This window comes from Passer domesticus, chromosome Z (genome assembly GCF_036417665.1).
Source record: "Passer domesticus isolate bPasDom1 chromosome Z, bPasDom1.hap1, whole genome shotgun sequence".
NCBI lineage: Eukaryota > Metazoa > Chordata > Aves > Passeriformes > Passeridae > Passer > Passer domesticus.
Window position 1 is genome coordinate 57,906,680 of NC_087512.1, and position 59,449 is coordinate 57,966,128.

The window sequence follows — 59,449 nt, forward strand, 5'->3', positions numbered from 1 at the left end:
AAGTGCTGAAGTATGCCTCCAGTCTCTTTTGAGGCACCTAAGACCTCTGGACCTAAGTCTGGATAAAGCTATCCCCCTGTAATACCACAAAATTATGTTTATTCAATAATAGCTCCCAGCTATTAATCACAAGATGTGAAAGACCAAGGCAGAAGAGGAATTTCAGCTTGCTTTCCCAAACTCCAGCAGAATGCTCATCACCACTACACTCTAAACAACTCCGCCATCACCTGCCAAACATGAGTGAGCAAGTCAAACCTGCCCAAAAAGTCCTGCAAAGTAAGCCAGGCAGATGACCAACATGTGACTCTGGCTGGGGTGCAGGTATAACTCTCAAGACTGCTTTCCGTTTCTCTGCTCAGCAGCAAAATACAGGTTGTTTAAGGGGGCTTACTGGACTACGGAAAGAATTAGAGATCCCAGAGAAACATCTGGGTTCAAGATGAAAAGGCTTTACTGTGTGTCTCAGCTTTAGATACCACTCCATAAAGACTGTAATCAATCTTACTGTTCACAGTTAATTTAGTAATAGCAGCTTTTAATGTCAACGAAGTTCAGTTACAAACATAAAGAATTCGGAATCAGATCAGATGCAATTTTTTTTTACATCAGCATCACAAATTTACCTGAATACTTGTACTCGATCTGTAGCTATGTTGCTCTCCATAACAAGGTGATTAATGAGAACTATAAAATCTAATGGACAACACTGATCCCCACAATCCCCGTTTGCTTTGAATACAGTTCAAGAGTACTAGCAGCACAATACAGAGAATGCTTACCTTGTAAAAAACACAGAATACTTGCTAAAAAAAGGGAATTGTTATCAGTTCTGTTTGGATATTGTATAGCTGGAACAAGGAAAGACAGGAAAGAATTTATACCAGTCAAGACAGAGATGGGCATTAAATAACCAAAGCATGAAAATTTCAGTGTAAAAGACAACCACTGTACCTACATGAAGAAAATGAATGCAAGACTTTATACTGTGCTGTCTCTTCTCAGAAGAGAAGAAAGCCATGACGCTCCTAGCCTTTTTTCCAAAACATGTCCACTAATGAAACTCTCAATAGGTAGTACAAAGCTTGCAGAATTGCTTGCTTTACTTTGGAATGTATATAAGTAAACAGATGCACAGCCTCAAAACTCACAAAACAAATGCATGGTAGTCATAATGCTAAAGTAGGAGAATGTAAATAATTGGTATTCTATTTTCTAACGGTACAACAGCAATCTGAAAGGAAACGCAATACTGACGGTCTGTAACTTGATCCACAAGAACAAAAGGTCATAGTCTCCAGTTGTATTCCACTAAACAGATTCTTTATGCACATTTTTCTTCCAGAAAGGTTTTCCAGCAAAAAACCCCGAATTTTTTGTTTAACAGGCAATTGACCCTACTATTTCTTTTCATAATACTCTTGTTTAGGAGCCTTTTTTACACACAAAATAAAGGATTAGGCATACAGTCTCTGCCACTCCTGCAACATGCTTACTAAGGAAGTTGTCAAGACTCCACAACTACAGAGAACTATCATTACCTGTTGTTAGAAGCTCTGTAAACATATGGTAAGGTGTGTTCTAGAAGATACTTAAAAAACCCTTTTGAGTAAGCCACTAATATCCAAGGGTAGCTTAAGACAAAGGCCAGCAAACAGATAGCATCAGTAATCACTGACTGGTTGTTGCATTAAAATACCAATGATCACATTACAGAGCCTTCTACAGAGCTTGTGGTGTTAAGATTAACACCTGTGAGTAAGTTCCTACAGGTATGACAGCTGCCTTCTGTGTACAGTAAACATATACATATTTAAAGCTCCTTTTGCCTTCTACAGCAATTTTCACAACTCATTTCACTGATACATGTTCCAGGTAAGATTATTTCTAACACACCTCAACTCCCAGCTGTAATACAAGCTTAGTGAACCAACACTGACAGTTGTGGTTAGGTTTATTAGGTCTGTATTTCTTCACACGTATCTGACATAACTTCTTGTAAGTTTTGGCACTTTCAATTTACCTTCACAGTGTCTGATTAGCCTTGCAGATGAAATACTCCATATATATTTAGCAGATCATCTTGTTACACTAAGTTCTGTAATCTTGTGGACTTTTCTGAATAATTTATTCAAATTTCCCCATCTCTTCTTTAGTTTTAAAGAAAATAATTTTTTGTTCCAGGGTTCTTCTGGTCTGAGAGTTCTGAGGTTACTTGAAAAGAGGATTTTTATAAAGTCTCTCAGGAGGGATGCAGCAGTAACACAGATCCCTGTGTTATAATTCTTGTAAATATCTCTGCAAACACTACAAAGGAATTGTTCAACTCGGGAGTTGTTGATCCTGAGGGAATGGTTCCTCATCTCTTTCAATAAACTTATCTTTTTCAATAAACTGGCCTGGTTTGCAGCTGCTGGTCATAAATTTACATATCTTCTATAGCAGAGAGAAACAAGCATCTGCAAGAAGTATAACAACTGTATTCAGCACACAGCTATGCAATATCCCCTCTATCCTATCTGGCTAGGAGACAAACTGAGAATTTATTTATAGATTACCTGCCTAGTTCATGGTCTATATCTCTAATTTCTGTGCACCCCACCAGGGGTCCCTTATACCACCTTACTGACATTCCTCATCAGGGGCAGGGATGGGACACGACAACTGTTCTTCTATTATAATAATTTAAAATACTTACACACTGAACAGCCATTCTATTACACACACACAAATTCTTACTGGCATAGTAATGAACCATACCTACAACGTTTTGCAAAGATTGATACATTGTGGGGTTTCCAAGCATGAAAAAACCATAAATCTAGCCTTCTAGAATACAGACAATTGGAGGGCCTGTCAAGGAAAAAAAAAAAAAAAAAAAGGTGTTCCCTCAAAGTTTTCTATGTTTAAGCTCTCTTTGGAGATCATTCACTACCTTCAAAATATATATGTTTGGCATTAGCTAATGGTCTCTTGGGAAAACCAACAAGTTAATTCTGTTTAAAAAAATGTGTTAAACCAAGTAGTACTTAGAGAAGAGATAGCATTGAGGATTTAATGTGTAACACATAGTTACTGAGATACACACATACATCTAAAGTGTAAAAAATAAAGTGCTTTTTATCAGGTCTCAATGCAGCAACACTATAAAAGTTTCCAACAACTGTAAAACAAATAGATACATAGAATACTGAATCAAACATACATGAAAACAGTTAACATTCTACCTGATTGATGCCCCAAGACAAAACATCCCTTCATATACATTGTATATACATATATATTCCTCTTTACTCAATATATTATGACAACATATATTTCAAAATTTTGTTGGGAGTCTAAAAAAAAAAATTGTACAAATATGCAACAAGGATCAAGTACAGAAGTCCAAGAATGACAAAGAATTTGCTATCCCTGCCCACACCATCATCTCCACTCCTGGGAAAGATATGCCAGTGCTCTTTGCTGGGGTGCAGTGCCTCCACATCCTGCAAGGCACTGTGAGCAGCAGCTGTGAAGTTGGCATCGCCAGTAGTGAGTAGGTCAAATACACACGAGTAAAAATAGATGTCCTTCACAAGCATCTTCTCATGGCATTTGGTGGTGGCTGTTTCCAGTGTGTACCCTGATTGGGGATGAAATGCAGCACCCCAAGGAAGCAGCTTTCCCATCACAGGCAATGGCAAGTGGCCACTCTGATCAATACGTTCACTGGAAGGGCAGCCATTCACACACAGCTGCAGATCCTGGCTCTCCTCAAAGGCCATGACCATCTCCTGGGGCATGCGAATGGCCAGGGTCAGGTAGTGCCCAAGCTGGCGGATATACACTGTGGTCCCGATGTACCTTGCATGCATCTCAACATATTTGCCACTGACTTTCTCCACAATGTGCAAGCTCCTGGTGTTCTCATCTCCTCCACTTGTTGTACCATCAACAAAAGCTGCAGGCAAATCATCAGTCATTGCTTGATATACTTTCTGATCTGTACAGTGTTGGTATGATTTGAAAATAATAGTTATCTGTGGGGGAGGGGAAAAAAAGGACAAAATTAGTGGAAAGAAATAAATAATCATCTCAAACCCTTTTCCATTTTGTAACTGAATATGTCTGGAACTGCCCACTACCTTAAAACCTGACAGTTGTCCACAACTCACGCCTAAGGAAAACAGCCTGTACACATGCTTAAAGCAGTATTTTACTGGATGGCAAATGTTAAATTTGGGGTTTTTTTGCTGGTCTGGAAGCAAGACTTTTAGCATGTGGTAACAGCCTTGAGGTCAGGAAAGGAAAACACTTTATATTTACTTAAGCATAACAACCACCTCCTGCCTCACAGTTTCCGAACACTTTGGAATGCATCCTGCAATGAGAGAAGCATAAGGACCAAGTAATTCCCACAACACTGGCAACTATGGCAAAACCAGTATGAGACCATGCAAAATCAGAGAAAGGTATAATCAAGACCAAGAAGAACAACTAGTCAAACAGCTTAGGGATCCTAGATGCATTAGTCCTAGGAACTGGGAGATTTGACACTTTGAGTCCACTGTGCTAGAAAATGTGCCCACAGAGAAAAAAAGCAAGACTGAAAGACACCCGAAGATGTGCTTTTGAAGACTGAGTGACTTTGAACATTACAATCATTAGCATAAAGCACTTTTTAAATTTTTTTTAAGATTAGAACTAGTCTTTTAAAATTTTCTACTTATTGGAGTAGGTCACAATAAAAGAAAAAGCAGGTCCTCCATTCTTACTTGAAGGGAATAACTAGGCTATATGGCAGACCAAGTCTGGAATGTTTAGCAGCTTTCCTAAAACAAAAATTAGAATGAGAATTCACATCCAAGTATTATAAAGAGATAAGCTACTTCCTTTAGAGGAAGAATGACTAGAGGGGAATGACTTCTTGAAAGGGTCAAAAGACATTTTGCACTAAGAAGAGATATTTTAATAATTATTTTCACCATTGATTGATTATCTCAAATTAGTTAGTCTATGATTTAAGTAGTCTGCTATGAGACTCAAATTACTTCAAAACATAGCAGAAGATATTGTTAAACTAAGGTTAAACCTAAAATCTGTTCCACAGCAACCTCACATTTTAGTTTCAGTTAACCATCGCACTTCTGCACAACTTTTATTTCTGCTTCTCTGCTTTAAACTAAGAGCAAGAGGTTAAATCAAGAGCTAGTTACAAACAATTTGAATAAAACCTCTGCCCTCCTTAGCCCCATCTCTCTACACCACTTGTATAAAACACAAGTTTTCCCACCTCTCTCCTCCCATTGCAACCATTTCTTCTTTGGAGTAAGCAGACATATCCTAAATAATATTACATTTATTTTCAATATTGGGTTAATGTCAGGTGGTTGATGCTTTGTCAGTGTTTGTCTCACAACACGGACACTCCTTATTTTGACTATGTTCTCACAAGTGCTGACTGGATTTTTCCAATGGTTCTTCCTTGCATTAATCAGTTATACAGCATGAGATGTATCAGCTATATACCTTGAGATCATCTGTAGTCAAATAATTTGGTAAAGTGATGTCTGTGAACCACAGCTGAGCTGAAACGCTTATGCCCAAAATCCAGAAAACACATAAGTGCCCCTGTTGCTGTAAAGACGACCTTACAGCTTTGCTCTTAGTAAAGCAAGCTCAGCAAACAACAGAAGAGAAACTTGAGGTCCCTCAAATTATTAGTATTTCTGCATATAATCCAGGCCATAATGCAGTAAAAGGCCTTTTATTTTGTGTAACACAGTTTGGATGAAACAGACTTCTATCTCAGCCTGCTCAGACAAAGAAGCATTGCTATTTCCTTGAGCACATTTGTGTTGTTCTGCAGGGAAAGAATAATTTACACACCAACAGAAGTGAAGTCTAAGTCTCCTTAGCACTCAAACAAGTCTGGAGCCAAAAAGAAGTCTCATTGTTTTAATGAGATAATGAGCTGGATGCTTGATAAAATATTTAAACAAGGCACCTGGCAAAATTTATCAGGAAGAAGCTACCAAACTGATCTCTCCAGCTCCCTCATTTGCAAGAATGAAATGCACACAATTTTAGAACACAGAGAAAGAACAAGAAGCCTTCACTCTATTTTAAGATTAGCAATAACAATGGATGCTGAATGAGAGCTGAAAGAGTATTAGATAAATAAAGGCATGTCCATGTTGCAAGGACACTCTAAACAGAGACTCAACAGAGACCATTAAGATCTTCCAAGGACATACTTGTATATGAACTCTGCAGCTCAAGACACTGATTTTGAATATTCTGTTGTCTGTTGGGTGACATCCATCTAATCTATTGGCCAGATCAGTAAAACCAGAGTGCTGCATGGGCTTTGCCTTATCACACACTCCTATCTCAGTATCATGCCCTGGTACTGATAGATACTTCAGAACCTGTTCAAAGGGAGATGAAGCAAAATGTCATTGCAGAGCTTTCTCTCTTTAAATTCTCAAGGTATCAGAGAGCATTAAAAAGTGAAAATGGTTATTTCTTACAGACTCAACATGTGTTATATATGTTTATGTACCTACAGTATTTCTCAGTACTCTGTCTGGTTCCCAAAAACACCTTCAAAAAGCAGCTTATACAGTACTGTTTACAGACTAGAGATTAGCTGCCCTTTCTAAACTTAGGACGGAAAAATCCAGATGCCATAATCTTCACATAAAGAAAGATCTTTGAAACTATCAGTGCATCAGCCTTACTCTTTGGCCATATATAGAGGTCTTCTGCAATGCGGCAACTGAAAGATGAAAATAAAGCTTTCCAGAGGGTTATCTGAGGATACAATAAACAAACATCAGCTATAGTAAGATTACTAAACCAAAGAAATCCCACACATAAAATTTACACATTTCATTTTGGACGTCATCTTCCCATTCCTACTGATGCCAGTACTGATGAGTACACTGATCCTGAAGTTTTCTTAAATTCCACTCCTCATACAAAACCTTTCAAAGATGGTGTTACTGAACTGTAGAACTACCATTTCTAGAGAAGACCCTAATGTGTTTGTAGAAGATTTAAAGCTTGTGTGCCTTAAACAAAAACAGCACTTTCAGCTCTTGAGTTCTTGTACTTCCTGTGGGAATCAGACATGGAAGGGTTTGATCTGTAGCCTTAGAAGAAGACAGACATAGAAGGGTTTGATCTGCAGCCTTAGAAGAAGCCTAGATTGATGTGAAAATACAATACAGAGATACTAAGCAGAAGAATCATGAACTTGTATTTCCATAGTTGTAAGTGACAATATGCCTTAAGTAAGTGAGAAAATGTACTGGTAAAATGGTGTGAAGTATTTACAATGTAGGGGTGTGGTTGTATGGAACAAACTTAAGAGTTTAGAAGTTATAACAAAAGCTTGTGTGTGTGCTTGTGAGATAAAAGTATCCACAGTGCAGTAGAAGTAAGTAAATGTGATAGGTTAGAAAAGCAAAATAAATCCTGTGGCAACTGTCTATTGGTTTAGAAAGTTATATACTGCCTTCTAATGAAGAAACTTATGACTACTTTGTACTATGGCCAACTGCCTGCTCCTCTAAAATCTCATGGCCTCTGACACTGATGTTTATCTCAGCAATAAATTGTTCTTAACCTGATGGTAGTCCCATCCCTTCATTTCTAGCAGCGACAATGAGGCTAGCTTCCCTAGTGCCACAATGCAATTACAATAAAGAAGGTACCACTATGTTGTTATTTTACATTGCATTTCATAGAATTCTAGAATTGTTTGGCTAGAAAAAGATCTCTAATATCATTAACTTCAACCTTTATTATAACACTGCCAAACTTGTGGAGGAGTGAGTGAAAAAGTGTCCAGTGGAAAAGGAAGCTGGCTGTTCAGCTGGATGAACATGAGCCAGAGTGGGCAAAGGGAGCCAAGAAGACCAAGGACATCCTGGCTTGGTTCAAACAAAGTGTAGCCATATGGACCAGGCAGGACTGTACTCTGTACACAGCACTGCTGAGGTGACACCTCAAATCCTGTGTTCAGTTTTGCACCTCGCATAACCGGAAAGACACTGAGGTGCTGGAGCAAGTCTAGAGGAGGGAAACAGAGCTGGGAAGGAACTGAAGCAAAGCCTGATGAAGTGAGGCTGAGAGAGCTTGGGGTGTTCAGCCTGGAGAAAAGGAAGCTCAAGGAAGACCTCACTGCTTTCTACAAGTCTCTGAAAGGATGTTGTAGTAGGTGGAAATCAGTCTCTCCTCTCAAACAGCAAGTGACAGGATGAGAAAAAATGACCTTAAGCTGTGCTGTGAAGATTTAGAATGAATATTAGGGAAAATTTATTCACTGGAAGAGTTGTTGAGTACTGCAGCAGGATTCCCAGCCTCTTCAGTCAGCATCCCCAAAAACGTTTTAAAGGCATGTGGACACGGCACTTATGGATCATGTTTAGTGGTGGAATTGACAGTTTGCGACTGGACTCAATGGTCTTAAAGGTCTTTTCCAACCTAAATTATTCTATTGCAGCCTCCAATGAAACTGTAGTATAAAGTTGATTCTATGTAATAAGACAAATCCATCTCTACCTTAAGCAAAATGTCCATAAAGATGAAAAGAATAATGACATGTGACAAGTTACCTGATCCTTCTATTTCTTAAAACATTTAGAACATTTATCTTCCAATTGCTTTTTAATTATTTTTCTATTATGCTGTGCTCACTCTGCAATAATTTCCTGCAAAAATGAAACCATGCTACAAAAGAGATATTTAAAGTGTTTTGACTCTGGGTAAAAGAACATTTATCCCTCAAATCCCTTTACCCTGCTGATAGCACCAATTCCCAGGTTCCAAGGTTTATACCCAATAAATCACTACAGTAAAAAGCTCTGTAGTGTTTTTTCCTTCTCTGTGTCCTTAAATTCACTCTTTCACCCTCAAGTTATCTATTACAGAACACCTGGACAGGAAAATCCTCATTTCCAATTAATGCAAACAAGAAGACACCTCCAAACAAGAAGGAAAGCTTTCCATTGGCAAGCCTAAGCATCTCTGCCTCATTTGCTATTCAGGGACAATTACTTTAGTGATATCCAGAACACCAGTCACAGGTGCAGTAGGCTATAAAGACTTTGTACTCCTCCAAATAAAGAACACAATAAATAAAAATTTTTAAACCCCAATGTTCTATTTAATGCACTAGACAATACCCTTCCTACCTGCTCCCTGAATAGACATTTAATCTCAGGGAATTGCAAAACTATCTCCAAGACAAGGAAGCTCTTTATCTAGAGCTGCAGAAATCAAACATTAATAATGCCAGTGACCTACTCAAAACACATGCAGGAAGTCTTTCAGAAAGAAAAAGAAAGAAGAGCTTAAACTTAAACCCAGTTTCCCAGTTAACTGCTGATGATCTCCCTGTTACATCTGAAAGGCCCTAGGATGCTATGCCAAGGGGCATAAGCACATCAGGCAAAAAATGGGAATTTTGAAGTTTCAGCTAGACCACAGAACACAAAATAGCTCTGCTCATGGTGAAATACATATGTTACTATGAGTAACACCAATGTGCAAAACACCTACAAACAAATTGTCAAGAGCATTTTTGTAAGTACACAACTCTCACAAGATGTGCTCTTTCAAATAAGGGATTCAAGGGAAATTTAGATTAGTATTTGCTTGGGCTTCTATACAATTTAAGTTCAGCATATACCTGTATTTCCCATTAAACATATACTTCAAATACGTGCAAGACTAACAAAAAGGAACAGTCTGAAAACTTTTTATATGATGAAGACAGAAGACCTATTGGCATGCTCTCAGCCAGGGATTACTCCATGTAGATAAATTGTCACCGAAGTATAGAAGTCCTTTAAGCTACCCTGTGGCCAAAATAATTTATATACATCAACTGTAGATAGTCAACCACAGTTAAAATGGAATACTTGCAGAGGAAAATGTTACTGGAGTGAATGAAGCAGTAGTAATATAGCTTAACAGGCCTTTTCTATTTCATTATAGTAGTCTGCTCCTATAGAAATAACAGAGTCAAGGGCATGGAAATATTAAAACTTATCTTCTAAGTCACTTGTACATTCAAACAACCTTCCTTGCCTACAATAGGTGTGATAAATTCTGTTATCTGCCAAAAAATAAAAGAAAAAAATTCAAGGACTGTGCAACTTGTGAGACATATCAGCATTAGAAATATTTCTAGTATCATAAACCATAGATCTTGTTTTATTTAATTGCTTCTGCACACTTAGCTGTGCTTGGGCAATGACAGGGATTACTAAGAGGAAAAAAAAACCATTTTATGAAAAACAAAAAAACCACCAAACCCCCAAACAAACAAACAAACAAAAAAAACCCAAAAACCCCAACTTTATTGAGAATAAATAAAGACAGAAGGCACAGTTTTAAAAATAATACTTTCCCTCGATATGTACATTTACTTCTGGTGCTCTCCTCTTTACCTCTTTGAAAAGACATATACCAGCATACTGTGCTACCACAGTCAATCATTCTCAGAATGTGGCTAAACTTAAGATCACCTATCTACTACAACCACACCCTAACCATCCACACAATTTGTACACAAGAATCTCAACTTTTTCCTCTACAACTACCAGGAACAAGGAAATAAAGAAAATTCAGCAAGAGTTTAGCAAAACTGAGGATGAAAGCTTACTGCAGATTATGAAATGCAGCTTTTTTTTTTTCTTCCACTTTAGATCGCAGGAGACCTAAGTCTCTTTTGCAAAGCTTACTCACATTAGTCTCATTCCCTTATTTTATACACCTTCAGAACTCATTCACAATGCAGACTGTTTTTGAAACTGGCCTAAGTTAGGAAAATGTAATTCTGAGCTTAAGTCCAAATTCTGTTCATTCATCCAAGCATTGCCATTAGCCAATACTTCAGAACCCAGCACAACCTTAATAGCAAAACTGATTTTCCTATATTAATACTACTGCCCAGCCAACTCCACAGAGGATGTGTAGGCTCTACCCTACTGTGACAGACAACTCGTGCTTCTGACTCCAGTAATTTAAAAAAAACCTACTTCCAGACTTAACAATACAGTCAAAATTCTCTGGTGTAAATGTCTTGAAGCTGTGTACATATAGCCTGATACAGCTTGACAATACAAGAGCTACACTACCACAGTTTTTAAAAAAGCCCTTTTACTCCTAAAGAGATATGTGACAATATGAGCTTCAAATGCATGGTTAAGTAATTGACGGACACACTTGCTACCTGCATCCAGCAGAAAGAGACAAGGACTTTTCTTAAGTTAAAGAAATGGCATCAGTTATTAAACACTAGTGGATGTATTCCTACTCTAGACTCCTCAAAGTATCTGAGAGGAGTGCAATCTTAAATCTTGTCTGTCTCAACAAGGGTTTAATATTCTTGGTACAATTTTAATGCCACTGCTTCTTTAGTAAAGCTAAGGTACTAAGTTCTTGTCACAAGCATTTAGCTTGCCACCTCCTCTCAGTTCTCTGCAGCTCGCCCTCTTGTTTTTGCTCTGAATCATCATTGTTTTGGTAACCAGTTTTTTGAGCCACTTTCTACTGTTCTAGCTGTGAAGTTTATAAAATTAATAAAAAGCAGACACATACATTCTTTCCATCTTTAAATTCCCTTCCAACCCACAGCATTGTATGATTTTTTAAATTTCTAATTAGTGCACAGGCAGTCACAGATGTACAATAATCAATAACTGTTTTAAAGTGTTACACCTGTATCATTACAGCCTTGTGTGGTGATTGGCACAAGTTTTCTTGTCTTAAGTAGGAGCAGAGAGAATAAAATAACCTGATTTTTTTGATGCTCATAAAAGAAGATGCTAAGAGTTTTACTTTTTTATACTACTGCATAGAAGATTCTCAAGCTAATACACTTCTTCACTGTTAAGGGCTAAATGACTGACTGAACCATCTTGGCCTTTTACTTCTCGGAGCATGCACAGTGCACAAAATAATCTGTACCTTGTTTGTAGCAGTAGCGCTGAATCCTGGGACCACAGGCACATTGGTCACTTGCACAGATAAGTATTTATTGTCTATGAGGGGCCAAGCGCCTTCCACTTTGCATGTCTGGAAGTGATCCTTAAAAGTCCTCAGATGAGGATCCCCAAACAAACCACAGAACAGGTAAGCAGGAGGAGGTGTCTTCTCTCCCCCATGATGTTCTCTCACTTCTGTGTGGCCACTGTAATTGCAAGGATCATGGGTCACTTCAGAGTTGGTGGAGGATGTGGGTCCATTTTTGGTACAGTTTCTCTGGGTCATGAGATCACTGATCCCAAGCACTGCAGAATGGTAGACTAAGTTTCCACGGCATGCTTTGGAATTGCGATAGGTACACACAGAGTATGCCCGCAGGGCCTTGCAGAACTCCAAATCAAAGTCCTCAAGAGCTGTGTTTAGATGTGAAGTAAAGGATACAAAATCAGTGGTGCACTTCTGGATTCCACAAGATGTGTGCAGCTCACAGTCTCCTGAGCGAAACAGACAGCAGAGAGACATAAAAGCAAACCTCTTTGGTGGCAATACCCCTTTCCACTCCCACAAGTACCATAGAAAGCAACTTAAACTGATAGTACTCACCCATTAGGGAAACATTGCATTTCAGAAAAGAAGAGGTTGAAAGATAGAAGGATAGCAATGGAGACTATCTTAGAGGCTGACAGGACTCAAGATGTCTTAATCCATTACTTCATATTGTCCAAATAAAAATTAAGAGCACTAGGTCCTGTCAAGTACAAGCCAAACATTTCATTCCAGATACCAAGGTGATGATGCAATTCTGCATTTAAATTAATCACTTAGTCAATAAGGAAGTCTCCATTTAGTCTTTTAAGGGCTTTACACAAGTTACTGAATTTTTATATAGAATTCTGCCCCTCAGAAGAATGTGGTAAAGGCAACAAAGTAATGATGTTTAGACATTGTTTAGATGTTAGACATGTAAAATGTCTAAAAATGTTTAGACAAACACTAGACTGAATACAGCAAAAATTTCCCTTCTAGAAACCAGGGTGGGGGAGAATGGGTAGGTAAGCGGACAAACAGTTTGCTTTACTTCCCCGGCACTGCCATAGCTAAAGCTTCAACTGCTCATTTTTTTGGGACCAAAGTGTGAAAAAAACCCAGCTGTCTGAAGTGCAAGTTTTCAGGTAACTCACCTGCACATTGCAGTAGCTGTTACCTTTCACAGCATAATTCAGTAATTAGACAGGTGGAAGAGAAACTCTCTCACACAAAAGCCTGAAGAAATGATCAGATGTATACAACTGCTAAACAGTTCAGTTTGCATGAGCAAACCAGTCAGATTTTATCTGATTAGCTGATTTCTATAAAAAAACAGTTAACATCCTTGCAAGCAAATTGATGTTTCACAGTTGTCTCCTCCACAGTTCTCACAGGTATGATCTGAAATCTTTCCAGATTTTCATGACAGTTAACAACAGCTTTCTGAAGGCAACTTATACTAAAGAACTTACCAGGAGCAAATATTAAATGAACAAGACACACTAAGGGCAACAGAGCCAAACTTTTCACACAGGTTAAAACCAGGAGGACCCCAGCCCAGGAGAGATCACACTTCCTGCCATCCAAAGAGAAAACAGACCTAGTGCCTTTGCTGCGGCCACCCATGGCAAAAACACCGAAACCACAATGTTTTTGGGTTTAGACCAATGTACAATTTCGGTGTCATACTCCGAGTCAAATTTGCGGTGTCTCTTCTAATTCGGGCCGAATTCTGTGTGACATTTTTATTTTTCCAATCTAAAATTTGGGTGTAGTTGGGTGTAAGCAGCTTCAACCGCCTGAAAGTGCAGGGCCCTCCAGACAGACGAGAGGGAATGCCAGCCCACGCTCGGTCCCTGCACATCAGGAACAAGCCCTTAGGGAGGATTCGGGGTTGCCCATAGAATGTGGATGGAGCTCTGATTGCTGCAATGTGGTCACACAAGGTGATTAAAACTGACAACGGGCCAGGGTATACTTCCAGGGAATTCCGGAGCTTCCTGCAGGAGTGGGGGGTGAGCCACAAAACAGGCATCCCTTACTCTCCCACAGGACAAGCAGTGGTGGAGCAGGCCCACCAGAGCCTCAAAAGGACTTTAGAACATCAAAAAGGGGCTATGAAGGTGGAGTCCCCTCAGATCCAGTTAACTAGAGGTCTGTTTACCATCAACTTTCTCAATTGCAGTTTTGAGTGCCTGAACCCGCCCATCACAAGGCACTTTAACACCTACAAGGACATGCACCTAAGGGCAAAACGCCCTGTGTTAGTAAAAGATCCGGAAACCTGGAAGGTGGAAGGCCCCTTTGACCTAGTAACATGGGGTCGTGGATACGCTTGCATGTCCACCCCCACAGGATTAAAGTGGGTACCTTCAAAATGGGTGAAGCCCTACCTTCCAGGAAAAGCCCACAACATCGGCACTACTACACAGCAATCAGAGCTCCATCACACTTCCTGCCATCCAAAGAGAAAACAGACCTTCATAAAGAATAGGTGCACAACTTCATGCAACAGCTGTCCAAGTCTGCAAAACTATCTAATAAAATTCATCTGTGGAACATTTATCTGAAATTTCTCACTGTCATGAAGTGGGTTTTGAATGCCACAAAGACACATGGAAGAGTTAAAATAAACCTGAAAAATGAAATACACGAGAAACTCCTGAGCCATGAGAAGTGGAAAATAGGCTGAATAACATAATTTTTCATTTTTAAATAGCTGTTTTCTGCAGTGCACCCAGTGATGAGAGGCTAGCAGCAATTTCTTTGCTTGCCTGAAACAGCTGACCTTCCTGAGTCAGTATTGACATTACTTATTCTCAATATCCAAACCATGAATTTGTAAGGGCAATGTTTTTCCAGTGATACATAGCTAACACAAATCCAACAAAATCCCAAGACAACACAAAGTAGAATGAGGAATTCCTCACCTACAACTAAGCACAACCATGACACGACCATGACTCGTGTAGGTAAGCTGAAAATTTTTGTGCAAGCCATACATACCTCTGCAGAACACAGAAAAAAAAACCCTAACAACAATCAGCTTCTGTGTTTTCAGATACACAAAAAAGACCCACACCAAGCAAAATGACAGAGGGAATACTGAGTTTAGAGCCAGACTTTCAAAGCATCAAAACTTTTACTTCCCTTCAGTTGTATTCATAATATTATTTTGATCACATATAAATCAGGCTAGCTGAGGAAGTCTGTCAAGTTATCAAACAGCCCGATAAATATCAGAATCACAGAACTTTTAGGGCGGGAAGGGACCACCAAGTCCAATGCCCCTGCCAAGGCATGATACTTGGACCAGGTGACACAGGAACGTGTCCAGGTAGGGTTTGAATGTCTTAAGAGAGAGAAACTCCATGACCGCCCTGCTAGCCTGTTCCGGTGCTCTGCTACGCTTTAACGCAAAGTTCTTCCTCATGCTGAGGTGAAGCTTTTTGTGTTTCAGTTTAGAGCCATTGTCCCTCTTCCTGTCGCTCGGCACCAATGAAGGAACCTGGCACCATCCTCTCGGACGGAGGTATTTATACGCATTAACGAGATCCCCTCGCAGCCTTCTCTGGGGTATACAGGCCCAACTCGCGAATCCCTCCTCATGAAAGGCTCTACCGGAAGGGAAAGGACCGCCACCTCCTCGCGTCTGCGCGCACACGGCTGCGCTCCTGTCCCTCCCAGCCCCACACTCCTGGTACCTGCGCCCAGCAGCAGTAGCCCCAGTGCAGCGAGCAGCCGCCGCAGAGCGGCAAGCGGCGCCTCAGCCCTGGGGGCGCGGGAGGGCACAGCGCTCCCCATGCCCGGCCATGCAGGTCCCCGGGCCAGAAGCAGGATGGCGCCACGGCATGAGGCGGCGGCGGCAGCGCGGGCGGGCGAGCGACGTTTTCCACGGTGCTTCCCCCCTCCGCCTGCTCCTACTCCGGCGGTGCAGCCGCAGCCACCGCAACGGGGGGTGACGCGACGCGCACAAAGAGCCGGACCCTCGATGGGGGTGGGGGGGGAGGGTGGGAGGCGGTGGCGGTGCCTGCGCTCGCGCTGCGTCCGCGGCTCCCCTCGCGCTGCGACGACTGCTATTGGCTACCTGAGCTGTCCGTCACGGCTGGCCCCTGGCGGCAACGACCCGCCTGCCGCAGCAGCTGCCGCCGCGTCACTGTCGGCTGAGTGCGCCCGCACAGCGAGCAGCACCACTGAGGCGGGACGGGTAGCAGGAGTCAGCCAGGGGGCATTGCCGGAATAGGAAAGGAAACACCCCGGGATAGGGTGGGGAACACCGCCAGGAGAGGATAGGGGACCCCGCCGGGATAGGTCAGGAACACCGCTGGAATAAGGGGGCACCGCCAGGATAGGACAGGGACAGCTCAAGGATGGGACGCGAAGACCTCCGGCGCAGACGGGGGACACGGCTGGATAGGGCAAAGGACAACACCGGTGCACTGCTGGGAACAGGGCGGGGGACATCGGTGGGGCAGAGCAGCGGGTACTAGTGGGACAGAGCAGATAGCAGCACAGGGACAGGAGTGGATGACAGGATACCGAGACAGAGCAGGGGGCATCACCGGGGTGAGAACTGGGAAAAGAATCTGCAGGAGAAGCTAAATGCCGTCATGTCAGGATGTTTTTTGAGCATCCAAAGGTAAATTTCCCTTTGAGTATGTCATTAAGATTCTAACAGGAGGAACTACAGAACATCTCAGATGTAAGTAAAAATACTGCTTTCAGGCTGTTTGTTTTTTTTCAATCTATTTCTCCTTTCTAGCAAACATAATTCAGTCTGCTAAGACTAGACTGGCTGAGGCCAGTTGGTTGCGAGGCTGGGTGCTGGGTCCTGCCATTGGGTCACAATGCCTGCAGTGCTACTGGGTCAGGCAGTGGCTGGAAGGCTGCGTGGGGAAAACGGCCTGGGCATTCTGGCTGGCAGTGCTGAACATGAGCCAGCATGGACACAGGAGGCCAAGAAGGCCAAGGGCATCCTGGCTTGGGTCAGCAATAGTGTGGCCAGCAGGACCATCCCCCTGTACTCAGGACTGGTGAGGTCACACTTCAAATCCTTTGTTTAGTTTTGGACTGCTTATATCCAGAAAGACATTGAGGTACTGGAGGGAATCCAGAGGAGAGAAACAGATCCTGGGGAAGGGTCTGAAGCACAAGTCCTCTGACAAGCAGCTGAGGGAGCTGGGGGTGTTCAGCCTGGAGGAAAGGAGGATGAGTTTCTTGCTTTTTACCACTCCCTGAGAGGAGGTTATAACCAGGTGGGGATGGGTCTCCTGCCATGTCTCAAATGAAAAGGCAACTGAAAATGGTGTTAAGTTGCATCAAGGAACCAATGTTGGTGATTCTGTGATAAAGCATGGACAATATACAAAATACTGTACACAAATAAGAAAACCACAAATACAAAACAGACAAACTGATTCCCTTGGATCTCTCTTTATTAGAAAATTTGTGGAAAATAAATATCCAAGAAACAAACTGTTCATTTTATCAATCATGTCTGAAAAAAACCCAACCAACCAAAGCCCCCAAACCCGAGCAAAAATCTGAGCTTCAATAGCCATTAAAACTAATGTAAATTGCCACAACCTAGAAAGAAGACCTTTGGCTTCTACTGTAGGTCACATAGTATTCATTAATCTAGCTGGGGCTCTGAGAACTATTATCTATGGTTTCCTTTTTCTTCAATGCTCTTAGAATAGTTTTTCTGCTGTTCACTACTAAGTGACTAAGCTACTAAGAGACAACACTCTTCCTTCTAATTTCATATTTCTCTAATTTAATTTCTATAATGTAGTAACAGCTACTTGCGTTCCTTGAAGCTGTCTTTGACTGTGACATTGTCACAGTAAGGGTACATGTACATGCTTCTTTTGGAGGCTCATGGAGGCTCACTCTGTCTGTTCTCCCTTTATTCCAGAAGTCAAATAGCTGTATTAGTGCAGCTGACTTCCTGTCCATCTTCTGTCTCAAAGGGGGTTTGTCCTCACAAGATCCATGCCACAGTAACAGCTGTGGCCACAGGCTTTTTTTGGGTTCTGGCTGAACTGTGGCCAGATCTGAGCAGAGGCAGAATCTTCTCATGCTGAACTACATAGTATACAAAGTTCTACAGCCTTAGATGTCCATGATCCTGTTCTTACCACTTAGCTCAACAAATAGCTTACCTAAGAAGATACTTCATTAGAGGTCATATGGCATATTTCTTTTCTCTTAGGATCTAATTTTTTCATACTGCTATGGACTTTTCTTACTGGAGCAAAAAATATAAAGAAAACAAGATAATTGACAGGGTGATATATATATATAAAATTATGTTCCCTTAACTAATGCTGATTTATTCTATAAGCATAGCCATTGATTTATGGAACCAGATTATGTTATCCTATATCATGCTAGTTTATGTAAATCAGAACTAAAACTGAGTGCTTTTACCTACAGCAGGATTTTTTTCCCATGATCTCTAAATTTCCTAAAGATTTTTAAAGAATTCAAACACCCAAATAATGCAGTAAAAATTCTCAAGAAGTAGGAGGATAGATAGCTTGTAAGGGGATTTAGAAGCTGAGGCAAATCTCTATCTTCCATGTCTGAAAGTGTCTGAAAAGTGCTAAGGGTCATATTTGAAAAATAATTTCTCAGAGAGTACCCAAATCTACAAATACATTGTGGACTGCACAAAGGATCTCTTGGACTCCAAAATAATAACAAGTGTAAATATACCTGAAGAGTATATTTAACCCCCACTGTATGTGGGGTTGATTTATGTTTATCTGCTTGTTGTGTGGGAAAGTAGTGGTGTCTTGAAAGAAATAAGATGTCCTCTTGGATTGGGGATTTCTTTCGCTTTCTCAAAATTACACTTGGAATTGTAGCTTTCCTTAGCAAGCTCTTGCAGTGAGCAAGCCTTGCAGTGTGACACCGCAGTTCTAAGAGCTAGACCAGGTTCTGGCAGCTGCCTCAAGACTCCATTTCTTTCATGCAGGAAAAAAGCCTCTTCTTCATTCACATTTTTATACAGTTTTTACAGACCTCCTGTGCAACTTTAATTGGTTAATACCTTTCTTGCCAATTACTGTATTGGTTAGTGAAAGGTATTTTACTTGTCTGGCAAATCTCTCTATTTTTAAATTGTTTACATATTTTCTTCACTTAACTCTTTGGGATAGATTTAATGTTTATGCAGGTGCTAGTTGTTTTTCACTCAGTAATAGATTGAATTAGTTAATGAAGTATTCATACCAAGATTGTTTTCGAATGGGAACTTGCAAAGTACTAGGTGCGCTTAGAAGAAATACAGGCCAGCCATTGATCTAAAAAGCAGGCCTGATTTGATGAGGTTTTTCTTCAGTAATTTTTCTACCTGACTTCAACACTAAATTTTACAACTCCACACAGTTTTACATGGAACTCCATACATATATAAACATAACAATCTATGGTATATAAATATATTGGCATCTGTGTAAATATAACAACATACATAGTGAGCGTGTACATTAGTAAGCAGATGCTAAAGTACATATCTAAATCTCTGTATACTGTAACTAAGTAAGTATAACGGTAAATTGAACTACAGCTCTTGACATGTAGAAATATAGGTATATATCGACAGAAACATACCTGAATATAGATATGGAGAGAAAAAGATATAGATGAAACCCAGCTGGCACATTTCCCCATGATTCCGCTCAGTCGCTTCCTCCTGCGCAGAACAGTCTTATGGAAACACAGCAGAGAGAGATTTAGAAAGCAAAAGAAATACTGAGTCATCTCCACCATGCCCTTAGCGTCGCCAGAGTCTCAGCCCACATGCAACTCCCCCAGTCCCTTCAGACCCTCCAAGCCCATCAGCCCCCACAGTGCTGCTATTCCCCTCAGTGTCTCCAGTGCGCTGGGCCCCACCATCCCTCTCAGCCCATGCCATTTCTCTGTCCCCCCAGTCCTTGCCATCACCATCGGCTCCCCCAGACCCCTCAGTTTCACTACTTCCTCTCAGCCCCCACAGCCTTCACACTTTCAGTGTCATCATCACCACCCACAGCAGCACCATGCCTTCAGTGGTGCTGTCCCCTGTGACAGCCTTGGTACCTTCAGCTGTACTGGTCCTCCAGTGGCTCCCTGCTGGCCTAAACCCACGCACTCCCAAGGGGGTCGGTGCCTGGTGCCTCTGGAGGTTCCTTCCATTACTGTCAGGTGTGGGCAGCTGGGACCTTGGGCTGAAACTGCTGCTCAGCCTGGCCTGCCTGCCAATCTAGATCCCAGCATGACAAGAGGGGACAGAGGCAGCAGAGCGGGGAAAGAGGTGAAAAAGCAGCATGTAACTCTACAAATATCAATAGATTACCTAAATACCTGTAGACATAGAAGTCTAGAAATTCAGGCTTCTAGAATTATAACCTTACCTTTCAGAGTGCTGATATGATATGTACATCAGATGGGGTTGTACTCTGCCACAGATTGCTGCATAGCATGTAGCTCATGCACTCTCAACTCTTTGGAAGGTAGCTTCTGTTGTGGGTCTTTGCTGGTGCAGGACAGCCAGCAGCTCCTGCAGGAGACAGAGGATGCAGGGACTTGTCTGAGAAGCTGCATTCAAACAACAGTGACCCACAGGTGTCTCTGAGTCCTCTGAGAATTCCCTTCCACAATGTGCAGAAACATCCAGGTGCTCATGCCTCCAATTGGAGGGGGAAGGAAGTGCATCGTTTTAGTGGGAGTACAAAACTGGGGACTATCACTGCTAAACCATTAAAGTCAGAAGAGGAATGGATGAATGTATGCACTGAAAAGCCTCTGATATTTGTCTGCAGAAAAAAAAGCTATTCATAGCCCAAGTGTACATCTTATTGTTATGAATGAATATTCCAATTCAATAATTAAAGACATTTATTAAATTATCAAAGTATAAATTTGGAATAAGCCACAAGCTAAAATCGACTCTGAGCCGGGTGATCAGGGTCAGGGAGATTTAGGATTCGGTCCTTTTGTACCAAAGTCCTTGTGTCTCTCTGGAGGGTTATTTCTCAGAGGGTCCATTTTATACAGTTTTTCATACCCTGGAAGGGGTTCTTTTTTAGCGTATGATTGCATTTTCCAGAACTGGTGGATAATTGCTGGAATCCTGTCAGGAAAAGCTTTCTGGGTGGCGGGGGGAACTTCTTATGATGCTTATCAATATGCCTCCTGCTGGAGTCTGGTCAGACAAAAAATCCCTTGGAATATATGTCTCTGGAGGCAGTGTATTCCTGGTATTTGAATTTCTATCACTTAGTTTGTGGTTGTTGGTGATGTTTATCAAAATGCCTCCTGTCAGATGAGAGCAGTCCCCTAGAACATACATTTCTGGGAACAGCTGCCTTCCTGTTTGAATTCTCTATATATGGAATGCTGTGGGGTTTTTATTTTATTTCATTTAGCACAAATTATTTTATAGAATATGTCACATTATGTACACAATTAGCAAGGAGAAGAATTTCAGAGTTGTATTGTGTTACACAAATCTGTTGTACTGTTTGGCAGCCCCACGCTGTGTCAAGGACTCACCTGCCTTGAAAATTCTCCTGCTTCCAGACACACAAACAGGACTACCTCTATCCAGGGTCTGAACTCATGTGCTTGACCTGCTACCTTCTCCTCTCACCTGCAGCACTGCATCACTTTTTTCTTTTCAGTAGCACTTTATTTTGACATCTAGAATTAAATAACAGAGGAAAATTCCATACAAAACTGCACTTTCTACCAACAGTGCTTCCCTCTTTTGGTTCCTGCAAATGTCCACTGTAAAAATGGAAGTTGTGACTCAGTGAGGATTAGTTATCTCAGAAATTTACTCACCTTCTGTGGGCTGGATTTTAGAGCTCAGCAAATAATTTAAAAATGTGCTGCCATCCAGCACATATCCATCAAATCAGAGATATTTAAAAGCAATGTCTGCTGAGGGATCTGATTCCTACAGGCAAGAGGGAATCTTCTTTTTGCCAAGGCACCAGAAGTCCAGTGCTGGACAGGGAACTTTTATTTGAGAAGGTCTGACTTGTGAGGCTGTAGGAAAGGTCAGAGTAGGGAGAATGGGCAGATACACTCACATTCTGATGGCTGCTTCAAGGATCCCCTGCCATGCACAGGACACAAGCACTTAGAGGATGTGTCCCTGAGGTGTTGACAACACAAACACTATTCAAGTGTCAAGCTGTGCAAACACATAATGAGATGAATGTCTCTCCAGCCTCTACACTGTCATGGGGACAGTCAAGCTTTAGGAATCCAAAATTCATGAAAAGAATGGGAAAAGACAAGCAAGAAACCTGCTGCACACATTAAGCAAGAAACATGCTCTTGCTGTGGTATGATATCTCCAGCAAATATCTGTGGCATGTGACAGTGTCTGAGAGTTTCCCTGGGCAAATCTGTCAGCTACAGAGATCTATCTGTAAAGGAAGGAAGTGGCGGAAGGAAGTGGCGGAAGGAAGTGGCGGAAGGAAGGAAGTGGCGGAAGGAAGTGGCGGAAGGAAGTGGCGGAAGGAAGTGGCGGAAGGAAGGAAGGAAGTGGCAGAAGGAAGTGGCGGAAGGAAGGAAGTGGCGGAAGGAAGGAAGTGGCGGAAGGAAGTGGCGGAAGGAAGGAAGTGGCGGAAGGAAGTGGCGGAAGGAAGGAAGGAAGGAAGGAAGGAAGGAAGGAAGTGGCGGAAGGAAGGAAGGAAGGAAGGAAGGAAGTGGCGGAAGGAAGGAAGGAAGGAAGTGGCGGAAGGAAGGAAGGAAGTGGCGGAAGGAAGGAAGGAAGTGGCGGAAGGAAGGAAGTGGCGGAAGGAAGGAAGTGGCGGAAGGAAGGAAGTGGCGGAAGGAAGGAAGTGGCGGAAGGAAGGAAGTGGCGGAAGGAAGGAAGTGGCGGAAGGAAGTGGCGGAAGGAAGTGGCGGAAGGAAGTGGCGGAAGGAAGGAAGTGGCGGAAGGAAGGAAGTGGCGGAAGGAAGGAAGTGGCGGAAGGAAGGAAGTGGCGGAAGGAAGTGGCGGAAGGAAGGAAGTGGCGGAAGGAAGGAAGTGGCGGAAGGAAGGAAGTGGCGGAAGGAAGGAAGGAAGGAAGGAAGGAAGGAAGGAAGGAAGGAAGGAAGGAAGGAAGGAAGGAAGGAAGGAAGGAAGGAAGGAAGGAAGGAAGGAAGGAAGGAAGGAAGGAAGGAAGGAAGGAAGGAAGGAAGGAAGGAAGGAAGGTCTTTCCCCCTCCCATCACTTTTAGGCTGGTTGTTCTCTCTCTCATAAAAAGACTGAGGAACAATGCACATGAGGAACTCAGAAGCTTTTCTTCTGGTGATGTGCTACAGACACAGCAGCATTACTTCACATGGATATCCACAAAGTGACCAAAAATCACTGCATTTGTGTCACTTAAATTCAAAAGTCTAAAATCTCGGAAGATCCAGATAGAATGCATGCTACCTGTTTGTTCTATTGACCCACTTCGGTCCAGCACAGCTTTTCATGACAAAGAATAATAAGAAGGGACAGCTCCCTGTCACCCACACAACTGAGGGACCCCTCTGGCCTCAAGACTCAGGGCACTATAAGCACCCACTTTGTAAACAACTAGTTCTGCTCTCATGGCAGCCAACCTCCAAAATCCTTGCTAACTTCAGTGATAGTAGCAGCAGTTCCCATACCTGATTCATATGACTGAGTCTGGGCTGGACAGATGAGACAGACAGCAGCAAAAAGTGCTGTCTTTCAAAACAACCACCAGCCACTGTTGCCTCCTCTTTGCAGTAGTGTCTCATCAGCCCAAGGCACCTGGCTGCCTTCAGTGCCAGCTTAGGTTTTAGGTGACAGGCCCTGGGCTCCTGGGGGTTATGCACCAAGCAGAGGTGGGGACTCCCTCTCCAGACTCAGCAGAGCAGCCCCAGGCAGCAGTTCTGCTCATCCAAATCCTTACTTCTCAGAGAATCAAAAATTACCATTTTATGACTGCTGAACCCAAGACAGCATCCAACCCTCCTGTCACTCACCAGTCCCGTGCTCACAAACAGCAGGCCCAGGATCACCATCCTTCACTTCACTCACTCTGACACCAGCTGTGTCAGAAGTTCTCTATCACATGCTCCAGGAACCTCCTGGATTGTTTGCTCTTCTCTGCACTTTATTGCCAGCAGACATTCCCACCTTATTCTGTTCTGCTGCAGAGCCTTGTACCTATTTATCCAGGGGCACCTGGAAGGGGGGCAGTTACAGAGCAGTCCCTGCCATCTGCGCTGGGCAGGAATTGAAACACTGTATAGTCACAGCTGAAAGCCTATATCTGTACAGGATATTTTGGCTACCCCACTCTTTCTTGGGTTTTTCTGGAAATGCAATTGCCCTTTCTTCCTCATCTAGAAGTATATAGCTTGGCAAAAGCTGGGCACTGAGCCCTATTCCAAATCCAGCACAGAGCAGATGAAAGAAGGAGACCCCCAATTCCAAACCATCCCTAAACCCCCAGAAACAGAACTTTCCATCTTTAAGAAACAATGGACAATTCAGACAAGCATGTATAGCTTATACACAAGGTGACAAGGAATACAATCTGCCAACAGTGTTGATGCAAAGTTTCACTGCAAGTCCCACTCAGACAGTTGACACTTGAGAAAGCCATTCTGAAATGGTCCTTGCCATTGCATTGCAATCGCCAGAGATACCAGGCTGGACAGAGGAACGGCTGATTTTAAAAACAGATGCTGCTCAAAAAAAACAGAACAAACCATTCCTTTCCAAACTCACTGCCTCACAGTCTCAAACAGGATTTCTCTGGTGCCCAGAAATACCCAGAAGTAGGAGTGTGGGGACCATTTGTATTCCATCTTCATGACCTGGTTATGACAGGCAAATATGGTCTGTAACCTCACTAATCCATTCATCCTGGAATCTTCAGTTTGCTAGTATTTTTACCCTAACTTCACTGTGGGAATGCCTCTTGCTGTCCCAGGGATTAGTTCCTTTCAGCAAACTCCAAAAGTCACTCAGGAGTGACTTTTTTCTACAGACAGGGCTGATTTGAGTTGCAAAAAGAGAGGAAAAAAGCCATTGCTCAGAAACCTCCAACACTCTTAAGAAATGTTGATGCCAGTAGGATTTAGGCCTAGGTGTTGTTCTGAAGCCCACTGAGATAAAGGTTTTCACCACCAGGCAAGAACAGGGAGGCAAGTAAGGCAGTGCCAATGGACTTGGCTGTGGTTTGCAGGGAGAGCAGTGCCTACCTTTCCTTGCCCTGCCCTTCCTCTGCTGGATGGTACCTTCCTTCCTGAGAGAGCTGAGTGGCATGTTCTGTAGCTCCCTCTGTCACACAACCTGGCAGTAATCCTGAAACAGTTCTCCTCGACTTGACCATGGCAGACAGCAAATGGGTCTGAGACAGTTGACAGAATCACAGAATCAACTAGTATGGAAAAGACCTTTAAGATCATGTAGTCCTACCTATGACCTAACACCTCCTCATCAACCAAACCATGGCACTGAGTGCCATGTCAAATCTTTTTTAAATCCAGGGATGGGGACTCCACCACCTCCCTGGGCAGATGATTGCAGCATGAAATCACTCTTTCAGTGAAGAATTTTTTTCTAACGTCTAAGCTAAACTTCCCTTCTCTTGCAGCTTAAGACTGTGTCCTCTTGTTCTGTCAGTTGTTTCCTGGGAGAAGATCCCTACCTGACTATAACCACCTCCCAGGTGGTTGTAGAGAGTGATAAGGTCACCCATGAGTCTCCTTTCTTCCAGCATAAACAACCCCACCTCCTTCAGCTGTTCTTCACAGGCTTGTGTTCCAAGCCCTTCACCAACCTTGTTGTCCTCCTCTGGAGGTGTTTGAGCATCTCAACATCCTTCCTAAACTGAGGGGCCCAGAACTGGACATAATACTCAAGGTACTGCCTCACCAGTGCTGAGTACAGAGGAAGAATTACTTCTGGTTTTGATACTGACCAGGATGCCATTGGCCTTTCTGGCCACCTGGCACACTGCTAGCTCATATTCAGTTGGCTGTTGACCAGTATCCCCAGGTCCCTTTCTACCTGGGCACTGTCCAGCCACTCTGTCCCCAGCCTGTAGCATTGCAGGGGGTTGTTGTGGCCAAAGTGCAGGACTCGGCAGTTGAACTTGTTAAGCTTCATGTTATTGGACTCAGCCCATCTATCCAGCCTGTCCAGGCTGCTTTGCAGAGGCCTCCTACCCTCCAACAGATTGACACATGCTCCCAGCTTGGTGCTTGGTGTCACCGGCAAATTTATTGATGGAATATTCAATCCCCTCATCGAGATCATCAGTGAAGATATTAAACAGGACTGGCCCCAGCACTTACCCCTGGGGGACCCCACCAGTGACTGTCCACCAACTAGATGCAGCACTGTTCACTACCACTCTCTGAGCCTGGCCATCCACAGCCAGTTCTTAACCCATTGAACAGTGCGCCTGTCCAAGCTGTGGCCTGCTATCTTTTCCAGAAGTATGCTGCAGGAGACAATGTCAAAGGCTGTGCTGAAGTCCAGATAGACAACATCCACAACAGCCTTTCGTGCATCCACCAGGTGGATCACCTAGTCATGAAAGGAGGTCAGGTTGGTCAAGCACGACTTACTCCTCCTAAACCCATGCTGGCTGGGTCTGATACCATTGCCGTCTGTCACCATGATATTTTCTGAAAAATCCCTTTGCCAGGATTTCTTCTCCTGAGAAGCTGAGAGGCCTCAGAAAAGAAAGAAAATAATTATCTGACTGATTTGGTATGTGTTCTGGAAGTTTTTTACCAACAGGTGCATGTTTGATTGGTTCCATGTGAATTGTTTTAATTTAATGACCAATCATGAGCCAGCTGTGTCAAGGCTCTGAGGAGTCACAGGTTTTTATTATTCATTCTTTTCTAGCCTTCTGATGTATCCTTTTCCCTATAGTTTAGTATGATTTTAGTATCGCTTTTTTTAGTATAATATAATATCATAATATAATAAATCAGCCTTCTAAGAATGTGGAGTCAGATTCATCTCTTCACTCATCCCAGGACCCTCACAATTACAACACCCATCCTGTAGGTGCCATGTGATGGCTCTCAAGATGATCGGTTCAATAACCTTGCTAGGTACTGAGGTCAGGCCCACTGGCCTGTAGTTTCTTGAATCCTCCTTCTGGCCCTTGTTATGGATGGGTCAATTGGCCAGTTTCCAGTCATCTGGGACTTCCCCAGTGAGCCGGGAGTGATGGTAAATGATGGAGAGTGGCTTTTCAAGCTCATCTGCTAGCTCCCTTATCACCCTAGGATGGATCTCATCTCGTGGTCCCATAGATTTATAAAGATCTAAGTGACTCAGCAAGTCTCTGACTGCTTCCTCCTGGGTAATAGGGGGGCTATTCTGCTCCCTGGCACCATCTACCAGCCCAGGAGGACAGTTGTCCTGAGGACAACCTGCCTTTCTGCTGGAAACCGAGGCAAAGAAGGTGTTCAGCACCTCTGCTTTTTCCTCGTCTTTAGGTACTAAATTCCGTCCTGCATCTAATAGACAGTAGAGGTTGTCCTTACCCTTCTTTCTGCCATTAATACATTTATAATTTTTTTTATTGTCCACAGAAGTTTCCAGTTTGAGTTCTAACTGGGCTTTTGCCTCTCTAATTTTTTTTCTATGTGCCCTAGTAATCATCTTTAATATTTTGTGAGATACCTGACTCTCCTTCCAAAGGAGACATACTCATACGCCCTCTTTTCTTTCCTTCCCCCTTCAAGAGCTCCTTGTCTATCCAGGCTGGTCGTTTTCCTCATCAACTCATCTTTTAGCATATAGGGACAGTCTGTTCCTGTGCTTTCAAGATTTCTGTTTTGAAGCACTCCCATCCTTCTTGGACTCCTCTGTTCTTAAGGGCTGCTTCCCAAGGAACTCTCCAAATAAGTCTCTAGGCCAAAGTCTGCACTCCAGAAGTCCCATGTGTCAATTTTATTGATGCCCCTCCTTGTTTCACCAAATACTGAAAACTTTATAGTTTCATGATGACTGTGCCTCAGAAGACCTCCAATCACCTCATCTCCTACCAGCCCATCTCTGTTTGCAAACAGCAGGTCTAGTGTAGTCCCTTCCCTAGTAGGCTCACTCACCAGCTGTGACAAGAAGTTGTTCTCCACACACTCTAAGAATCTCCTAGACTGTCTCTTCTCTGTTATGTTGAGTTTCCAGCACACATTTGGTAGATTAAAGTCACCTACATGAACAAGGGCTGGTGATCTTGAAACATCCTCTGGCTGCTTGTAGAATAAGTTATCCACCTCTTCTTCCTGGCTGGGTGGTCTATAACAGACTCCCACCAGGATGTTAGCCTTATTAGCCTTCCCCTGATTCTTAGCAATAGGCACTCACTGTTATCACTGTTAGTTTCAATTTCCATAGCGTCAAGAACCTCCTTCTGTTACAGTCACCCCTCCACCTCTTCTCTCTCTCCTGTTCCTTGTGCTGCAAGAGTTTGTAACCATCCATTGCAGCACTCCAGTTATGTGCGTTGTCCAACTATGTTTCTGTGATGATGACTACATCATGCTATACCATGGCTTCCACCTTCTGTTGTTTGTTACCCATGCTGTGTCAGTTAGTGTACATGCACTTCAACTGGGCTGCTGGTTTTACCCCTGACTCTGGCTTACCACCCTTGGGCTTGTTTCTGGAGAGCCTAGTTGCATCCCCTTCCCCCTCCAAACATAGTTTAAAGCCCTCTGAGTGAGTTTTGCCAATTTGTGGGCTAAAATTCCCTTGACATAACAGATAGATGGAGCCCATCTGGTTCTAGCAGGCCAGGTGTCCTGAAAGTTGCCCCATGATCAAAGAACCCAAAATTCTGCCAATGACACCAGCCTTTAAGCCACTTGCTGATAATGTGGGTTCTCCCGTTCTTTTCATCATATGTCTCTGTCACTGAAGGGACTGAGCAGAGCACCACCTGTGCTCCTGTCCCATCAACCACTTGACCCAGAGCCCTGAAGTCCCTTTTAATTGCCCTGGTGCTCTTCTTTTCAATCTTATCACTGCCAGCCTGTAGTATCAGCAGTGGATAATAATCAGAGGGTTGAATCAGCCCAGGGACTCTCCTGGTGACATGCATTAAGCAGGCCCCAGGGAGTCAGCAGACTTCACTGGGGGACGGGTTCAATTGACATACAGGCCCCTCTGTTCCCCTCAAGTCAAAAAGGGAGTCACCTACTACAACTACCATTCTTTTCTTTCTAATGCTAGAGATAGTGATCCATCTGACACATGAAGTGTAACTGGGAGGTTGTCCAGGCAGATTGTTTTCATCAATGTCATCTGTCTGACCCTCTGGATTCAGGGCCTCATACCTATTCTGAAGTGACATCTGGATAGGTGATGGGGGGTTGCGAGGAATTTTCATTACCTTCCCGAAGAGGGACACATTTTCATTCCCCCTCATTAACTACGTCTCTTCCTATGCTTGATGGTAGGAGGCATGGGAGTCCTCTGATGCCTGGTGGGCTTCTGTCATGGATGATGGAAGGGTGAAACTCCACGAGTCTATTTCCCTTTCACTGTCCCTAATACTCCTTAGTCTTTCTACTTTCTCCATAAGCTCAGGCACCAGAGATCATTCACCTGTTCGCACTGCAGGCACATGTCTTTTGCACCATCCCCTGGTACTGCTGGGAGGCACAAACACATTGTTATGAATAGAAAAGTTGTCCATTTTTTTTAAGTTGCAGAGTTACCAAGTTAAACCAATTGCTGCTAAGTTGGAGTTTTAACTATTTGTTGTTAATAACTTCATGTTGTAATCACCTGTGGTTAATAGTTTTTCTTTAATTACCTGTTGTTCATGGTTGCTAATACCTCTCCGTCGGTGTCCCCCTGCTGCTTCCTGGAGGATGACACCTGAGACTGTGGGGTGATGTCAGAGCTGGTACGCAGATGATGAAGCACCTCACCAAATCTTGCAGGAAAAACCCCTAAAACAATGTACCACCATGGAATTAAGAGATCTAAGTGATGTGTAAAGGTGAGGAACTGAATCCAGTATCTGCTAAGATCCTTTTTACCTTTCACCCTAACCCAAAAGGATGTTGGCTAGAAAGAGAACCTCGAATGTCAAACTGAAAAATCGGAATCTCCTGCTGCTCTTGTGAGGACAGAAGCCCCAGCTCTGCCTGTATACCAGCAGACACAGCTGCATTCATCCTCCTCCTCTCTGTCACTCCTGGGAGCAGCGACAGTGTGGGCACAACCCATCAGTTCTCCGCACCTGAGCTGACTTTTAATAAAGGCATTAAAAAAGGAGAATTATCTCCTGCCCTGTTTATTTCAACACTGTACAGAAGGGGTCTGGACAGACATGTCCTTCTTGGAGGGTTCTGTTTGTCTTGGTCCCTTTTACTAGCTATAGCTTTTGATCATTTGGAGACCGTTGCTGAAGAAAAAAAACAACAATAAAAACAAAACAAACAAAACGCACCAATCAAAATCAAGCTAAATAGGATAAAAACACCACTAGCAGGAGGATGCCTGCATTTCTGCCAGCTTGCCCTGCCTGCATGAACTGCTGATCCATGCCCTTAGAACTGTGCCACGCCCCTCTTTGTCCACGCTCCTGTTAGCTGCACTTCCTAGAGCCTTCTTTTAATTGCAGCTCTAGTGGCCGGAGGAAGCCTTGCCCTGCACCGGAATGACTAGCGAGAATGTCCCACTCAGCTGTCCCTGCTTTAGTGTCAGAAACTTCCACAATCAGGGCTTGGTGGCAGAAACCTCAAAGAGTGGGGCAGGAGAGATAAGCTGCACCCCCTCTGAAGTTCACAGCGAGTCCCCCACAGCCGATTCTCTGACCACTTGGCTGGGACTGGTTTCAGTGGCCTCTTCTGTGTTGCGGAATAAGGACTTTTCAATAAAAAATGTAAAGCAGGCATGTTTTATTCCAGCTGGGATGCATGAGGGATATTTCCACCATATGTGTGTACTTAATCAAGACAGGTTTCAGGTTTAAGTACACATTGATCCCCCAAGCCCACACCTCCCTGCCCCACCCATTCCGTGCCCATTCTCCACCTCCTTGATATAATTAGTCTTCTGTGGTGCCATGCCCCCTGCAGGTCACGGGCAGGGATTCCTCTCATGAAATAAGAGGCCTTCCCTCAGGTATTTGTTACTTGACCTTGTTTCTGGGCAAGTGCCGTGGATGTTTGCCTAACTCCCAGGTCATTTGCTTCTGGCCAAAACCAGGAGCCTGGTTCTTGCTGGTTTGGGTTGTGCTTTATGGGTTTTGACAATACCTAAGTCTTGTTTTACTGAGCTTAGACAATGTACATATTATTTTTATGGCTTTTGCTTAGCAACTCAATTCCTATATGTTCTGTTACAAATTGTTTCTGCCTAACAAATTACATTCCTGTTACAAGCTGTGTTCTGTACTTCTGCAAACTTCCTAAATAAGCTATATTTCTTTTTCCCTCCACCCGTCTAAGTATATTATGCTTCTAAAATTCTGGATTTTGATAAACATACATGTTTCCCATGTCACTACATGTATAGTTTAGGAGAAGAACACTCTGGAATTAATGTTTCCTGTAACAAAAAATGGGGCTTCAACAATCCCTCTTTGCTAATCAGAAAATGAGTACTAGTGGATGAAAGTGAAAAAAACCAAACCACTTATTGACAGAGTGCCAACAAGGCACGGGGAAAAAAAAGAACAAATGCTGGATACTGAATTGTTAGAACCTTACGCCCCCGCTCTTGACCTCGTTTCCCCAAATGCACACACACCCACACTGAAACAAAAAAAAAACATCCCACAATACCAGGGAAAGAAGAAAACAAACAGCCAGCCACATCGCAGGAAGGAGGGGGAAATAAATGGCGACAGCTTTTATCTCAGGGAACGAAAATGACCAAAAGTTTCACACACCAGTTCAGGAAAAAATCATATGGGAAACCTGGTGGATCTCTGTTGTTGGTCTCCTCCTCACAGCAGATGAAGCTGGTGGTTTAAGGGTCCTTTCTTTCACTGGGTCATATTTTCTGATGTCTGGGGCCAGGATGGAGTGGCTGCTTGGCTCCCCATCAGTCATGTGTTTATCCCATCAATAGTCTTCTTTGGCCTCAGGCCAAATCAAACAGTACAGGAAAAAACAAAGACTGACAAAGGATTGTTGTCACAGTCTCCAAGGCCAGGGAAAGGGAAAAAAATTACTTTGCCTAATGCCGGGGTCAGGATTTTCACCCGCTGGACCCCGGCTAGATGATTCTCTTCACCAGACTGAAGGAGGGCAGCTTGAGTCCTGGATAATTTCAGCTTATTTATTGCAGGGTCCAAAAGGGACAGGAAAACACAGAGGATAGGCTGAGGGACGGACGGTGAGTTGGAGGGACAGCAGGGACGGGTAACAACAAGCAGAAGGACACCAGGGCAAGTGCCAAGTCTCTGGGGAAAGTTACAGTTTTTGTGCATAGCTACATGTCGAGGGGGATGGGAGGGGGAAAGTTTTCACAGGAGTAACTTATGAAAGATACTGAGGGTACAGGATGATCTGGACGTGAAAGGGAGTACAGCATTCAAATCATGGGAAAGGAATTAATTTCTCCTGACTTAGACAATGGTGCTTTCCCAGGGCATTCCTGAGACAGCTTTCTCACCCCCGACCCCCACAGCCTAAGCTAACAAAAAACTAAGCTAACTAAGCAACAAAGAGAGCCCAGTCCACCCACACCATGGACGCCTTTGAAAAGGCTTTGAAAAGGCCTGTGCCAGAACCCCAAGGTTCCCCCTTGCCCTGGGCCCATCTTAAAACTACAGCAACCATTTCTGGGCATAAACCAGGTGATCATGGGTATAGAAAAACAACCCAAGGCACTCCACCACCATTTCAGGCCTCCTGCCCAACATCATTCTACTTCGGTATTTTTACAACCAGGTAAAACTGAATGGATTCTCAAAGCACAAGACAGGAATGCAGAGAAGATCTGAGGATGGAGCAGCTCTCATCTGAGGAACGGCCTGCAGAAGAGCAGGCCCTGGGAAGAGCTTGTTCCCACCCTTAAAGACATCATGGGGACTTCCAAGAAAAATGGGGAGACAGCTTTTAGCAGGGCCTGTTGCAATACAAACAGGGAAAATGGTTTTAAACTAGAAGACAGTCAATTCAGATTGTGTCTAAAGAAGAAATTGGTTATGACGAGGGGAATGGAACACTGGTATAGGCTGCCCACAGAGCTGCTAGGTGCCCCATCCCAAGGTCAGGTTGAATGGGGCTCTAAGCAACCTGCTCTACTTGAAGAGGTCCTGAATTATGGCAGGCAGGTTGGACTAGATGACCTTCACAGTTCCCTTCCAACACAAACCAGTTTTAAGATCCTACTTTTTTCATTGTAAAAGCACCAAGACAGATCATCAGTCTGCAGGGAGGCCATGTGATGCCTTGGAGTGTAGCTGAGGAGCATACCCTTATGCCAGACAACATTAATTCCAGAGTCTTCTTCTCCTAAACTATACATAAAGTAATATGGGAAACATGTATGTTTATGAAAATTGTGTTGCCTGCAGCTGCTCCACAATTTACCTGCAGAAGCTCCTTAGCAAACCCCTGCCTGTCCCAGGCTGTGTCCAGGAAGCAGTTCACCTGTTTTGTCCATATCTGAACCTGCTCCCCTAGACCCCATTCCTTAAGCTCCAGTTTCCAGTGGCAGTTTCTTCCCTGGCAGAGGGTTAGAGATAAGGTTTTGCTGCTACCAGAACAGAAAAAAAACATAAATGAAGCCAGACGTGTTTCAACATCCAAAGGATCTTGTCTTGACTGTCATTTTCATCACCTGACCTAGTTAATAGTAACTTCATCAGCAAAAGTACATTTTACTCCTCTGAGAATTGACTCCAGCTTTTCCACAATTGAAAAAGACCTATGTGAACCTGAAGTTGGTGTCCTGTGATACAGCTAGCAAAGCAAAACAAGTCCAGTGCAAAGGGAACCTACTTTTGCAGTAGCTGCAAAGAGTCAATAGGCTTACCAATTTATTTAAAGTACCAAGACACAGGCAAGGATTCAGCACACAAGTGTATGTGCCATCTGTGAAAACAAGGTCCCAAACTTATCTAGGCCACCCAGACACACAAAGAGAACATCTTTGTGTTCCTCTCTGTCAGAAATGGTACAGTGTGCTCTTTCTTTACAATCTTATCCTCATGGCTCTCTTCCTTCACTTACCTTCCCTGACAGGCTGCTCCAGGATAGACCAATGCCTGCAGTACCTCCCCATGTTAAGCGCTGTTAGGATGTACTGCCAGGAGACTGTAAAGTTATTAAAAGTGCAAAGATTTCAAATTTTTTTTACTATCTTACAATGATTCCTCGCTATGGCCGGGCTATTACCTCAGGGTAGAAGCCCAGCAGGGAATGCCAGCCGGCCAGGATAGCTCAGCGGGGGGGGCTCAGGCAACCTAGGCAAGCTATAGTGATTTGCAGCCAGCTGTTTTGTGATTTCAGCTCTTTTAGCTTGCCCAGTGCAGCCCTAGTGCCGCTGCAGCAGACGCAGAGAGAGAGAGAAAGAGAGAAGTGCTGTATGGGGTTCCACAGGGTTCTTTTATTCGGGTCTCCGCGAAGGGTCCAGTGACAGCTCTCCTCTGCCGAACCAGGCAGAGTTAGGGGTTTTTATACCTTACAGGGGTATTGAAAACTGTCCAATAGTAAGGGTCAAGGGAAAAGTGACCTATGGATATACAGGGAGATAAACAGGGTCCCAAAGGCGGAAGAGAGGGGCTTCTAAAGCCTTAGTCATGCTGACTTTGGTATTTCCTAGTTCAGGCTTCTGATCGCCAGGGAGGCCGTGCAGGCCCTGTGCCTGCTACAACTCCACTTTCTGTATTTAGAAAAAAGGCGTTCCCTATGGTTCTTTTAAAACAGTGGACAAGGCATGAGAACATAAGTAACACGATGACAATTGCAAGAAAAATCCACAAGATTCCCTTAACCAAAGATGCAACCCATCCTGTTAATCCCCATTGACCGAAGAGGTCATTGACCCAGTCTGGGGTCTGTTCTACTTTTAAGTCCTTCACAAGTCCCTTCAGTTTCTGGATGTTGGCGTGGATGGATTCCGAGCGTGAAGAGAGATTGAAGCAGCACATCCCTTCGAAGTCCTCGCAGCCATGTCCGTGGGCAAGCAGCAGGAAGTCAATTGCTGCTCGATTTTGGAGTGAGGCGTGTCTTGTGGTTTCTTCTTCCTTTAAGAGATCGCTCAGTGCAGTAGAAGTAGCGTTAGCCTACTTACTGAGCCAGCACCCAAGGTGATTTATGTCACCCAGGGCCTTAGCTGCAGCTACCCATGGTAGGAATATAGAGACCGCTATCTTTTTAGGTTTGTTCCAATCGTATAATTTGGGATCGCAATTTTCATCGAATGCTGTGTAGGACCTTTTGTGGCGTTTTAATTCGCTCTCCTTTTTCCAATTGTGCAACAAGGTGATATTTGGAGTAAGGGTGGAAAGTTTTCCTAGGGTACAGGGACCTCCCTGGAGTCGTGAGGGGATCCCAGCCCATACTCTGTCACCACAGATGAGAAACGTTCCCTTGGGTAGAACTTTGGGATGGAGAGAGGACACAGAGATCATAAGAGCAGTGTAATTACACCAGTCGTAAGGGTTGTAGGCTTTGTTAATTGGCGATATGTCTTTTTGGTATGTGTTTTTGTTCAGGTCAATTTCAGGCAAATTATTCTTTGGACGTCTAAAGTAAAATTTGACACAGAATGTGGCCTTAGAGGACCCCAACAGATCCAATTCTTGAGGTTCCTCAAGAGCATTGGGCAGTATTTTTGTCCACTCGTCCAAGTTTCTACCTGGTGGGGTTGCTTACCTGTGGTGGGGAGAAGCTCTGAATTATAGGCGGGCCAGTCATTGGCTACGAAAGGAATTCCTACTAGACATGTGGAAAATGGGTTATCAACGCTCCCCATGGATAAGCACATGTTATCCTGTTTTAATGTCCTTGCTAAGGTTACCCAGACATTATGGCTCGGCTGTGGGCTGATCGAACCGATGGCACATGGCACGGTGAGGAACATCCAGGCAGCAGTGAGGACAGCGCCAACGGAGATATTTTTCATCTTTGGACAGGAATGGGGCTTCTGATAGGGAATATAAGCAAAATTTGTTATTTTTTGGTAGGAGGGGAGGATTGGGGTTCCTTTCTTGTTCCTTTCCTCTGTTCCTTCCACCCCCCCCCCCCATTTATTTTTAGTTTTTTATTGGTTTTTGTTTTTTCTTTATGCTAAGGGTGAGGGAGTGGGTAAAAGTTAGAGGCTTTTGGTAAGGGTAGATAAAAGGGACAATAGGGTTTTTTTAGGGTAAAAAGGGTAATAACATCTAATTCAGAGAACAGTTTTGTTTTCAGGCTGTGCCTGGCCTAGGGCTTGATGCCACAGAATGTTGTCCAGCTTTCTGTTTTGTCTGCTGTTGTGTGATGGGATGGTCGTCTCCTCCACCTGTGGATGTTTGGCGACATCTTCGTCTCCAGGCCGAGCTGGTCTGGTTTTGAGGAGGTCTTGTGTTTGACTCAGGAGAATTCTTGTCACTGCTTGTGGAAGTGGTATTTGCAGTGGCTAGGTACGGTTTTGTGTCTTTTCCTGGGTACCATCTTGGACCAGATGGTAGCAGAACACACGCATATCCTCTTCCCCAGGTAATGAGTTCGAAAGGTCCAGAGACTTTATGTGTTTCTGGGTCCTTCACCAGCACAGGTGGTTTCTCCGTGAGCTTTGCTTGAGTGGTATTTGCAAAGTGGCGAAGTATTGGTGGATCAGGCTCTGAGGTTGTACAGTTCAGGAAGTTGATGACATAGAGAGCCTTGCAAAGTCTTTCAACTGGAGAAATTATTTTTGTTCCTCTCTGTTGCTGATTGAGGACTCTTTTGAGAGTTTGATGTGTCCTTTCCACGATGGATTGTCCTGTGGGGTTTGCAGGTATACCTGTCTTGTGTTGTATTCCCCACTCACTGAAGAACTCTTTTAACTTATGAGAGGTATAGGCAGGTCCATTGTCTGTTTTGATCTCCTTTGGTACTCCCAGGGTAGCAAAGGCAAGGAGAAAATGTTTTATGGTGTGCTGCGCAGTTTCTCCTGGATGTGTTGATGCAAATACTGCTCCTGAGAATGTATCGACCGATACATGCACGTACTTTGACCTTCCAAAAGGTGCAAAGTGGGTTACATCTGTCTGCCACAGCTGGCAGCTGTTTAAACCTCGGGGATTGACTCCCGTCCCCATAGATGGTATCTGGTAGTTTTGACAGTTCGGGCATGTGGCAACAATAGCTTTTGCCTGATCTTTTGAAAGCTTGAATATTCTGATAAGGGCAGGCACATTTTGATGAAAAAATGAGTGTGACAGCTTTGCCTGGGCAAAGATGTTAGGGACATTAGCAGTCTCTATTGCCATGGCAAACGTGTCTGCTTTCCTGTTCCCTTCTGTAATGAGACCTGGGAGGTCAGTGTGTGACCTCACATGCATTATATAGTAAGGTTGTTTTCTGTGGGAAATTAATCGTGTTAATGTGGAAATCAATTGGTATAACTTTGGATTGGAAACCTCTTTGAGAAGAGCATGTTCTGCTCTCATAGCTATGCCAGCAACATAAACTGAATCTGTGACCAGATTAAAAGGTTCGTCTTTGAATTTCTCAAAGGCTCTGACAACAGCTGCTAACTCCGCAATCTGTGGAGATCCCTCCACTATTTTTATGTCAGATTCCCAGTTTTGGGTCTTAGGGTCTCTCCATGTCATTACCGACTTGTGGGATGACCCTGAGCCATCTGTAAAGATGGTTAGAGCTTTGAGAGGTGTCCTACTTTGGACTAATTTTGGGGTCAGATGAAATGTTACATCACGATTAAAAAGCTTATGTTTTGGGATATGTACTGAAATTTGGCCTATATAGTTATCTAAGGTGTACTGGAGACTTTCATTGGTCTGGAGCAAATGTTCCAGGTCCCCAGTGGGCATTGGCAAATATATGCATGTGAACTCACACCCTGCAAGGAAGCGGAGGCAAGTTCTAGCCTTTTTTATTAAATGTGCCATAATTTCTTGGAAGGTAGTAATTGTCTTTGTGGGTTGGTTATTTGTAAAGATCCATTCCAGGATTAGTAGAGGGTCTCGAAGTTGAGTGTCCAATTGGAAAATCAGTCCATAGAACCGAGGTGCTTTTCCCAGAATGACAAACTGGAAAGGCAGGCTAGGCTCGAAGCAATGGGTTTTGCGTGAAGACAGGGCTTCTTGGACCTTGGTGATGGCATCTCGGGCCTCTGGTGTTAGAGTGCATGGAGAGTCCAGCTCCTCCTTGCCCCGAAGAAGGTTGAACAGTGGAGCAAGGTCCTCTGTTGTAATTCCTAGCAGTGGACGTACCCAGCTGATGGATCCGCACAGACTGTGTAAGTCTCTCAGGGTTTTTGGGTTGTCTGGGATGGCAAGCTGCTGGGGTACGATGGTCCTTTCCCGGATCTGGAGTCCAAGGTAAGTCCATGGATTGGTGTACTGTATTTTGTCCTCACGGATCTCAAATCCTGCCTTTTCTATGGTTTCAATAGTCCTTTTAACCACTTTGTCCAAGTAAGCTTTTTCTGGTGCACAGACCAGGATATCGTCCATATAGTGATGATTGCATCTGGGAACAGGTTCCAAACAGGAGACAGAATGTGAGCAACATACCACTGGCATATACTGGGACTGGATTGAAGTCCTTGAGGAAGATAAAGCCAATGATATCTTTTGAGTGGAGCCTCTCTGCTAAGAGAGGGGACGGAGAAGGCAAACTGTGGAGCATCCTGGGGATGCAGCGGGATGCTGAAGAAACAGTCTTTAATATCAATGATAGCAAGTGTCCAGTCTCTAGGCAGCATCGATGGTGAGGGCAGGCCAGGCTGGAGGGGACCCATGTCCTCGATGACCTCGTTGATTTTGCGAAGATCGTGGAGGAGCCTCCACCTGTCTGTTCCAGGCTTTTGTAGTACGAAGACTGGAGAATTCCAAGGGCTGGTGGTCTCTACGATGTGGCCTTTGGCGAGCTGTTCATCCACAAGGGCATGTAGTGCGCGCAGTTTGACTTTAGAGAGGGGCCACTGCTCGATCCAGATCAGGTTATGGCATTTCCAGGTGAGACGAGGAGTGTCTGGCAGTGCGCGCTCCTCAGTGGCCCCAACTAGAAATCCGGACTGGGGATACGTAGGGAGACACCCCACTGACACAAAATGTCCCGTCCATACAAGGTGATGGGGGCCCTTACCACAAACGGGCAGATGGTTGCCAACTTGCCTTCAGGCCCTTCGACGAGGATGTTGTTCTTGCTCCACATGGAAACTGTAGCTCCACCGATCCCTGTAATCATGCCTGCCACAGGTTGCAGTTCCCAGTGTGCTGGCCATTCAGAGCGGGCGATGATGGTCACGTCTGCACCGGTGTCCAGCATCCCTGGTAGGTGGAACTTCTCTCCTCTGCAGGAAAGACCGCACTCAATGACAGGCTTGCTTGGTCCCACAACTTGTGCCCACATTGCTGTGGGGTTGAGAGGAAGCTGTTCCCTGTGATTCTTAGGGAGTAGAAAGGCCTGTGCGAATGGGGTACCCTTTGGAAGAAAATAAGGTAAGTCTGTGCAGTACACCTGGGCAAAGATTTCTTGTCCCGGGTGCACTGTTTGTACTTCTGGAACAACAAATATTTCCTTTGGGCTATGGAGAGAATCACCTATAATTAGGATGTTAGAAGGACCTCCTTTTGGCCCACGTTTGCCTGTGGGAACACTATAAACATTGTCATTTTTAAAGTCAATGGACAGTGCAGTTACCAGTAGCCGGCGGGTTCCCCTTCGGTATCGCTCCGTGTGTTGGGTCCTCCTCATGTGGTCTGGAATCTCCTGGGATGGTGCGTGACTGGGTCTGGATGGCCTTTGATTTGGTGTCCTTGCGTGGGGCCCCACCACGCTCCGATGGAAGTTTCCCGGACACGGCTGATAGTACTGCTGATTTTGGGGCCTTTGGTGGAAATTGCGAGGGTACCTGGGAGGTGACCTCTCTGGTCACCTGTACCTGGGAGGTGACAGTCCTTTATAAAATGTCCAAAGTCTCCGCAGTGGTAGCAGCGGATCTGGTCTTTAGAAGCTATTACTGCATATGCACTAGAAACTCCTTCTGCAACATCCTTAGTTACTGCTTGGGCCACTGTATCTTCAGTAGACAAGTGGCGTGTGCAGCTTTCCAGCATTTGCTCTACGGTAAGTTCTGTGTCTAAGGGTAAGGCTCTCAGAATTGCTTTACATTTTTCATTTGAATTACTCATGGCGAGCTTACACAACAGTTCTTTTCTTGCCTCTGTGCTCTCTCTCTGTTTTTCCAGAGCATCCTTAATTCTATCCACAAATTTGATAAAGCTTTCATCTATTCCTTGTTTAATAGTAGAAAAGTATTGGGTAGGGGTAGAGTCATCAGGGGTAAGGAGGAAGGAGGTTTTTGCTGCTAAAGCCATGTCTTGTAGTGTTGCCTTAGGTAAAGTATCAGCTTGGTCAGAGGGTTTCTGCAAATCCCCTTCACCAGCCAGCTGTTCGAGTGTAAAGTTTGACTTATAAGCATCTGCAGCATAGTTATCTGATAATGTTTTTAATTGCTTTTTCCAATGCCTTTACCCAAGGCATGTACTCGGCGGGAGAAAGGAGGCACTGGGCAATATTTTTAATATCGTGGGGTACCAGAACATGTGCTGAGAACGTAGCCTCTAGGAAATTTCTAAAAATATGTGAACTTCTACCATGTTCTTTGGCTGTATTTCTTAATTGCACGAGTTCTTTATTTGTAATAGGTTCCCATGTCTTTCTAGTAGTAGCACCTCCTCTTTTTCCCTTCTTATAATCTACTGGAAAGGCAGTAATTCTCTGAGCTAATTGCCAGTCCCCTGCCTGTGTTGCTTCCATTTTTATTTTTGCCCATGGATCAATATACTCTATTTCCGAATCAGAATCGCTGTCACTGCTGTCATCACATGACGAGAAGTGAGCGCTATCAGGCAGTGCCTTATGTTTTTTATGGCAGGCTGGAGCAACATTTGGCAGAGGTGCATATGGCTGGACAGGGTGTAAGGCAGCACATGGCAGAACGTGGCTAGAGGGAGGCAGCAGGACTGGAGTGGCCGTACAATGCGTGATACAGCAGGCACAGGACTGGGGGGCGTGGGGAGGGGGGGCAGAACTGATGGAAGTCTGGGGGGTCCTGGCCGGGGGTCCCTGAGGGTGGGTGTGTGGCTGCAACGCCTGGGTATGGGGGCAGGGGGGGTGCGGGAGGGAGGAGGCGGCCGGGTTGGAGGAGGGTGCTGCGGATATGCAGGCGGGCTGATCCCGTGCCGCAGCAGGGATGATGCCGGGGGCAGGGAAAGGCGCGATGGTGGCGGTGGGGGCGAGGGCGGGAGGGGCGGGAGAGGGAGTGAGGGGGGCCGCGGCAGGGACGGGGGGAGCAGCAGGAGGGGTGGGGTTTGGGTCGGTCTCGGTGGGAACTGGCGCAGATGCTCTCGGAGATAACACAGAGCAAGGAGGCGCGCAGGGTGTAGCTCTCGAGGGGGAGGCGGCCGGGAGGAGGGGTTGGGCAGGGGCTGTGGGCGCTGCGGGGTCCGGGGGGTGCGGCGCAAGGGTAGTGGTGGATGGCAGGACGCTAGGACCCAGAGGAGTACTGGAATCCAGGGTGAAGGAGGTGTTATCTGCTCAATTAGCATTTGAAAGAGGGGCTTCTGTTGAGTCAGATAAGAGCTTCCCGTTTTGTTCAACAGAAGTTAGCCCTGAAGTTACTATCTTTTTGTTAGTTTTTTCTACAGCTTTGGTTATAGCGTGAAATATAGGTAAAAACCGGGTTACAGAAAAGTCTTGGTTAGTTTGAAACTTATATATCGAGGTCCCAATTGTATCCCAAAAGGAGTCTAAGGTAATAGTCTGTGTATTAGTATCTGGGAAGTGGCAGAGAATATAAAGTGAATTAGTATCTGGGAAGTGGCAGAGAATCCACTTTATAAATTTTTTCAGGTTAGTTTTTCAAAGGTTACCTTTAGAAAAAGAAAAGTTGTTAGAAGATAGGATTTCTAGGATTAGGGAATATAAATCTCTCTCGTTCTGGGATCGCTTAAGTGTACTAAGCTTTGATCCCATTTTTCAGTTCCCGCCAGCAGAAAAAAGAGGAAAAAAAAAAGAAAAAACCAAAAAAAAGGACCCAAGGAAAAAAGTATTTTGCGCGCAAGAAAGGCTGTTTTGAACTTACACTTCTTCAGCCAGTTGTGGGTCAAAGTTCTGCTGGGGGTTGTCTGCTTGTCAGCCTCCACGAACAAGTGTTCAGGTGTCGGTGTGCGGTTTGGCTGACCTCCTGTCCAGAAGAGTCCTTCTAAAATGAAGAGCTTCTTCTTCCAGGATTTCTGATGAGCGGAGGCAGTAAACTTTCAAGAAGAAATGCTGCTCCTCTGAAATGCCAGGTCCGGCATTCAGTTCCACGACCAGACTATCGCAGCAGTTCAGATGTCAGTCCAGAGGCCCCTCGCTGTTCGGGCGCCAGCTATGGCCAGGCTATTACCCTCAGGGCAGAAGCCCAGCGGGGAATGCTGGCCGGCCAGGATAGCTCAGTGGGGGGGCTCAGGCAACCTAGGCAAGCTATAGTGATTTGCAGCCAGCTCTTTTGTGATTTCAGCTCTTTTAGCTAGCCAGGTGCAGCCCTAGGTGCTGCCGCAGCAGACGCAGAGAGAGAGAGAGCAGCGCTGTATGGGGTTCCGCAGGGTTCTTTTATTCGGGTCTCCGCAAAGGGTCCAGTGACAGCTCTTCTGCCGAACCGGGCAGGATTAGGGGTTTTTATACCCTACAGGGGTTTTGAAAACTGTCCAATAGTAAGGGTCAGGGGAAAGTGACCTATGGATTTACAGGGAGATAAGCAGGGTCCGAAAGACGGAAGAGAGGGGCTTCTAAAGCCTTAGTCATGCTGACTTTGGCATTTCCTAGCTCAGGCCTCTGATCACCAAGGAGGCCGTGCAGGCCCTGTGCTGTGAAAAATGCAGGCCCTGTGCTGTGAAAAATGCTCCCTGCCATATGAAAACCTTTTCCTGATGTTTGGAAATTCCTCATTTAGAATCAAAGACTCATAGAATCATTCAAGTTGGAAAAGACCACCAAGATCCTAAAGTCCAATCTTTGACCAAACAACACAATATCAGTTAAATCATTTCACTAATTGCCACATCCAATCATTTCATATGCATCTCCAGATATGGTGATTGATGCTTCATAGAAAAAAAAATGGATCTCAACCATAAGTAACTGAGAAGGAAGAGATTGCATGTCCATGTATTTTTATTTTCCTTTTTTGTTGTTGGATTTTTTTTTTTTAAGTGAGCTGTCGAATAATTAGTTCTACCTAAAAAACTTTGTTCTCTTAAGTATTCAAAATTATATTCAGCTGCTAAAACTGGGGGAAGAGCATGTAAACTGGGTAAGCCACCAATTCAATTTTTAAATTTCCCGTTACTTCCTTCCTATAGTCACTGAGATGGTAGTCCCTGTCGAGCCTGGGCAGGCACTGAGCTAAGTCAGAGCCTGCCCATTCCTTGTCTCACAGCGGCACCAGGTGGCTGTGCATCCTCAGTGCGGCTGGAAACACCACCATCGCGCTTGGGATTCAGGACAGCTCCTGGTGCAGCTGTTGACATGGCTTTCCCATACCACCCAGTTTGGAAAAACAGGGTGCGAACGCTCTTTGATTTATGAAATACATTAAATTGGTGCCTAACTTCTTGCACATCCTTGAAGGGTGGAGGATTGTCTCTTGCGAGGCTTCTTGCAAATGGCCTCTTCAGGGGCATCAGGTCCCAGGGTAAGTGCTGCTGGAAGCACTGGCTTCTGCATTCTCAAGGCTCAGGAAGGTGCTCGAGTCACCTTGTGGCAACCCAAGCATCACCTCCATAAGGAAAGTTCTATGTCAAATGGTTGTCAGCCAGAGCTTGTGGGATCACCTGGAGTGCATCCTGTTACATGGTAGGGTCTCAACAGAGTCAAAACATGCCAAGCCACAGAAGCATGACAAAGTAAGGGCTGATACAGAAGGTATCTGGGAGACTGGGACCCTGTTCTTTCCTGAGCTCCAGCTCAGAGCAGTGGAGGAAGGACAGCATATCCTCCAGCAGCTGCTCCCTCATGCAGGGACACAGCAGCTTCATGGAGAGAATGAATGATACTATACAGGTAGTTTTCCTTGAATGTTCAGCTACAGTTGGAAGGAGTGCTCACAGCAGGGATTTAGGGGCACCAACATCTGGTAGACAGAGAGCACAATCCTTACAAGGGCAATGTTTTTCTGTTGAGAGGAGCCCAAAACAAGCCCGAAACAAAATTTGAGCTGCATCCTCATCACATACCCTCCTGTACAGGGGGACAATCACTTCCCTGGTTTTGCTGTTCACTCTATTACTGATACAGGCCTGGATGCCATTGGCCTTTCTGGCCACCTGGGCACATGCTGGCTCATTTTCTTCTGGTTGTCGACCTGCACTGCCAGGTTCTTTTCCACTGGGTAGCCTTCCTGACACATTTTTCCACAACTGGAGCTTTGCCTAGGACTGCTATGTGTTGTGGCTGAGCACCTGATAGGGCTGGCAGGTGAACCACGTTTGTTCAGGTCTTTTTGTTATTGGTGGTGGGAATGCTGACAAGATGTTAAATGGATTCTGGTCTTCAACAAGCTTAGAACATCATGGGTGGCTCAGTAGCTGGTAGGGCAGGTGCAGGAACCTCATTTGTGAGGGTGCTTGCAATGTTACATGTGGCACTGTTCCTCATAGTGCATACAAGGGAGCCTGGCTCATGCTGGTGTTTATGTCAATGGTGAATGAAACATTGATCAGGTACTGAATAGAACTTTGTCATGCTGGTGCCTGATGGTATCGCACTTGGCAGAGGAACTGATGGTGAAAGTGAGGGAACAGCTGCACTTCACTTCTTGCCATACTCACTAAAGAGCAACAAACCTCACATCCTTATGGTGTACCTGCAAACTGGAAAACCCCATCTCACATTCAAGAGAGTGAAGGTGCCTTGAAAAATAATTTGAAAACTGATTTTGAAACCCAAAAATGCAAGATAACCAAAGTACAGGACAAGACAGCTGTCGCGGCGTCTACCAAACAGCCACTTGATGCTTCCTTGCCAGCTCCCACGCTGCAGACTGCAAAGCACATTCCTCCACACTCGGGAGTGCAGAGGAGCAGCTAAGGGTGCTAGCCCTTTCTGCGGGAGGAGATGGTTGATGATAGTGAAGGAAGGGAGTAGGCAATTTGGAGGGTAATTATTCCAAAGCTTTATTAGGAGTCATGAGGAGCTCCCAGCCTCAGGGGTTACAACTCTAGAAAAGACCCTGGGACAAGAGGAGCAGTATCTTTTATTCGGGGGCGGCAACAAAGGAGGAGTTCAACTACCCACTAATAGGGGACCAAGGGGGAGTGAACTGGGAGATAATCTAGAATAACCTTTTAGGAAACTTAGTGGGAGGGATCCCTGATCCTTGACCAATCACTTGACGCCCTTCATGGAAGTTTCCAGGGATGGGGGCAGAGAAATGAGTGACAGACAAGGCATTGGGGAGGGGATTTGAGGACTGACAAGGAAGTTTCCAGTGATAGGGGAGGAGCAGGGATAGGATTGACACTGGGGAAAGGGAGGTAACTTAGGGGGCAACTACAAACAGGGGAGAAATCGGGAATGAACCAAATAACGCAACAGTACTAAAATGCAATCTGTCTTGCCCATACTACTGATTAGCAACCAACTACTTCATTCTAAAAATATCAACATCAGGATAAGCCCAATTTGAGTTGTCCCCAAACTGCACCTGGACTGTATGCCCACTCCACTCTCACCTTGAGCTGGGATGCCTCTTGAGTTTAGAAACACTTTACCTGAGGTGGAGAGATTGTTCCTTATCCAAGGCAGAAAGATTCTTTACCCATGACAAATCCTCAATAAGTAACTGATAGCATGTTGGATAATTATTATGAAAAATTACTAATCCATTTAGCTACTGTTATATTTGCCCAATTATCCCATCATAAAAAAACCTCAAACGAAATCAAATGTAGCAGCAATTTTAATTAAGTAGCTTAAAATATATAGAATTGAATACACTTAAAATATTGACAATATAATTTGTTATGGTAAGGGATAATTTGGTTCTTATAATAGCGCATAAGCAAAAATAACTGCGCGGGGTAGTGCAGGGTATGGAGTGCAGGGTTTGACCACTGTCCCCTCACGTACAAATTGCCAAGCCCAAAATTCTCCTTTTCATACTGTATATCATCACCATCTCCTCCTATTTTCGATTCATCACACTTGTATCTCCACCCTCATTATCACCTTTACCACACATGCTCTACCACTTTTTAGGTGGTCGCACCACTCTTTGGGGGTTGTCTTTGATGAAGGCCTCTCCTCTTTGTCAGTGTACTTTGATTCACCTTTTGGATTACACATGCGCACCAAGCTGGTATAATGCAAGCCAAAGCTACTATCATACAAGCCAATATTATGTTCTAGCATCAAAGCAATAAATCTCATATAATTAACATTTTCCTGGATGTCCAACCAAATTTTCCTCTTCTTCCAACTAAATTTAGTATTAGTTATCTCTTGCTTCTTCCTGTTCTGAACATCTGCAGGAGAAGGGGGGAGAGCCCCTCCTCTCCCTTTCTTTCTTGGCATTACACCTTTAACTGTTTTACTATTTCCAAATATTAATTTCTGTATCAATATTGATCACTGTTTCAATTTTATCAGCACGAATCATACCTATTTATTACAGCTACTCAAAACTATAATAAACTTTTGTCATGGTTTGACCCTGGCACAATGCCAGTGCCCCCATGAAAGGTATATTTCCAAAATGGTTACTGTGAGATGTGACCCAGAAACAGAACAAAGCAGGCTCCAACTTGGAGCCTCCAACTTGGAGGGAAAAACACAGCACTTTATTAATCTACAACATAAGAGACAAAAGGGGAAAGAAAAGGGGGGGAACACAAACAAGAACACCCACAACAATCCACAATGGAATACCTCCAAAACACTCCTCCTCCCTCCACCCCTCCAACACTCAATCCCCTCTAACACTGAATTCTCAATTCAATACCATCCTTCACACAACTTCCCCCCAGTTCATCAGGAGAGAGGAATCCCCCTCTTGCACCATGGGCCTCCCCAGGAAACACAGTTGGAACCTCCTGTGCTTCCATGTCACACGTGGCAGCCGCCCAGAGAAAATCTGCCGTGGTGACCATCTTCCTTCCATGTCCAGTGCTCTCACCACTGTCCATGGATCCAAACTGCTCCTTAGGTCCTTTGAGATTGCCTCGCCCAGTTCCAAGAAGTGGCCGCCTCTCACCATTTGGGACACCTGTCCCCCCCATATTTTACCCCCTGGGGCCGAGGGGCCTCATGAACAGAGATCCTTCTCCGCTGAAGGCAGAGGGCTCCACCACACCCTCCCCATCAGTCTCTGTTCCCTCTACTTCTTCTCACAACGGTTTTGTCACTCCTGGCTTCTGGCCAACCGCCTCCCCAGGGTGCAGTCTCTACATTACAGGAAGACATTGGTTCCGTCCCGTGGCCATGTAAGAGAAAAGTCCAGCCAAAAGGCCACTCCAAATCATCTCCTCCATCTAGGGCGTTTCTCTTCTGCTCTTCCCTTCCCTTCCCTTCCCTTCCCTTCCCTTCCCTTCCCTTCCCTTCCCTTCCCTTCCCTTCCCTTCCCTTCCCTTCCCTTCCCTTCCCTTCCCTTCCCTTCCCTTCCCTTCCCTTCCCTTCCCTTCCCTTCCCTTCCCTTCCCTTCCCTTCCCTTCCCTTCCCTTCCCTTCCCTTCCCTTCCCTTCCCTTCCCTTCCCTTCCCTTCCCTTCCCTTCCCTTCCCTTCCCTTCCCTTCCCTTCCCTTCCCTTCCCTTCCCTTCCCTTCCCTTCCCTTCCCTTCCCTTCCCTTCCCTTCCCTTCCCTTCCCTTCCCTTCCCTTCCCTTCCCTTCCCACTTCCCTTCCCAGAAATTTCCATCCTCTTCACCTTCCCACTCCCCTTCTCCTTCCCATTCCCTTCCCTCCCCTTCTCGCCCCTTTCCTCTTGCAGAGACAGACATCTCTATATTAAAGTTTGTTGAAAACTTTCATTTTTTAAAAAGTAGGGTTTTTTTTTCATAATTGAATGTTTTAGTCCCCTTGCTTAAATTTTGAGTCTATTTTCTTTTTCTTCTTTTTTCCCATTACCCAGAAAATAAAAATCATAGGAAAAAGCAAAGACATGGGAAAAATCTATTAATTTCAGTAGTTTGTTATAACGATTTTTGTAAGTGGGATTGAAGTCAGTGTTATATTATCTTTCTTTGCACTGTCCAAGTCCATGAAATTGCCTGATAAGAAGCTCTGAGACACTTTATACTGTCTTACATATTTATTTATATTTTTGATTTTTTAAAAACTAATTTCTTATATTCTTTGTTCTTCCTTAGTATTTTCTTAGACTGCAGTGGAGCCTCAACATTTTTTCTTTTGCCAGAGGGGTAAGAAAAACAGTATTTGTTTATGCCAGATTAAAAAACCTGCATATTTAGTAAGTCCTAAGTATTGCTTCAGGTCTGATTCTGTTCGCATGGAAACCTCCAAATTTCCAATGTACTCCTTCAAATTTACTTACAAGAAAAGTATCTAAATGAAATAATTATTTGAGTTTCTGCTTCTAAGTCAAGATCACTGTTGGTTAGAAAGCAACAGCAGACTTTAATTCTTTCACAATTGTATCTTGCTTTGTCAAAAAATGTTTTTTAAGATCTTGCCCTGTACTAAACCACCATCCATCCAGCTGACAATATTTTGACATACCTGGAGGAAACTTACATCTCCATTCTTCCAAAAATTTGTTCTGTATGACACTTAAAATACGTTATGGAGCTTACCTATTTTTAGTAAATAAATAGAGGACCCTTATGCTGACATTTAAACTATAGGACATCAGTTTCTATCCAGATAAAGACTATGATTTAAAAACAGTTTAACTCTATGTGTTAGCAATCTTCTGTTTCTTCTCACTTCAGAGGTATTAGTTTTCACTGTTTTCTCCTTGTCTGGACTTTGGAGAATAGGATGAATCACTTGCCTCATCATTAATTAAATATCCTGAAGTCAATACCTGTATCCCTACAATTATCAAGAGTGATTCATTAACTACCTGTGAAAATACTGCTACTAAAATCAAATTGTATTGAGTTTAAACAAATAAATTTTAGTGGAATGACCCATGACACTTTCCCAAGTAATACAAATGTCAAATTAGAGACAAAATCTACCTTTGATATTTTATTTTAAAAACTATAGTCTCTTGTGGAGAGACAACTTGAGTTTCCGGATAAGTTGGCAGAAGCACTTACTTTCTTCTGAAAATATAGTAAGATGTTAGGCTTGCCAACAACCATTTCTTTTGCTGCTTTTGTTTCAGATGTTTCTAGAAGACATTTCAAAAAGAAGTGAGGAGGTGGTATTATATACTTTCTGCTTAATTCATTAATTGTGCTTAATTTTATGTTAAAAAACCCAGTTCAAATGAAGAGACTTGCATTAGAAAAATTCTGCTTTGTAACCATGAAAACACAATGGTGCACTACTGTAGAGGTCTTGTTTCTTCTGCTACTTCATATCTTTGCCATTTATGAAATATTTTAGAATTGTTTTGTAGCTCAGTCTGTAACATATATTTCAGGAAATCCTATTTTTATGTATAGAAGTCAAATATGAGAAACATAAACTACTGGGATTTAACCGAAAAATCATAGAAATTATCCCATTTTACTATGCTTTAAAACCTGACCAAAAAGACATAAATTAAGAATGAGTGTTCCTGCTAACCTAACACAAAAGGTGCCTAAATACGAGGTGCAGTATTTATTTATGAGATGCTTAAATTGTTGTTTATGAAACATCGGGCTATTAGGGGAAATTACAGGGATTAAACAGTGTGAGAGATTTATTTGTAGGGGGTTTGTTCTTTGTGCTGTTGCAGCTGCCGGTGCTGGCACTTACTCTTTTCCAGTTCAGCTGTTTTCTAGTACCCCTCAGTATAGTTAATGACAGAAATATTTTAAAGGGTTGCAATGCAGACTAGATTGAGAATTAGTCACTCAAGCTAAAGGGGAATTTTGTAGGATATATTGAGTGTTTCAGTCTCAGAAAGAAATGGGTTGCAGAACTAACATGAAACTAAAATAGCACTTCAAGAGTGAAAGAATTTTACAAATTGAGCCAGAACCACTGAGGAAAGGGGACACAGAGGAAAGCAATTCTTCAGTTATAGCATATGATACTTCCCTAATGATGAGGTTAATTTAATTATCTTAAAGCCTTTTTAAATTTGTAACATTTGGCTCTGCTTTTCTTCTTCCTCAGCAGACTTCTTTGCAGACTCAGAGGCATCAATTTGTTTTGAATATACTTTCTGACATGAAATCCTTTCAGAATGATAAATTTACATTTCCAAGTAGAAGAATAAGGTATGTGTAGCACTTATTAACCATTGCAGCATTGCCTATAGCAGAAACATCAGAGACCATTAAAAAATTAAAAAATGAAAAGCAACTGAAAGGCCAGATCCAGTTAGAAAAAGAGCTGACATTTGCATGGGTGAGATGTGGCAGATCTTAGCTTCCTGCTGCTGTTCTATGTTTAGAAACTAAAGAATAACTACAGACAAAAATTAGTTTCCTGGAATCTTCTACTCTTACTGGGTAATTTCACAGTAAGTATAAAGTCAGCAGCTGCCACACATTTAATGTCAATGTCAGATAGTGGAATAAAGGGATTTGTTTTACATTATTTCTAAGCAGAAGTGTGTTGAAGCTGTTGGCTCTTCAACTACATTTTCTTCCCACATGACATTTTCTTTTCTTTTTTCCTATCTTTTAGTCCCTGCTAGAAGGCAGATATAAAAGAAGCCATTTACATATCCCTGTTAAAGTTTTTTATCAGGGTGTTGAGAAAATAGTGCTTTGCTTGATCACGTAGGAAAATCTTAGTTCGCTTTTGCATGTCTTACCCATGCCTGACACTTTCTGGGAATACTTTGTGGGAGTCTTTAAAGTCAGAGGTTTTGGGAAAGCTGCAAAAGTCAAGCCTCAGTGACAGCAGAACTGTGATTACAGCTAAGCAGTAGCCATAAGATAGGTCAGTAGAAAAATTATGTAAGAAGTAGAAAAGTAAAGACAAATAGAACAATGATCTGTGTATTAACAGTTGTCTAGAATAACTCCCTAAGCTGCAGAAAAGTATATCTAGTGAGATATTAAGAAGTTCTAAGCTTAATGATGGAGCTCTGTGCATTGTGTTTTAAGGCTTACAAACAGGTATTGTATTCAAAATAAGCAAGCATTGTTTTAACCGAAGGTACTATCCAATTACTTATAGTAATTGGATAGAACTACTATCAATATGCTTTTACTTTGCGTGATTAGTCAAAAAACTTTTAAACTAAGTTGTAACATTAAGTTCTTGGTCTACTGCCTGAGATGTGAGCTGATAGCATCTTCCCATTGTCATAACCATGTAATGACACTGGTGCTAGAAAATAAAACAGCTCAAGATGCAGTTTTAGCAGTCCCCACCCATTCGTGATTTGTACATAGCCGCCAGCCAGCGATAAGTGGTGCTCCTCTGTGAGGAAGATTGTTAGACTAGAAGAATAAAAAAGAAAACAGTGGACAGTGCAGCCACTGGAGGCCCAAGCTGTTAATAGGAGGAATAGATCATCCCCTTAGTCATCTGTAGCTGATATCCTTGTAAGTAATAAGTAGAAACTTCAGGATCTCCTGGGCAACGAGATGGGAAATCATCTGTCTAAAAAAGAAAAGAATTTTTTACCAGCTTGAGAAAATTCTACAGAATAACAGACATTCAAACATCTCAAAACATGAACTGAAATACTTACTAATCTGAATAAAAGCGAATACTCAAAATATAGACTTGAAGTCTGCATTTACCTTTGATTTTTGGGATCAGATAAACTGGAAAATTTATAATCCAGTCTCTCTCAAAAAGGAAGAGACTTTGGTCAAACTAATGCCTGTCTCCAGAGCTTTAATGGAGAGTTTTAAACAAAATGATCATAATAGAGACTTTCTTAAACAACAAAACAGACTACCTGGTTCTGAGACTTTAATTCCGAGTCGTGCTGGGCCTTCGTTCTCTTCCGGGGGTATCTTGGGTTTTCTTCAGGGTTCTGTCCCTTCTCCTGGCATGTCCAAAGTTTCTCCAAGCAGTATAGACAGCACCCCGATCCCTGCGAAGGGGGAATCAGATCAGCTTCCAGCTTTGGTCATATCCTCTGTTTCTTCCAGAATTCCTTGCATCACTGCTGCTGCAACCAGGTGTCCTCCCATTCCTCTGTGAAATAATCCACCCCCAGGTTTCCCAAAAAAGCATTCAGGATTTTCATTGTGTTCCAAGAATTTGGGGGGTCAGAGGTCATGTTTTGCGGAGTTTATGAGTTGAGTGGGTCCAGGAGATGAGAGTTTGGGAAGTTTTACAAAACAGGGGCTGCTGTTTCTGTGCCCTGTTCCTCTTCCAAACAAGTTGCATCCAGATCTTTTTCTGAAGTTGTGCAAGGGGGTTCTGCCTTGGGGGATTCTGGATCCTCTTTCCCTGGCTGAGGAGCTGTGAAGGTCACCCCTGCCACAGTTTCCCCTTCCCAGAAATTCACCCCCTCGGATCAAGCTCAAGCAGTCAGATTGCTTTGTAGTTCTGAAAATTCTTTTTGTATAGATTCCTCTTCCAAGGTTTTATCAATTTTAATTCCCCAGCCTCCAGTTAAAATGGTGGGGGAGCTTTGAATTTGGCTCTACCTATAGAAGAGTGGGCAAGGAGGAAGACAGAGGCAGTGTGCGGCAGCCAGGGGCCGAGCGAGGCCAAAATGGCTCTGCCCAAAGAGATGCATAAGGTGGAGGCAAAAGAGGTCAAGAAAGTTTCTGTGAAGACACAGAGGCCTTGAAGCCTGTCTCATTCACTGCTGGGGGGTAAAACAGCATGTTGAGATCACAGCTTGGAGCTGAGAGTTAAGTGTATCCCCATGGGCAGGGATACAGTGTGGAACCTGTAACGGTATATTAGAAAGTGTCACAAATACAAATTTGGAATCTGCAGTTTGAAAGCATCCTGATTTGTATGATTCTAGTAAAATCCAATTTAGTGGATTGAGACGTGGTTTATCAGACTCTGGCTTTCTTCCTATAATACAACACATCCCTCAACCACTACCTCCAGCAGTGGGAGGGTTGTTAGAGATGTGGAGCTCTCCTCCTCTGCCCTTCCTGGCAGGGCTCCCCGGGAGGGATATTGCTCAGTTGACACTACTGCCAAAAACTTGGAGCACTCCTCCGCAGCACTTTCTGGCAAAGTTCCCAAGAAAGTTTGTTGCTGCAGCAACACTTTTGCCAAGAAAAACTTAGAGCTTCTTGGCAGGATTCCTGAAACAACTGATGACTGTGACAACACTACCTGTTCTTCTGGATCAAACACAGGAATGATGAGAGGGAAAAACAAAACACAATCTAAATTAGAAGTCCTGAAAGAAAGACAGCGACAATGCATCCTTTTGTTATTCAGAAGCCTCTCATCATCTGGAGGAGAGACGCTTGTCCCAATGGGGAACAAAACTAGAAGTGGGCCTATGATAAAAACCATGTCAAAACCTGACACTTTAAAGCTGACCTAGAAAAGTAATCATCCTATATGAATTAATCAATAGCCTTTAACAAGGAAAAAATTAAATACCCTTAAAAGATTGGTGAAGGAACAATTACAGCAAAGTCACGGCACACCCACAAATCATCCCTAAAATTCACCAGTATTCATTATATATAAGAAGACATCTAGACATCCTAGAAGTTGCTTCATGACCTAAAGAAGATCAATGAAGTAATTGAAGACCTCTTCAACCTAGACTGCCTTCTTTATCAGTGACCCCAAAACACTGGCTTCTCATCATTGATTTAAAGGACTATTTTTTCCACATCCCACTTCATCCTGATAATGCTCCAAGATTTGCCTTTTCAGTTCCCATCATCAATCAAAGAAAACCCATAAAGAGATATCACTGAAAATCATTGCCCCAAAGAATGAGAAATTCACCTATAATTTGCCAATATTTTGTTGCACAAGCTTTGTCTCCAGTTTGACAGAAGTATCCAAGATCCATGATTCTACACTACATGGATGATTTGCTCATTTGTTTGCTCTGATGCAAACAAAGATGGAGCAATCCCGTGCTAGTGTTGTTACTAAAATCCAAAATGCTAAACTTGAAATTTCTATAACCAAAATCCAAGTTCTACCCTAGAAGTATCTAAGATGGAAGATGATTTAAAAAATTGCATTACAGAATTACATTACAGAAGATACAGCTCCAGACCAGTGTGAACAATCTACAAGATTTACAACAGCTTCTAAGAAAAATCAGTTGAGTCAAACCTGTTTTGGGAATTACCAATGACAAACTAGATTCACTTTTCAATTTACTGAGAGGAAGCTGCAACATCAACTCTCCTAAAACTCTTAACACCTAAAACTCGTGCAACCCTTGACAAGGTCATAAAAACTCTCTAAAGACAACAAGCTCATTGCTGTATTCCAGAAAAGCCTTTCTTTTTTACAATTTTTGGAGAAGAAATGCAACTTAGTAGTCTCATTTTTCAGTGAGACCCTTCTGGGAGAGATCTTTTGTTAATAATAAAATGAATTTTTTTCTCTACTATTTTCCAAAAAGTATTTCTCCAGTTTTAGAGATGATGGCACAAATTATAATTAAGGCCAGGACAAAATTGTTAAGTTTAACAAATCAAAAATTTACTATTATCTATTTACCATTGGAAAAAAATTATCTTAATTAAGCAATGCAAAATTCTGCTGATTTGCAGTATGCATTGTTAAACTTCCCAAGTGTTTGTTCTGTTCATTACCCAACTCACAAATTATTACAAGCAAAACTAAGTTTTAGAGAGAAACCTATGTTAAGTGAAGAACCTTTAAACAAAATAACTCTCTTCACTGATAAATCTAGCAAAATCACAAATTAGTTGTAATTTAGTTAAACAAAAAACTAATGCTTGAGAGTCAAATATTCAAATAGTAGAAAAATCCCCTCAAATTGTTAAACTTGCTGCTGTAGTTCAAGCTTTTCAGCTCATTCCACAACTTTTTAATTTAATCACATAATTCTTCTTATGTTGCTAATATAGTTAAAAATTATTAATATCAGCTTCAAAGGATGTTAGTAAAGTAACACTTTATGCCATTAGATTTCATGTCTTCATATAACTTTGCAATATAAAACTAATCTATATTTTGTTTCTCACATTAAAGCTCATTCTTTGCTTCCTAGATTTTTAGTACAAAGAAACACAAAAGCAAAGAAACTGACAATAGTTATTTCCAACACTTTGTCAAACATTTTTAAACAAGCCAAACTGAAACATGCCTTTTTTCACCAAAACACACAAACATATGTGCGAAACACTAGTTTCAAATTTTCAGAAGTCAAACTAAAGCTACTGTCAATACTTGCCCTGACTGTCAACTTGAGAAACCTCCTGTTTCTACAAGAGCAGTCAACCTACAAGGCTTGCAAAGCCTGCAGTTATAGCAAACAAATTTCACTAAATACCCTTCCTTTAGTAAATTTAAAAATATTAATGTCTCAATGAACACGTTCTCTAGTGCAGTTTTTGCTTCTCTTCACACAAATAAAACAAATAGTCATACCTATCACCATTTTTTGCAAGCTTTTTCTTCATTAAGTGTACCCCAAAAATCAAAAACTAACAATAGTCCTGCATATATATCTCAAAAATTAGCCACATTTTTAAAAGAATAAGGTGTTTGTCATATCTTTAGTATTCCTCACTCTCCCACAAGTCAAACAATTATTACACATCAGATATTAAGACGCATTCTTAATCAACAGAAGGGGGGAGTAGAGGTCACACCACAAATGAGGTTGAACAAAGCTTTGTATGTTTTTAATTTTTTAACAGCTCTGTTGCAGAATCCAACCCACCAATTTTTAGGCATTTTTCAAATAACATACAGGCAAAACTGAAAGAAAATCTCCCTGTTTTAATTAGAATTCCTGATACTGGACAAATTGAAGGTCCTTTCCGATTAATCACTTGGGGCAAAGTGTGTTTCTGTCTCTACAGGTGCAGGAATTAAGTGGGTCCCAGCCAAAAACATCAAACCATATCATACCCCAGAACATGTTGATGAGTTCAAGACTGTAGAAGCAAGTACGCAGACATGAGCCAAATAGAGGGATTCCAGGTGGCATCTGGCGTTCCTTGTTCATTAGTGGAACCTGCAAAACTCTGATTTTATGTTATTTTTAAATGTGTCAGTTGTTGGTTTTGTAGAGCTGATTTTTGGCAAAAGCGTGGGTTTCGCTTTGTTATGTTATAGATCCTCCCTATTGGACTTTCAAAGGCGAAATCTTATTTTAAAGTCAAAAGTAAGGTTTTCAAATTGATATATATGGGAAGATTTTTTTGACAAAAATTAGCTCACAAAAAGATGGAGCAAAATCAAATGATATGCTGGTATTAGCTGGTTTTAATTACTTCTTGTAGTGCAGATTTGTCTGTGGAACAACCGGAGCCAAATGTTTGGGTGACCAAGGCAGCAGGCTGAGATATCATATGTTTGTCTAATTCAGAACCAGAAAAGCCTTTCTCAACCTGTCTACCTTGGTGTGCCAGTAAAGGATTTGTCTGTGATCAAAAAGCAATCTAATAGTAAGCCTGGTGAAATTGACAATGGGAGCAATCCTGTATTGAATTGGAACATTTGGGCTAAAGAACTTGCCAGAGCAGTATCTGAACCCCAAGAACTAGAGATCCTTGGTTCTTTAACAATGGATTTTTGCTTTACATTTACAGCTAATGACTGGCGAGAAAGTGATCCTGCAAAGTACAATGTTACTCCTCATTATTTTTCATACAGAAATTTAAGGTGTTGGTGTAATTATTCAAACAGTTAAGATGTGCTTTCTAAGGCTGACCAATATCCACGACAATTGCCAAAAGGGTATTGGTTCATTTGTAGACATAAATCTTGACAGAGCATTACATCATGCCTTGATGGTGGCCCATGTAGCATTGGAATGCTCACTGTGATAGCGCCTATTGCTAAAGCAGTCATTAAGAAGGAACAGGGCAACGAGATCTGCTCATCATTATGATAAGAATTGTAAGAGCGATTTCATGCCATGGAATGCTGTGAAAAGAGTTTCAGCGGGTTTGTTTTTACCCCAACTGGCTTCAGCAATGACATTGAAACAATTAGATCGGGTTGGATATTGGCTGAGTAAACAAACTAATGCCACATCCACTGCAATCAGTGATATATTGACAGATGTTAATAGTGTTAGACATGCTACCCCTCAAAATGGAGCAGCAATTGATTTTCTTTTACTAGCACATAGACATAGTTGTGAGGAATTTGAAGGATTGTGTTGTATGAACCTGTCTGATCATTCTGAATCCATCCACAAAAGCATACAAAAGCTGAAAGATTTGACAGCTGAAATTAAAGAAGATGGTGGGTCCTGGTTAGATGATTTGTTCCAAGAATGGAGCTTTGCACCTTAGCTAAGAGAACTCTGTAAGATTAGTCTATATGTGATAGGTGTTTTAGTGGTGATACTAGTAATAATACCTTGCATACTTTGGTGTGTGCGATGAATGACAGACAAAACTATCAAAGAAGTTTTTATCATACAAGAGAGAAAGATAAGAAATAGATTCACAGAGAGTTATTGAAATCTCACGGAGATGGTGGATGAAGGTATAGACACAGAGGAAGGTTTTGAATTAAGACCTTGGAATCAATGAGACTTTTTTGAACAATAACTTGTAATTGTTATCAGACATGCCCTTTGAACTGACTGGACTTCCACAGCATTAAAATTGCTGTGTTGTAATATAGCAATGCTTAGTGGAAGCAAAAAGATGCTTTAAGTAAGTAATAAGCAAATATGTTATAGTAGAGCTACAAAACGCAAAGTAGTTAATAAACGACATGGTTACAAAGGTTTCTTTTTAGGTGAACTGAGAGGGGGAATTGTGGCAATCCACAAAATCAGAGGTTTTGGGAAAACTCTGAAAGGCAGGGCTCAGAGACAGCAGAACTGTTATTAGAGCTAAGCAGTAGCCATAAAATAAGTCAGCAGAAAAATTATGTAAAAGTAGAAAAATAAAGACAAATAGAACAATGGTCTGTGTTTTAATGGTTGTCTAGAATAACTCCCTAATATGCAAAAACTAGCATGATATTAGGAAGTTGTAAGCTTAATAATGGAGCTCTGTGCATTGTGTTTTAAAGCTTACAAACAGGTATAGTATTCAAAATAAACGAGCATTGTTTTAACCGAAGGTACATATGCTTATAGTGGTTAGATAGAGCTACTATCAATATGCTTTTGCTTTGTGTGATAGGTCAAAAAGCTTTTAAACTAAGTTGTAACATTAAGTTCTTGGTCTGCTGCCTGGGATGTGAGCTGCTGGCATCTTCCCATTGTCATAACCATGTAATGACACTGGTGCTAGAAAATAAAATGGCTCAGGAGGTGTTTGTAGCAGTCCCGTCCCATTCATGATTTGTACATACCCCCCAGCCAGTGATAGTGAGGTAACAGATTTCCCAACCCCTGTGTAAGATTTCTAAACCCTGGGTGTTTTTATAACATACGTTCTATAAACATGATTTAATATATATTTCTACAAGTGAGGATTTAATATATATTTATCACACATCCTAACACATTATATGTGTTATAAAATGGCTCGCTGTGAACTAAAACCACACTAACTGCAATAATTTTTGAATTTTAATACCAGAGCAGTTGTACCAACTCATTATGTAAGTCCCAGACCACCAGCCTTCTCAAATAAAAGACCACAAATTGTTATTGCCACCTGCTATCCTTCTCATTGAATAGCATGTGTGCAGCAGGTGCATTAACCTTAGTGAGAGAATGCACCAAGCCATGTATATCAGGTTTGTATTCTTCTAAATATGACCACTGTGAACACAATTTCCCAAAGCAATTTCCACCAATATGTTCTGAGACAAAACCAACTGAGTCAAAAATATTGCATAACCACATAACCATGTGTTATTTAATAGAATTAAACAGAGGACAACACTGACTTTTTATATCAAGGATATTCAAGAGGCTTCTCTGTAATTATTTCCACCTTTAATAAGGTCACAGATAATAAGGAATGTTGCTGGGAATAAAGAAGATGGCTATAGGCTGGCTTAAACACTGCTCCACTCAGCATGTTAATGAGGATTACAGAACAGCTCTGTCTGGAGGAGACATCAAGAGATCACCTG

General features: G+C 42.9%; 1 protein-coding gene and 1 long non-coding RNA gene across 2 annotated transcripts; both read right to left on the bottom strand.

Moving 5' to 3' along the window:
- Positions 1-517: 517 nt before the first annotated feature.
- On the bottom strand, positions 518-16,015 carry RGMB (repulsive guidance molecule BMP co-receptor b). The gene is made up of 3 exons (XM_064402752.1): positions 15,717-16,015; positions 11,968-12,479; positions 518-4,022 (listed from the first exon to the last, which is right to left on the bottom strand). Exons 1-3 carry the CDS (start codon positions 15,814-15,816, stop codon positions 3,339-3,341), a joined length of 1,296 nt encoding a protein of 431 aa, XP_064258822.1. The 5' UTR covers positions 15,817-16,015; the 3' UTR covers positions 518-3,338.
- A 3,924-nt stretch (positions 16,016-19,939) lies between these two features.
- On the bottom strand, positions 19,940-23,022 carry LOC135290255 (uncharacterized). Its single transcript, XR_010352993.1, has 4 exons — positions 22,098-23,022; positions 21,556-21,702; positions 20,415-20,560; positions 19,940-20,263 (listed from the first exon to the last, which is right to left on the bottom strand). It is a non-coding gene; the product is annotated as an uncharacterized LOC135290255 (long non-coding RNA).
- Between the last annotated feature and the right edge of the window lie 36,427 nt (positions 23,023-59,449).

What these genes read in the sequence shown, in the direction of transcription:
- RGMB (XM_064402752.1), bottom strand. Translation starts at nt 15,816, where the DNA reads ATGGGGAGCGCTGTGCCCTCCCGCGCCCCCAGGGCTGAGGCGCCGCTT. An exon ending in GCTACTGCTGCTGGGCGCAG is followed by an intron (nt 12,480 to 15,716) that starts GTACCAGGAGTG and finishes TGTTTCGCTCAG; the next exon opens with GAGACTGTGAGCTGCACACA. An exon ending in GCGCTACTGCTACAAACAAG is followed by an intron (nt 4,023 to 11,967) that starts GTACAGATTATT and finishes CCTCCCCCACAG; the next exon opens with ATAACTATTATTTTCAAATC.